The following is a 70,559-nucleotide window of genomic DNA, read 5'->3' on the forward strand; positions in this document are numbered from 1 at the left end:
CATCCTCTTTTCTGGAAGAGTTTGAGAAGGATTGGTATTAATCCTTCTTTGAATATTTGACAAAATTCACCAGTGAAGCCATCTGGTCCTGGACTGTTGTTTGTGGGGAGGTTTTTGATGACTGATTCAGTCTCCTTATTAGTACTTAGCCTGTTCAGATTTTCTGTTTCTTCATGATTCAGTCATAGTAGGTTACGTGTTTCTAGGAACTTACCCACTTCTTCCATGTTGTCTGATTTGTTGGCATATAACTGTTCATAGTTGTCTCTTACGACTCTTTGTATTTCCGCTGTATCAGTTGTTAAGTCTCTTCTTTCATTTCTGATTTTATTGATCTGAGTCTCTTTTTTTCTTGATGCGTCTAGCTAAATGTTTGTCAGCTTTGCGTATCTTTTCATTGATCTTTTCCGTTGTCTTCTTAGTCCCTATTTCATTTATTTCCACTCTCATCTTTATTATTTCCTTTCTTCTACTAACTTTGGGCTTCTGATTTTTCTAGTTCCTTGTGGTCTAAAGTTAAGTTGTTTATTTGAGATTTTCTTGTCTCATGAGGTAGGCATTTATTGCTATGAACTTTCCTCTTAGAACTGTTTTTGCTGCATCCCATAAGGTTGGGTATGTTGTGTTTCCATTTTTATTTGTCTCAAGGTATTTTCTTTTAAGATTTATTTATTTATTTATTTGAGAGAGAGAGCGAGCAAGAGCATGCAAGAGCATGCATGCAGGGGAGGGTAGAGGAAGAGGGAGAGAGAAATCTAAGCAGATTCTGTGCTGAGCATGGAGGCCCACCCAGGGTGGGATCTCACAGCCCTGAGATCATGATCTGAGCCAAGACCAAGAGTTGAATGCTTAACCAACTGTACCACCCAGGCACCCCTAAAGTATTTTTTTTATTTCTCTTTTGATTTCTTCTTTGACCCGTTGGTTGTTCAGGAGCACATTGTTTAATCTCCATGTATTTGTGAGTTTACAGTTTTCTTCGTGTAACTGATTTCTAGTTTCATACCATTGTGAAAACATGCTTGATATGATTTCAATCTTTTCAAATTTATTAATACTTGTTTTGTGGCTTAACATGTGATCTATCATAAAGAGTGTTCTGGGGCACCTGGCTGGTTCAGTTGGTTAAGCATCTGACTTCAGCTCAGGTCATGATCCTGGGGTCCTGGGATTGAGCCCCAAGTTGGGCTCCATGCTCAGTGGAGAGGCTGCTTGTCCCTCTCCCTCTCCCTCTGCCCCTTTCCTGGCTCATGCTCTCTCTCTCAAATGAATAAATAAAATAATTTTATTAAAAATTTTTTAAAAATATTTTATTTATTCATTTGAAAGAGAGAACAAGAGTGAGAGAGCAAAGAGGGAGAGGTAGAGAGAGAGGGAGAAGCAGACTCCCCATCGAGCAGGGAGCCCGACACAGGGCTTAATCCCAGGACCCTGAGATCATGACCTGAACTGAAGCAATTAGATGTTTAATCATCTAGGCCACCCAGGTGCCCCTAAATAAATAAAACCGTTTTTAAAAAGTATTTTATGTACATTCTCTTGCTTTTAGATGGAATGTTCTGTATATATCTGTTAACTCCATCTGGTTTAAGATGCCATTAAAAGCCAGTGCTTCCTTATTGATTTTTTATCTGAATGTTCTCTCCATTGATGGAAGTGGGGTATCTAAGTCCCCTGATATTATTGTATTACTATCTATTTTTCTCTTTAGGTCTGTTAGTATTTACTCTATACATCTAGGTGTCCCTATGTTGGGTGCATATTTACAAATGCCATATCCTTTTGTTGGATCGACCCATTTATCATTATGTAATGACCTTCTTTGTCTCTTATTATAGTCTTTGTTTTAAAGTCTTTTTTGTCTGATATATGTATAGCCACCCCAACTTTCTTTTAGTTTCCATTTGCATGAATATCTTTTTTCATCCCTTCACTTTCAGTCTGTGTGTGGCCTTCTATCTGAGATGAGTCTCTTGGAGGCAGCATATAGATAGGTATGGTTTCTTTTATCTATTCATCCACTCTGTGTCTTTTGATAGAAGAGTTTAGTCCATTTAAATTTAAAATAATTATTGATACCGATTGCCATTTTGTTAATTGTTTTGTGACTTTTTGTATTTCTTCTGCTCCTTTCTTCTTTTCTTGCTCTCTTCCCTTGTGATTTGATGATTTTCTGTAGTGGTGTGTTTATTTTTGTTTTTGTTTTTTTTTTAATTTTGAATGTAGCATTTTAACACACTATATCAAAGATATACTTCCACCAATATACAAATTGAGATATTTTACATTCTTTGTACATCTTCAAAATCTTGAATGTATTCTATACTGATAGTACATGTCAAGTTGGATTAGCCACATATTAAGGGCTCAATACCCATATTAAACTAGATTGTATGAAAAGAAATTGGCCTGTACTTTTCCATTGTCTGGTCTTACTAATTTACTTGTGGACAAACATGTGAATATCTGCCATTCTCCAAACTCTATATTCCATCATTGTAGTTTTGGATCAAGATATACTACTAGTGGGGCACCTGGATGGCTCAGTCGGCCGAGCATCCCACTCTTGACTTCTCCTCCGGTTGTGATCTTGGGGTCATGAGACTGAGCCCCACCTTGGGCTCTGTGCTCAGTGGAGAGTCTGCTTGGGATTCCCTCCCTCTGCCCCTCCCCTCACTGGTGCTCCCCACCTCTCTCTCTGAAATAAATAAATAAATCTTTTTTAAAAAAGATGTACTACTAGCAAAATTTATATATTAACAGAATTAAACAGTGCGAGACCAGTACTACAGCTGATACTAGATAAATGGCAGCAAAAATGGCTACCACATGAAGTTCATTTCAACCATTCATCCTTTTATAGGAATTAACACACCTAAGAGTGAGTGGACAGTCTTGTTTGTAGTACTTACCACAATTACTAATTTTCTGTATTTTCTTAACTTATGTATAATATGTATGCATCTGTGTAGTGGTGTGCTAGGGTTCCTTTCGCTTTATCTTTGGTACATCTACCATAGATTTTTTTAAAGATTTTATTTATTTATTTGACAGAGAGAGAGAGCCAGAGAGCACAAGTGGGGGGAATGGCAGAGGGAGAGGGAGAAGCAGGCTCCCTGTTGAGCAGGGAGCTGGATGGGGGGCTGGATCCCAGGACCCTGAAAACATGATCTGAGCTGAAGGCAGATGCTTAACCGACTGAGCCACCCAGGTGCCCCCTACCATAGATTTTTGCCTTATGATTACAATGAGGTAACCACTTATCTTTATATAACAAGTTATATTTATAACCATCTGGTTTTAAAAATCATTATTATAACCATTCTAGCATGTGTGAAGTGGTATCTCACTGTGGTTTTGATTTGCATTTCTCTAATAACTAATGATGTTCAACATCTTTTCATGTGTTTGTTGTCCAGGTGCATATCTTCTTTAGAGAACTCTATTCAAGACTTTTGCCCATTTTTGAACTGAGTTGTTTGTTTTCCTGTGGATTTGTAGAATTTCCTTGTATATTCTGGATATCAATCCCTTGTCAGATATATGATTTGCAAACATTTTCTCCTATTCTGTAGCTTATGCTTTCATTCTTTTGATAGGGCCTTTTGATGAGACCTGGGCCTTTTTCAGATAACCCAAGCACTCCTGGGGATCTTATACTCCCCGAGCTGTGCATGAACAAATCAAGGCCTTGTGAGAAATCAGATATTTTGAGGATGGGACATGAGGGATCCCCATTCAGCCATCTGGGTTTGGCCCACAGGGGTGGGTCCCTTCCCTCATAGTCCCTACAAGTGTTCAAAGACTTGGGTCAAACCGAAAGGAGAGAAGAGAGAGCAGAGAACAATGTACCCATCAATGACTGAGGAAACAAACCTGGGCTTACTCTTAGGACTCAAGAAACCAGGGCTTACTGATACATGCTGCAACATGGATGAACCTTGAAAACATTATGCTAAGTGAAGAAACCAGTCACAAAAGACCACTTCTTATATAATTGCGTGTGTATGAAATGTCCAAAGTAGGTAAATCTATAGAGACAGAAAGTAGATTAGTAGTTGCCTAGAACTGCTGGGACATGGAAGTGGGTTAAGGGGAAATGGGGAGTGACTGCTAACTGGTATGAGATTTCTTTTCCAGTTAATGAGAAGGTTCTAAAATTGATTATGGTGTGGTAGTACAACTCTGTTGTGATACTGTGATTTATAAGAAATATGTTTGGTCATTCAGATGACCAAAATACATTTCTCATATATATTTGGTCTTTGTCCACGGATCCTGGCTCATAGCTCCCCAAACCGTTGGAATTTCCTAAGTGTTGAGAGTGATGAAGGTGTCTTTTGTTATATTAATGAAGGTAACTTTTGGACTGCACTCAAGGGCAGGAACTGGTTGCCAGGAGATCCAACCATGTGATGAGAGTGTTGGATAAGTCCTACTCCCTAACCTCCAGGGAGGGGGAAGGGGCTGAAGGATCAATCAGCCAATGGCCAAAGCCTTAGTCAGTCCTGAGTATGCAATGAAGCCTCCATAAAATCCCAAAAGGACTGGGATCAAGAGCTTCAGGTTGGTGAGCACACAGAGAGTGGGGAGAGTGGGGTGCTTGGAGAGGGCATGGAAGCTCCGTGCCCCTTCCCCAGACTTCACCCTGTGTATCTCTTCATCTGGCTATTGATTCATATCTTTTGTCATATCCTTTAATAAACTGGTAAACCTAAGTGTTTCTTTGCGTTCTGTGAGCCACTCTAGCAAATTAAAGAACCTAATGAGGAGGTCACTGGAAACTCCAATCTGAAGTTGGTTGATCAGAAGTATAGGTAACAGCCTGGGGCTTGTGACTGGCAACTGAAGTCAGGGGTGAGGGGCAGTTTTACAGGACTTAGCCCTTAACCTGTGAAGTGTCATGCTATCTCTGGGTAGGTAGTGTCAGAATGGAGTTGAATTCTTGGACACCCTGTTGGTGTCTGAGAATTGCTTGGTGGTGTGTGTGTGGGGACCTCCCATGTCGAAACTGGATCCAGGAATGCCCAAAGATCTGTGAATATACTAAAAGCCATTGGAGGGTGAATTGTATGGTATGTATATTATACCTCCATAAAGATTTTATTTAAGAAAAAGGAAAAAAAAAACAAAAAACAAGGGCTGAGGACCCATGGGTGATCCTTACTCCTCCCTCTGCCTTGGTATGCTGGTGCCTTTACTTGGTGGAGAAGCGTGGCCGTGCCTGGACATGCTCACAGTGGGTGTGCTTCATGGTCAGCCCAAAGATGGGGGTTAGGTCTACTTTCACGCCTGCTGGCACACTGAACTCCAGCTGCTGCAGCAAGATGGCTAGGAAGAGGAAGATCTCCCACTTGGCCAGGACCTCCCCTATACACCGGCGCTTGCCCATGCCAAAGATCATGATCTTCTCACTCAAGGTCTTGTTGATTGCAGTACCATCAGCAGTGAGGAATCGCTCTGGTCGGAACTCAGATGGATCCCCCCACACCTTTCTGCAAGAGGAACAGAGGAGATGGGATTTCTGGTCGGGGGAGACCCTGGGAGAAAAAGCCTGGGGGAGACTTCTGTGGATGGCACAAATGTTAGAATAGATTGAGAGTAATGAGAAGAGAATGAAGAGAGGAACCAAACTGTACTTTCATGCTTTTTCTTTTACAAAGCTCTCTCTAAAATGCTTGGCCTTGTAAATGGTACTTTGTTGTATCAATTTGTTATTTTAAAGAAATAGTGCTTCAACTAAAAGAAATTTAAAGAAGGAAAACATTATCTCCATCCCACTCAATATACAAGGAGCATCAGCAGTACATCCTGGTTTATGCTTTATTGTTTTGGAGTAATTGTTGACAGCATCCCGTTTCACATTCAGAAGTGCCTCAGTTTGGATGGTAAATTATATGGTCCCCCTACCTATAGGCTAGAGTGGGATTTTCCAAGGAGAGGTTGCTGGGCCATGGACACCACAATCACCTGAGGTACTCCACTTTACCTACCAAAGTGGAATCTTGGGGGATGAGGCCCCTTAATCTAATCAACCTTCTGGTAATTTCCTATGTACATGAATGTTTGAGAAACATGGACCTAAATTTTGCTACTTAGAGCAGAGCATATATAGCAATGGAAGCCCCATTCCTCTATTTATACCCAGTTCCTAGGGGGACAAACAGCTTTCCTGTCTGTTGACTCTCATGTATTTTTCAGTGGGGGAGTTATACTCACTGGTCATGATTGACCTGCCACTGGTTTATGAAGACACAGCGTTCCTTGGGGATGTAGAAGCCTTTCAGTGTCGTGTCCCTTGTCGTGCTGAGGAGGGAAGAGGGCTCTGTCAGGCTCAGGGCAGGAAGACTGGAGCATGTCTCTGGGAGCTACTTGCTCCTACTTACACCTCACCCCAATAGTTTGCCCATCACAATCTCCATAGTCTCCATATACTACACTGGGAGGGGATATCAGGAGCAGGGAGGGGGTGAAACTATCCTTCCCCTTCCTCAGCTCCTGTTCTTCCTGTTCTTCAACTTCGACAAGTGTTTACTGAACTTTTGTTTGTGTCCAGCTGTGCAGTTGGCCATCCTCTGGAGCCAAGGAACAGGCAGTCTGGGCTAGCCCTGGGGAGTTCCCAGCCTGGCTGAGGAACTAACTAGACCAACATGTGGGTAGAAGTAAATGTTCACAAACTCTTTTGACATTGTTAACATCCCAGGACATAACCAAGAACAAATGACTTAAAGTCCTACAATCTATCAGAGACTGAAGCTGTGCCAGCTGGATGAGTCAGGAAAGCCCGCTAGTGAAGGGCAAGTTTGTGTCAGGATTGACCTCGGGCAAGGATAAGATTCTGGTAGTGGGAGAAGAGGTTAGAAGGCATTCCAGGCAGAAGGTCCAGCATAAGCAAAATTGGAGGTTGACTGCGTCATGCTGGCCAGGTGCAGCGAGGCCAGCCCGGCTGGGGTGAGGGTACTTGCAGGGAGGGAACGTGAGCAGAGGTGAAGGAGAGCTGAGGTCAGGAGTGTGACTTTCTCCTGAAAGCTGGGTAGTTTGATCATGGTTGGACTGGTTAGGGGCAGCCTAAAGGTTGAGGGTCTATGAGGAACTTGGTGACATGGCCAGAAATGAGAGGCCAAGGTCTGAGCCAGGGCCAGGGCTGAGAAGATGGGAGGAAGAAACATGGTGAGGACTACAAAGGTGGCAGGGCAGAATAAGCTGGCCTTACCTGTGGGGGATGGTAAAGGGGACAAAGGAGGTGTGTCGGAAGATCTCCAGGATGAATGCCTCCATGTAGGGTAGCTGGGGTCTGTCGGAGAGCCGGGGCCGCCGGGCCCTGCCAATCACTGTGTCTGCAGAACACGGAAGACCAAACAAGGCTTAGGGCTGCCCTGACTGTTCCATGGCATCTAAGTCCCCAATTACGTGGTACTATACCTGTTCTATATCTGAGGCCCACTAACCACCCTACCCCCAGCATGTTCTAGGCCAGGGCGGGCACCACTGTACGCCGAGGGCTGACATATAGTGGGCACAAAACAGCTATATGTACACTGAAGAAATGACCTGGGGATCCCAAGTCTTCTCTCAGCTTGTGCATCTCTACCACATACCCAGCTCCTTCTGGATCTTCCTCTGTATCTCAGGGTTTGTCACAAGGTACATGAGGCTCCAGGAGAGGGCTGTTGTGATGGTGTCAAATCCTGGGCAGCATGGTGCAAGGTGAGGAAGGGAGGAAGACAAGAACAAGAAACCAGCATTTACTAAGCACCCAGCACTTAGGTACCAAGCACTGTTTTCTCTGCCTCTTTCCCCCTACATCTTCCACCCCCCCATGAGTTTCCCGAGGGCAGAGACCCAGTCTCCTCAACACAAATTTGAGTGACTAGTTTCATAATTAGCTGCTGGAATTACAGGGATTGAAACTGACAGGCTAGAGAACCCCTTATTGTTCAGGTGGGGAAACTGAGGCCCAGAGGCAGAGAGGGGCTTAGTTGAATTTTCACCAGGAGTTGTGGGCCTGGCCCAGACTCAGACCCTGAACATGGGCCAGGTGTCTGCCCTGCACCATCTGGTGTGTGGTTAGCAAATGATTGGATGGACTCGGGCCGGGCAAGTCTGTGGGTGAACAGCAGGCATTGGTGCACGGAAGGGGCATGGGTCTGGTTCCTACCGGCCCCAAAAATGTCGTTGATAAGGTTGACGATCTTCTCATGGGGGATGTGGCCACCACTAGCTCCGGAGCCCTTCTCACTGTGCTTCAAGAGGGCGCCTGTGATGTCCTGGACGCTGCTCTGTGGAGACACAAGCTTGGGGCACCCTGGCACTTCCAGGTCGGACCTTGCCCTGCCCCATATGGCACTCCCACCCGACCTCCAGGCAGTAAGTTGGGCTTCCAGGGGGGAGCTGGTAGCAGCCCTGGGTGCCCTTCCTCCCAATAACCCCAGGGGTCCAATTTCAAAGGAGGACGTTGGGGGGAGTACTGGGAAGCCAAGTGCCACCTGAGCTGCAGATTAGCTTCTGTGAGGGTTCAGCTTCCTACCGCACAAAAGCCTTCTCATGATAACAGCCCCCCACGTTGCAGGACTCTGCCAGGGCCCCGTTCACAGGCAAATATCTCGGCGGCTTTGAGCAACTCTGAGAGGGACGCAATTGGATGAGGAAGCTGAGACCCGAGAGGGAGAGGGATTGGTTCCAGGTAGTGCAGCTGATCCAAGACGTTCCAGAGCCTTCCTAGGCCTTGGCAGCACACCAGCTGTGTGTGTACCTGGAGGCTGGGTGAGAGGAGCCAGACCCAGGTGCCCCCTCACCACCAGCACCCTGGGCTCACCTCGTCAAAGTCCCGGTAGTGCTCTTGGACAATTTTCTGCAGGAACCGCAGTAACTTCTGGTTGAAGGCCTTGAATCTCTGCAGGGCGGGGCTGGGCATATACTGAAGGATGGGGAAGAAGTCCACAGGGTTCCCGGAGGAGGCGATCTCCACAAAATCATTGCTGTGCTTTATGAGGGTGAGCATTTCCTCACTGCTCTGAGGGAAGTGCTGCCCAAAGCACATGGCACCAATGACGTTGGCCACCGAGAGCAGCACGTGGTTGTAGGGGTCAAAGCGCCCCGCCTCTGCCATCTGCTCCTGCAGCCTGCTGAGGAGGGCCTCGGCCTCCTTGCTCACGTGCTCCTCCAGGTAGCAGGAGGACGCAGACGCCGGGTTCGAGGCAGTGGAGAAACTCTTCAGGGCGTTCTGGGCCAGGCGCCTGCGGGCAGCCCACACTGGTCCAGAGTCTGGGTTGAAGGTCATGCTCTGGCCATCTGTGACCAGAGTGAAGCTGTAGAGGTCGGGCCGGCCCTTGAAATCATCGCCCTGTTGCACCAGAGCCTGCCGGATGGTGTCCAGGCCGCTGAGGACCAGCACGGGCGTTGAGCCGATGCGGATTTGCAGCACGTCCCCATAATGCTGGCTCAGCCTCGACAGCGCCAGATGCGGGCTCTTCCCCAAGGTCAGCACGTTCCCCAGCAGGGGCCAGCCCCAGGGCCCCGGGGGGCTCTTCAGGCCTTTGGGAGCCCGAGGCTGCCAGGCCCTGACCACCCAGAGCACCAGGCAGAAGACGGCGGAGGCCAGGAGGAGCTCGGTGGCCATCTGGGACAATGCCATCTGTACCAACTACTGGGGAAGAAGGAGGAGCCAGGCTGAGTGTCAAGATGGAGCTATTCATTCCCTCATTCATTCACTCTCTCAGTCAATAAACACTGGCATATGCTTGGTACTTGGCTCCCAGCTGGACACCAGAAAGACTAAGATACATCCACCTTGGGTCCTGTGTCCCGGGAGCTCACCCTGAGAGCATCGCAGAATCTGAGGCCTGGAAAGGAACCTCAGAATGCTCAACCCGAGGGTCTGCCCTTCGAGCCCTGACCCTCCCTTCTGCCCACCACCTCGGTCTCCAGTTCTAAGCCTGGAGTGGAGGCAACTGACACTTTCAAACAGGGAAGCACCCTTGCCGGCCCCCAGCTCAGGGTTATGCTGGGCACTATGCCAAAGGTCCCTGCCAATGCTGGCTTCCTGCTAATACCTCCTCCTACCCAGGGAATAGGGAGCTGCTCCCGGCCAGCAACACCGAGGTCCCACCCAGGGACCTTGACCACATCCAAGAAGAGCACCTCTTCCCCATCCCCTCACAATCTTGGAGGCTGAGGTTTGGCTGCAGCTAGAGCCACGGCTGCCCTCGTGCCAGGTGGGGACCCCTCCCCATCTCTCCATTTGAATCATGCTTAGGGTTCTTAGAGATGGCCCAGTCCAAGCTGCCAATTGAAAAATGGAGAAAGTGAGGTCTGATGTCGGGCAGGAAGGACTAGAACTCAGGCCTCCTACACCTAACCCAGAGTCCCTTCATTCCTCCATCTCCTCTGGTTTCCAGGATGTATTGGCGGTGGGAGGGCGGGGGAGGAGTCCCAGGGACTGGAAAATGAACCCAAGAAAGGTACCTGTCCAGGCGGGTGCTTGAGATCAGTGGGGTTGTGGAGGCTGGTACAGAGCTTCTGGCTCTGGGGGAGATGACCTTTTATAAATACCACCCTCTGTCAGATTGGCCCTGCAATCCTGGTCACCTGATATCAAAGTTACCAAATGAAGCTGGAAGGGTCAGCCCTTGGCTTTGCGCCATGATCCCTCAGCTCCGCCTGCCACCCAGGGCCCAGGAAAGAAGTGCTATGTCCCGATGGAGGAATGCCCAGCTCTTTTCAGGGTTCAGGATCAATAGACGTTTTTCTCTCCGGGGTAGGGCAGGGTGCTGGGAACAAAAGTCTCCTGGGTTGTTCCAGGCTCCTTTCCCACTGCCCGCATGAGGAGAGACCCTGCCTGAGCCCTCAGACCAGGCCGATCTGCTCCTCTCAGGGAGGGTGCTCTGTAGCACCCCTCTGACAACCCGCAAAACCAGGTAGGGAACAGGCATGCTCTGGCCACTCCTGAATTTCAGCCCAAGTCCTTAATATGAAAACAAGAGATGAGAAGAACCCTGCATTCTAAAGGGTGACCCCTTAGCCCTCCTCCCTCCTGGTAAGAGATGATAAGAAACTTAAAATCAAACGAAGGCTGTCCAGGCTGTGGGCTGTTCCTCATGGCAACTGACTTAGATTCTTCAAAACAGTCAATGTCATTAAAAAATAAAAGGTCCTTGTCTGGAATGAAGAGCCTAGAGACAGAACAACCAAATGCTATATGTAAAATTTCACTGGACGCTGGACTTCAAGAAAACATATTTTAAATCTGCAAAAGACATTTTTGGGACAATTGGAGGCACATGAGCATGGACAGGAGATTAGAAAATATTATGGAATTAATGTGTATTTCCTTTTTTAAAAAAGATTTATTTGAGAGAGAGAGAGCATGCACAACTAGGGTGAGGGGCAGAGGGAGAAGGAGGAGGAGGGATTGTGGGGGGGCTCCATCCCAGGACCCTGGGATCACGACCTGAGCCAAAAGGCAGATGTTTAATCGACTGAGCCACCAGGCGACCCTTATGTGGATTTTCTTAGCTGTGAACATAGCATCGCAGTTACGTGGGAGGATATTGCAGGCAATCTTAGGAGATCAATGTTGTAGCATGTCATGGTTTTGTTAAATCTATAAAACTTACTTTTAAGTGATTTTGTTTAAAGACGAAATCAGAGAGGGAGACAAACCGTAAGAGACTCTTAATCATAGGACACAAACTGAGGGTTGCTGGAGGGGAGGTGGGTGGGGGAATGGGGTAACTGGGTGATGGGCATTGAGGAGGGCATGTGATGTGATGAGCACTGGGTGTTATATAAGACCGATGAATCACTGACCTCTACGTCTGAAACTAATAATACACTATATGTTAATTAACTGAATTTAAATTAAAAAATAAATGAGTCTGTTTAGAAGTGTACGTCCATGTGTGTATGTATATTGAGAGGAGAGAGAGTAAATATGGCAAATGTCAGCTATCCGAGGTCCCAGGGGAAGGTAGGCGGGCGTTCAGTGAAAGTACAGGAGCTTTAAGGTAGCAAGAGGGCTCTTGCTTGCTAAGGAGTTCCATAGTGATTCTCTCTCCTCCCCTGGGGAAGGCAAGAGGAACTCTAGGGCTCAAGGAGCCAAGTGAGGTGAGTCCAGGAGACCCTAGCTTTGAGAGTGGGATACCTGCAAGAGGGGAGAATGGCCTCTCCCTCCCAGACAGGAGTCCAGGTGGGTTGGAGAATGGGGAGGGGAACTATGCCATTTGCATGTTTATCACATACTTTATAAAGCTTAATAGTTATGGGCCCAGTTGTTCTAAGAGCTTTACATGTACGAACGGAAAACATTCTCAGTAATCCTGTGGAAGGGAATTTAATACTATCTTCATATTACAATGGGGTAATAGAGGCGCAGAGAAGTGGTGTGATTTGTTCTAGGTCCCAGAGCAGCGTGTTAGAGCTGAGTCCCAAACCTTCAGAAGACTGTACCTGGACCTGCACGCTACATACCTGCTTGAAAAGTATCCCTGGATTGGGGGGAGCAGCTGAATGGTGGGGGCAGCAAGGGTAGCCTGCATGACCAGAGTGGGGTGCAGTACCAGGATATGAGTCTTCCGAGAGCCAGGTAGACATCCTGTAGGGTTGGGACCTACGCTGCATACATGGGACCTCACTGTAGAGGAGAGGGGCACCTGTGGGAGTGAGCTGTCAGCCAGCCCATCAGCCACTTAGGGACTCTGTGATGTGGAGGACAGTTGGGACTCTAAGGCACTTGATGAAAAGCTGGCAGTGGAACATCTGCTACATAAAGCATCCTTAACCCAGAGAGAAGACACACAGCACCAGCCAGATGAAAAGAGATTGGCTTTTCCTCCAGCACCCTCCCCCCTCATCCTCCCTGATGGAGAGGCCAGCAAGGGGTGGGGGGGAGGGTGTGGAAGGAAGGAATACAGAAACAGAGCAAACTTCTCCCCTTCCCACTAGGGCTGGTTGGGTCCCCAGAAGGCTGGGAATTCACCCTAAATTGGATGTGAGAAGGCAATTTTGATTTAGATTGGACTGGGCTCTCTAATTCCTGAAAATGAGAAAGCTGTGGGGTCAAACTGAGCTGAGGTCAAGGGGCAAGTTTGGGAAGTCCGATAGAGCTGCGGAGCACATTTGAAGACCTCAGCTGAGATAAAGGACAACTGTTTTCTGTCTGTCTCTACTGGGTTCAGCTCACACAATAAAATGATCAAGATCTGAGGCTACGTTTCACAGAAAACTATTTCTCTCTTTCTTTCTGTCTGTCTGTGTCTCTCTCCCCCCCACTTCCCTCCCTCCCTGCTTCCCTCCTTCCCTTCCTCACTCTCCTCTCTACCTCTGTCTCTTTCTCCCTCTCCTCTCTCTTGCTCTCATTCTTCAATGAACTAAAGTCATACTTTATTCAGATCTCCTTAGCTTTTGCCTGGTGTCTTCTGTTCTAGGATCCCATCAAGGAAGACATGACATTATACTGTGGTCGTGTCTCTTTAAGCTCCCCCTGACTGTGACATTTCTCAGACTATCTTTGTTTTTGATGACCTTGACAGTTTTTCAAGAGTACCAGTCAGGTAGTCTGTAGGATGCCCAGTACTGGAATTTGTCTGTTTCTTTCATGATAAGGCTGGGGTTATGGGTTCTTTGTAGGAAGAGCAAGAAGTAAAGTGTCATCTTAGTCATATCATGTCAAGGTTACATATTGTCAGCCTGACTCAGGCTGGGTGATGTTGGCTTTGATCAGCTGGCCGAAGTTGTGTTTGTTAGTTTCTGCATGGTGAGTCACTCCTTCTGCCCCTTGCCATGTGTGCTCTTGGAAGAAAGTCACTGTGAGCGACCCACACCTATGGAGTGGGGAGTTCTGCTCCCCCTCCTTGAGGATGGAGTATCTACGTAAAATATTTGAACTTGTACATGACAGACCATTGACCTTTATTTTTGATAAAAAGCTTAAAACTTTTAATTAAATTACAAGATCCATCCAGAAAAGTGCAGCTATCATGTACAGCTTGATGAATTTTTATAGATTTAACAAAGCCACATAACTAGCCTTCAGATCAAGACACAGAACATTACCAACATCCTAGAAATCCCCTTTGTGCCCTCCCCAAGGGTAACCACAACCCCAATTTCTAATAGTGTAGATGAGTTGTGACTGTTTTTGTTCTTTATATAAATGAAATCATGCTGTGTGTACTCTTTTTTTTGGTTGTGGAATTTTTTTAAATTAATAGACTTTTAAAAAGATTTTATTTATTTATTTGGGAGAGAGATAGACCGAGACAGAGAAAGAGAGCATGGGCAGGGGGGAGGGGCAGAAGTAGAGGGAGAAGCAGGCTCCCCGCTGAGCAGGGAGCCCGATGGAAGGCTCTATCCCAGGACCCCGAGATCATGACCTGAGCTGAAGTCAGATGCTTAACCGGCTGAGCCACCCAGGTGCCCCTTGCACACGTGTTTGTATGTATTTCTGCTATGTATAGACCGATGAGAAGACATGCTAGGTCACAGGCTAGACATATGTCCAGTGCTACTAGAGTCTACCAATTTTTCAGCGTACTTGAACCAATATGTATGAGGGTCCATGCTTCTCATGCTTACTACCATGGAATCTTTTTTTTTAAAAAAGATTTTATTTATTTATTTGACAGAGTGAGAGAGAACGAGCATAGGGAGCAGCAGGCAGAGGGAGAGGGAGAAGCAGGCTCCTTACTGAGCAGGGACCTCGATGTGGGGCTCCATCCCAGGACCCCGGGATCACGACCTGAGCCAAAGGCAGATGCTTAACCGACTGAGCCACCCAGGTGCTCCACCATGGAATATTTTTAATATTTTTAATTGTATCCATTCTGGAGTGTGTACTGACTACTTCCCTTTTTAAAATTCCTCAATGCTTCCCATAGACTTCGGGATAAAAACCAAACTCCCTCGCTTAACACCCAAAGGCTTCAGCAGCAGCTCTTGCTCTGGCTCTGTTCACCCCCATGATCCCCTTGCCCCACCCCCATCGTCTTCTCCATATGTTGATCCCTTTGCTTGAAACTCATCCCCCCACCCTGTGTCTTCTGGCCAGCTCCTGTCTATCATTCTATACCCTGCTCAACTGTCACCATGCTGCTCCTCTGAATTACCACAGGCGCCACACTGCCTCCTTAACATCACCCTTCGTGCTGCCTCTCCTTTGGACTGTGAACTTAAAGGTCGAGGTAGCCTCTGCGTCTCTTCTTATCTCTAGTTCCTAGCACTGGGACTGCCACATGGCATGCATTCAGAACAAGATTTGTTGAATCAATTCGTGTTCCCAAGTAAAAATGCTAACTGGCACAGCAACTTTGTGAAGACTCTGCTTTGGGCATTTCCTGCATCGGTTTTATGGAACTTGCAATAATCCTTATGGTTAAAATTTATTGAGCACCTGCTATGCCTTAAGCTCTGTGCTGTGTGCTTAATGTCAGCCATCTCTGTTTTAGCGTCATAGCAATCCTATCTTGAGGATAGGATCCCAGGGGGAGCACGCAGGGCATGGCTAAGGTTTAGGTGAGGGGAAGGGTGAAGGGCACTCCTGGGTCACTCAACAAATTTATTCAGTGCTCATTCATTGATCTGGCTGCTGGTCAGGACTCAGTAATTGACAGCCCCTTTTCTGCTCCTTTTGGGTAAGTCCTTCTTTGTGCCTCTCATCATTCCATTCTCACTTCTGCCACGGCTCTGGTCACAAGGAACTGTGGTTTTTGGTTGGCCCATTGTCTAACCCAAACTCCAGCCGAGACTGTGGGCTCCTTGAAGGCAGGGGCTGAATCCCATTTGTCTCTGTGCCCAGACCTGGCGGAGAAGGAGGACCTTGCTGGACACATTAAATTAAATCTAGGGCGTCTCGATTCTATGAGATATGGACCTGGAGCTTCAGTCCTGGACATCCAATCACCTGCTGCGTATATCCACCCCGAGGCCCCCCACTCACAGCATCCTCATCGTGCCCAAATGAAGCGTGTTACTTCCCTGCACACGCACTTTCCCTCTGATCCTCAACCCAGCCAGAAACCTGGGAATCCTGGAAGTCTCTTTCTGTCATTCACCACCATCAGAATTCTCAGGATCCTACTGTTTAAATACCTCTTGGGTCTCACTCCTTCTCTCCATTCCTGTGGCACTGTCTGCAGAAGGCTGTCAGCACCGTCTCCCGCCTGGGCTTTTGCAGGAACCTCCTACTTGATCTCACCACATGTAGGCTAATGTTGTCCAACGGAGCTTTCTCCGGTGCTAGAAATTTTGTATGTCTGTGCCGTCCGATAGGGTAGCCACAAGCCACATGCAGCTATTGAGCACTTGAAATGTGGTTAGTTAGTGCAATTGAGAGCAGAAACTTGAATTCCATTTAATTTTATTTTTTAAAAGATTTTATTTATTTACTTGACAGAGAGAGAACGCAAGTAGGGGGAACAGGAGAAAGAGAAGCAGGCTCCCTGCTCAGCAGGGAGCCCAATGTGGAGCTCAATCCCAGGACCCTGGGATTATGACCTGAATCAAAGGCAGAAGCTTAACCGACCGAGCCACCCAGCTGCCTCAGAATTCCATTTAATTTTAAATTGAAGTAGTCACACGTGGCTCCTGGCTGCCATATTGGCCGGCACAGTTCTTGGCTCCCTCCTCAGCTCATCTCTCCAATCCGTGCTCCACATCGCCACCCACCTGAACTTGCTTAACTGCACATCTGAGCGTGTCCTGGGGCACCTGGGGAGCTCAGTCAGTTAATCGTCTGCCTTCAGCACAGGGCATGATCTCAGGGTCCCGGGATTGAGCCCCGCATCAGGCTCTCTGCTCAGCAGGGGTCTGCTTCTCCTTCTGTGCTCTCTCTCTCAAAGAAATAAATTAATTAAATAATTTTTAAAAATCTGAGCATCCCCCCTTCCTATCCTTCAGCAGTTTCTTAAGGCATTGGAAACAAAGTTCCAACTCATTCAGCATGGGAGCCAGTTCCTGCTCCCTTCTCTCCTCATTTCCCAACAGCCTCTCCTCACACAGCTTTCCCACCAGTCATAGGAAGCAGCTTCTCATTCCTCCAGCTTTCTGCCTCTGTGCTCTCACATATGCTGTTCCCTCTGCCTGGAACACCCTACCTTCCTCCCAACCTTCTTCCCCAGTCAACAAACAACCCTCCAGGAAATGCACTGCTTCCAGGTAAGAAAAGCTTACTTATATTGTGGTATTGGGATGCATTAATGACAAAGGATTCTCATGTCTCCAGGAGAGCAAATCCTCCCAACCTCAGCCCCAGGCCCACCTCCTCTGGGGCATCCTGAACCCTTACTCTGGTTCAGATCCTCCTCTTTGGGCATGGCTGTCTCATGGTACCAACACTCCAGTGTCATATTGCTTGGTTTCCCTTGCCCTCTCTAGATGGGACAACTTGAGGCAAGCGTGTTCTTATTCACTCGATTTTTAGTTCCGTGCCTGTCACTAGCAGATGTTCAACCATATTCTTTGAGCATAAATTGTGCTGTCAGCCACTGTTCTGGAAGAAAACTTACAGCAGTGAACAAGACAGGCCCTGCCTTCACAGAGGAGACTGACAACAAGCAGGCAAACAGATGAATGAGATCATTGCAGACTTACTGAAACTCTTCTTTGTCCTCCAGACCCAACCCCCACCCTTGCTCTGTGCACCGAGAGGCTTACCTCAGCAGACTGTATCAGTGGGCTCCCTCCATCCTCTGACTCCTTGTTGGGTTCAGTCAATGAGAGGCACTAGCATGAGATGTGAAGGTGGGAAGAGAATGAACTTGGGGTACTTCTACTCCACAGGTCACAACAGTCACTATGGTAGGCCACAGCTCCTGCCAGGCAGTCCTCCTCTCCTTAGTCTCTCTCTGGGTCCATGAAACACCTCCTTCTTCTTGTCGCTTCCAGCCCAAGAGAGTGAGGGCTCTTCTCTATTACTAATTGTATGGTACCACCCTATCCTGTGTTGGTTTCCCCAAACCCTGCCCACACCTTTGTAAATCATCATTATTAAACGCTCCCCGATGACCCAGTTTGAATGGATCCTGTTTCTTGCAAAGACCCTGAATAATAAATGGGTTCTTTGCAAATCTGTGGTCCACCATCCTTGGAACCTCAGCTTTTTGCCCCAAGCTGGCTCCCTCTGGTCACAAGATAGCTGCTGCAGTTCCAGCCATCACATTCAGACATGACAAGGGCCAGAGGGACAAGACTGCACATCTTGCCATGTATTCCTTTTCAGAGTGAAGAAGACTTTCCCAAAAGTTGTCCCAGTTGACCCTGGTTTTCAGAATAGTTTACCTGAAGCATTTTTTCATTAAGGGAATTCCCCTGTCCTTCCTGCGGCTTTCAGTAAACAATCACAAATGTGTTCCAGAAAGTATTTGATCCCAGCTATAATAAAATTACTCTTAGTAAACAAACAAACAAACAAACAAACAAACAACTTTGTCAACCAAATGCTCTTGGATGTGCTGCCACAGTGTCTGCCAAGGAGGTGGTCTCATTCAGACTTATTGGGGCAGAGCCTCGCTGCCCCACCAGCCAGTGATGGGCCACTCGACAAACTTAGGGACCCTATCCCACCTGCCCCACCACTTGTAGATACCTGATGGCCATTCCTTATTTTTTATTTTGGGGAATAAAAACTCTAGCAGCATCTCAGTCTCTCTCCACCATATCACTTGCTCTTGGCTTTTGTTTCCCTGCTGGCCACGAGGCTTTGGTGGGCATGCTGGGCTGTCCCAGGCCCTTGGGAGCCTCTGTCTTCCTGGCCCGTGGTGCAGGCACTGTCTAGGACCCAGCACCCTTAGGAAGAGCAGTGGCCTTGACTTTCAGCTCCTCCCAGGCCCCTTGGCAGCCGCCTCAATTGGACCTTGTTTCACACACAAGACAACACAAATGGTCCAAAAAACATTCTCCTTTCTTTCTGAAGGTTTTGTGATGCGTTGTTATCATTAACCAGTCTTTTTTTTTTTTTTTTTTTTTTGAGAGAGAGAGAGATCATGAGCAGGGGAAGGGACAGAGGCAGAAGCAGACTCCCCGCTGAGCAAGGACCCAACTGACATGGGGCTCCATTCCAGGACCCTGGGATCATGACCTGAGCCACAGCAGACGCTTAACTGCCTGAGCCACCCAGGTGCCCCTTAACCAGTCTTTTTTTTGAAGACTTTATTTATTTATTTGAGAGAGAGAGAGAGGGTATAAGCAGGGAGAGCTGCAGGCAGAGGGAGAAGGAGGCTCCCCACCAAGCGGGGAGCCTGATGTGGGACTCGATCCCAGGACCTGAGTCGAAGGCAGATGCTTAGCCGACTGAGCCACCCTGGCGCCCCTTAACCAGTCTTTCTTAACCAGATTCCTATCATGAACCAGATTCCTCCTCCATATCATTGGCCAGAATCCTATCACAGATCTGTGTTTAATCCAGTCACCAGCAAGGCAACTGTGGCCACAATGACTGGTGCAGAGCCGCCAAGACCCACTACTTCAGGCTGGGGGGCTGGGGTCAGCCTCCTCCAAAGGCACATAGCTCGGGAAAGGAAGATGGAAAATACTTGCCCAAAACGGGCGTGGAGGAGGGTGTTAGGAAGGAGGAGAACTCAAGGTGAGGGGGAAAGTCCATTGGGTGCCTGCAAGTGGTGGGGCAGTTGGGAAAAGATTCCTTAGTTGGTCGGGTGCCCAGGCCCTGGCTGCTGGGGCAGCCAGGCTGTGCCCCAATAGGTCTGAATGAGACCACCTCCTTGCCAGAGACAGTGGGAGGTCATCCAGGAGCATTTGGCTGACAAAGCAGAGGCCTTGCTTTGATGAGATGATGAGAACATTCGCTCTCAGCAGACCTCGGTGTTTATATATAAAAAGGCATCTCTAACTGGGAATCAGAGCATTCCCCTGAGCATGCCCAACCCCCCCCTTCGGCAGGTCAAACATTTCCTTGCAAAGCTGTTTTCACAATTCGCTGGCTTGGCAAACACTCCCCCAACAGTAAAGGCAACTGCCAACCTGAGGAGAATGAGTCAAACTCAGACATATACTATGGGTCTAAATTAATCATATCCATTGCTATTGAAGGAAGAAGAGAAAAAGGAAAAAGAAGGTCTGCCTTCACCTCCCCTGCCCTCTAGAGTTAGCCCAGAGCCCGCGGGCACTCTCCCCCCTCCCCAGCCTTCTCTGTGTCGTTTCCCAGGCCTGCACCTTCCCAGCCATTCCCCACCTATCAAAACACAGAAGTCTCTGGAGGTCTCTCATCCGGATCCTGCAGAGTTCTTTCTGCTGGGGGCCACCGCAGAGCCTGCCCTCTGCCGATTATCATGGGGAACCTGATCGTGGCCCCATTGAGAGGAAACAGGAAGCTTCGACACAGAAAGAAATTGAGGACTTCTGGTGACCATGGCCATCTGGTCAACCATGTGGCCTTGCCCAGATGCTGGCCCTGGACGGAAGTGAAGGAGGCATAAGGTCGGATGTCTGATCTGGGCCAGGCTGAGATGAGCTTCTGAAGGCGGGACGGTGCCTGACGGCCTGTCTTCTGGGAGCAGAATGACTGCCATTCACTGAGCAGGTGCTGAAGAAAGGATCTGGGGTGGAGGTCCATTTGGCTGACCACCTTGGACCTGGTGCCCTGTGTACAAAGACCCAGAATTTCACTAGGCTTCTGCTATTGAAAACTAGATGTGTTTTCCTATTTGGGGGTTTCGCATGTTTCCATTCACTTATGTAACAAATATGCATTCTCCACCCACAGTGTGCCAGTTTGCTATTGATGAAACACTGATCAAGACAGACAAGAGAGGGTGCCTGGGTGGCCCAGTTAGTTAAGAATCCCACTCTAGCTGTTGGCTCGGGTCATGATCTCAGGGCTGTGGGATGGAGCCCCGCATCAGGCTCTGTGCTCAGTCCAGAGTCTGCTTATCCCTCTCCCTCTCCCTCTGCTCCTTCCCCTGTTCGCACTCTCTCTCTTTCAAATAAATAAATAAAATCTCTCTCTTCTCTCTCTCACTCAAATAAATAAATAAAATTATTTGAGTGAGAGAGAGAAGAGAAAGAGGACGCACAAGCAGGGGGAAATGGCAGGCAGAGGGAGAGGGGGAAGAAGACTCCCCACTGAGCAGGGAGCCCGATGTGGGGCTCTATCCCAGGACCCTCGGATCATGACCTGAGCTGAAGGCAGACGCTTAACCAACTGAGCCACCCAGGAGCTCCTATAAATAAAATCTTTAAAAAAAAAAAAAACAGAACAAAACAAAACAGACAAGAGTCCATACTCTGTTGGAGCTTACGTTCTAGTTGAGATACATTGACCATACACAGCATAATAAAATATAGAGTATATTTGAAGTTTGTATGTATACAAATAAAACTCAAGTTGAGAAGTGGGGTAGACTGGGAGTCAGGGTATAGTTTTGCACAGGATGATCAAGGAAGGCATATTGAAAAGATGATATACGAGGAAGTAAGACAGGAAGATTTGGGGAGGAAGTTTCCAGGGGGAGGGAGGACAGCAAGTGCAAAGGCCCTGAGGCAGAGTGCTGGATAGCTTCCACTTGCCCCTCCAGTCCTACTCTCCACCCTTCTTCACTCTCGGTCTTGGAGGGCTGACTTTGTGGGCTACAGGAATGGGTTTCTCTTTCTCTGGCTTTCAGTTGGGTCCATGGAAGGCACCAGCAGGCCATGAGAGGGCATGAACAGAGTGAGGTCAGAGTACATAGGCTCTCTCCCTGCAGGGTCTTTGCATGCTAGCTGCAATTCTCTATGAGGGCCACTGCTCCCTCTGTGGAGACTCTTGACAGCTACCTTCTCTGTGGTCTGTCTTCTGTTCCGTCTCCTCGCCAAATCTGGCCCTGCTGTTGTTAGCCCTGGGGTGCTGCCTTGTCCCTTACCGGCCTCTCTAAATTGTGCTCATAGAGAGGAGTGAGCCAGGGGAAGGAAGGGTCACAGATGAGGAGGTCAGAGAGCTAATAGGAGCCACATCTGGAAGGGCTTTGCACTGTTTCCTCATCAGCTTCCTTCTGAAAACTTCACCTTGTTCTGTCCTGAACCTGGCGAGAGGAAGGTATCTTTTCCTCAGCTAGAAGCTGTGGAAATGGGGCACCGGGACTTGGCCACGGCCACTTCCTTCTCAGGGCTTGCCCCAGCCAGCAGAACAGTGAGCTCTGCTCCCAGCACACGAGGAGCACACACTCTTCTGATGGCCTCTGCTTCCCGCATGGGTTCCCTCCAGACCCCACCAACCAACAGCTCCTCAACACCGTGGTGGCATCTTCTGGAGATAGAATTAGCCTCCCCCTAGGTGCTGATGGTGGCATTTGGGGCCCAGGGGCAGGCCACAAGGAAGCTACTAGGAGTGACTTCTTAGGATTCTGTCCAACTCACCCAGGCTGTCTTAGGGTCAGCCTCAAGGGCCAAGGTTTAATCATTCAGAGAGTTCTCTGGCAGGCAGATTTTGGTTACAATTCTTTGGTTTCAAGTCCCCAACCCCAACTCCTAGCAGAAGAAAAAGAGGAGGTGGAGGAAGAAGGGAAAAAGGAGGAGGTGAAGAAGAATGGAAAAAGGAGGAAAGAGGAAAAAGGGGAGGCGGTGGTGATGCGGACTCGGGTACTAGCGATGTTCTGCGGGTGAATTTCACTGGCTTCAGGAATAACTGGACCGAGGTGCTCGACGTCGCCAATTCTCCCTCTCTCCCCTCGTCTCCCAGCTCTGCCTCCGCCTGAATGGGCATCATTCTGAAGTAGGCCTTCTTTAAACATGGCCACCAGTAGCCCCAGATTTATTTTTTAATCCGCTGAGCCACCACTGGCAAAAAGAGAACTTCTCTTGTCCAACAATTTCATAAAAACCTCTGTAAGGCTCTCAGTGGCCTGACCTGATAGCCTGAGGTGGGGCCAGTTCTACCAAACCTACTAGCTAAGAGGAGGAAGGAAGTGGTCCCCAAAGGACAATCGAAGTGGTATTGCCACAAGAGGAGAGAATGCTGGGCACACAAAACCCCTCAGATGGCCACTAACACTGGGGAAACCATATAATTTATTGTACAAGTCAGCACTCTCTGGAGAGTGAAAGAAGGCACTTTGAATAATTATGTCTGTTCAGCAGGTTTAGACCAAGGCTATCCTGGGAAAGTGTTGTCAGCCCGAACTATAGAACTATAGTAGCGAAGAGCCAGAGAGCCAAGGGGTGCCCCATCTGAGCCCTGGATCCAGCAACCTCAATCTCCCTGGCTGTCTGGGCGCAGCTAGGAGAGGGGAAGGTGCTCAGGGTTCAGGGCGCAGGTGTGGTGGGATGTGAAGACACACTGGGAGGCAAGTCCCAGTTTTCCACATCCACTCACACCCCACTCTTGCCCCACAGCCTGACGCCAGCCTCCTCCTACCATGCCTCTTCATTGCCATGCCCCCTGCCCAGGCCTGGAACACCCCCTCTTTTTTTTTTTTATGATTTTTTATTATATTATGTTAGTCACCATACAGTACATCCCCGGTTTCCGATGTAAGGCTCGATGATTCATTAGTTGCGTATAACACCCAGTGCACCATGCAATATGTGCCCTCCTTACTACCCATCACCGGCCTATCCCATTCCCCCACCTCCCTCCCCTCTGTAGCCCTCAGTTTGTTTCTCATAGTCCATAGTCTCTCATGTTTCATTCCCCCTTCTGATTACCCCCCCTTTCTTTATCCCTTTCTTCCCCTACTGATCATTCTAGTTCTTATGTTCCATAGATGAGAGAAATCATATGATAGTTGTCTTTCTCTGCTTGACTTATTTCACTTAGCATTATCTCCTCCAGTGCCGTCCATGTTGTAGCAAATGTTGAGAACTCGTTCTTTCTGATTGCTGAGTAATATTCCATTGTATATATGGACCACAACTTCTTAATCCAGTCATCTGTTGCAGGGCATCTTGGCTCCTTCCACGATTTAGCTATTGTGGACATTGCTGCTATGAACATTGGGGTGCATATGGCCCTTCTCTTCACTACGTCTGTATCTTTGGGGTAAACACCCAGTAGTGCAATGGCTGGATCATAGGGTAGATCAATTTTTAACTTTTTAAGGGACCTCCACACTGTTTTCCAGAGTGGCTGTACCAACTTGCATTCCCACCAACAATGTAGGAGGGATCCCCTTTCTCCACATCCTCTCCAACAATTGTTGTTTCTTGCCTTGTCTATTTTTGCCATTCTAACTGGCGTAAGGTGGAACACCCCCTCTTATACTCTTCTTAGTCTACCCTCCCACAGAGCCCCTTACCTGTCCCCACCCCAGGGTCTCAGCCTTCTCACAGCTCCTGGAGCATTTCCTGATTAGGCATAGGCTATATTTGGGGCGTGCTTCCCACCTCCCCTGTGGGAGAGGGATTTGTTGTGGGTCTTATTGTCTCTCCATCCCCCCTGCCCCCCCCCCCGCCATGGCCTTTAGCAGTGCTGATCAAACACCCTTGGTTAGCCCAAGACCCTCAGCCCAGAGCCCTCTCCCCTCCCCACTGCCCCCTGCCCCCCTGTTCCTGGTAGCAGATAGATCAATGGCTGGGGAATCCTAGCCAAAGTTCTTCTCACGCAAAGGCATGCGAACTTTGACCCAGGATGGGCTGTTCAGCTCCACACCAAGGCCCTCTAACCTCCTGCCTGCTTGCCTCCCTCCTTCTCAGCCTGGTGATCCCGGAGGCCCCTTTGTCTGGGCCGTTCCCTGAGACAGGGCTTGCCAATGAGAAGTGCAATGCCTTCTGTAATCCCAGTGCACCAGACTCTTGGCCGGGAGTATGGGGAAATGGGGGGCCCTGACCCAGGGGCTGAGCCTGTCTGCCTTTGGACCCCTGGGGTTTTGCTGGTAGTCTGGGACAAGACATCGTGCTGGGTAGAGTCCTGGCCAGGAAGCAAGGGGCCAGAGCTCTAGATTCTGGTTTGCTAGGTGTCCTTGGGCCTTCTCCTTTCTGGCATAAGTCTCTCCAGCTCCAGCTGCCTGAGAAGTGGGAGAGACATTGGTTTAATTAGCTGATGGATTTCTTTGGGGTCAAGAGCCCCTTAGAGAATGTGAGCAAAGCATCTTCTACCAGGAGGAGTCTGCTGGGTCTCTGGGCAGGAGCCCCAGCCGATGATCTTGCAGAGCCACTGAGGAGGCCGCCACGATTCTCTAGGGCTAGGGCCTTGGTGGGGACCCTGGGAAGCCCAGGCAGAGATGGGCTGCAGAGCAGGGGAGGGCTCTGGGGGTGCCTTGCTCCTGCCTTCTGTGCCACGGTTTCCACATGGGTTCTTTCTACTCTCTGTGGCTCTAGCTCCAACCGAGATTGAACAGACCTCTCTTCGGTACCATGAGGCTCCCCAGGCTGAGCCAGAGATGCAGAAGTGGAATGAAGGGAGGGATGCTAGGCGGAATGGAAGCCCAGCAATACCTTCCTTGTCTCCTGCCTGTTCTGATGCCCAAATTCCACTCTTACAGCATCAGTACTTTGGGCTCAACCATCCCCCAGGTGGATTTAACTGCTTTACTGATTATTAATATCTCGCGAAGGCTTGGCTTATCAGGGATGCCTGGGTGGCTCAGTCGGTTGGGCATCGGCCTTTGGCTCGGATCATGATCCCAGGGTCCTGGGATTGAGTCCCATGTCAGGCTCCCTGCTCGGTGGGGAGCCTACTTCTCTCTCTCCCTCTGCCTGCTGCTCCCCTTGCTTGTATTCCCCCCCCCTCTCTCTCTGTCAAATAAAGGAATAAAATCTTTAAAAATAAAGGCTTGGCTTATCAATCTATTTTTAAAGATTTATTTATTTATTTTACGGAAAGAGAGAGGGAGAGAGAGGGAGGGCGTGTGCAGTGGAGGGGGGGGCAGAGGGAGAGAGAGGATCTCATGACCCGGAGATCATGACCTGAGCTGAAAATCAAGAGTCAGATGCTTGAACTGACTCAGCTACCCTGGTGCCCCTTAGATGAGTTTTAAAATAAGGGAGATTAGAAGTAGAGGTGGTGGGTTCCTTGCTCAGTGGGGAGGCTGCTTCTCCCTCTCCCTCTGCCCCTCCCTCCTGCTTATGTGCTCTCTCTCTCTCATAAATCAAAACTTTTTAAAAAGCGTGATATCTTAAAAAAAAAAAAAAAAAAAGGAGGAAGTAGAGGTGGTCAGGCCTGGTAGGTCCCGTCAAAGATTCTGGTTTTCGTTCACATGGGAACAACTGAAGGGGCATGGTTGCGATAGGATGAGTTTTCCCATTTTTGAAAAGACCCTTCTAGATGCCACAGGCTTGCGAAGGAATTGGAGGGAGTGACAGGCAAGTGGGAACCAGGTTTGGAGGCTACTTTTACTCCAGGGAGCAGTGATGGGGTCCTGGCAGAGAATGAGGCCGTGGCAGTGGACAGATGGCAGGGCGGAGTACCCCCTCCTCCGCACAGTAGCCAGAGTGAGCTTCCTTGCCTCACTCCCCACAATGTGTCCATCTCACACACAGGAGATGTTTCTCAACAGGGTGCTCACTGCACCTGGGGGGGGGGCACTCAATTTTAGGAGAAATCCCAGTCACAAGACCACTGCCCATTTCCAGGGCCCTTGGTATTGCTGCCTCCCTTCCTCCCTCCCAAGGGCCATCTGTAGGGGCCTTTGAACTTGCTGTTTCCTCTGCTTCCAGATACCTGTGCACTCTGAGTCTTGATTCCACACTCTTGCCTCTGCTCAGTGTCATTTTCTCAGTGAGGCCTTCTCTGACTACCCTATTTTTTTTAAGTAGGTTCCACACCCAACGTGGGTCTTGAACTCTTGACCTGGAGATCAAGAGGCGCTTGCTCCACCAACTGAGCCAGCCAGGCGCGCCCCTGACCACCCACCCTATTTTGAATTGCAATTTCCCCCAGGGTGATTTCTCGCCCTTCTCTCCTTTATTTTTCTCTAAAGCACTTTTCAGCCTCTGACATTCTCTACGCATCCTCCTCGCTCCCCGCCCCCCGCCCCAATCTAAGCTCCATGTGAACAGGAGCAGTTTCAGTTTTGTTCACGTGCATATTAATCGCCAGTATCCAGAACAGTGCGTGGCACATAGTAGGCCTTTGGTATATATTTGCCCAATGTTTGAGTGGAGTGGTGAACGGGCGGGATGAGGCTCTGTTTTTGGTTGGGCCAGCGGATGGCGGTGTCATTCGCTGGGTCAGGGAGCACGGCGGGAAGGGCGGGTGAGGTGGTCAGCTGGGGACGGGATGACCAAGACACGCAATTGCCGCTTTTCCCCCTGCGCGTTCTACAGCGGCACGGCTCGGCAGGGGCAGGGGCAGCGTCCTAGGCAGCCAGCCAGGCGAGCCATGTGGCGCTGGGGCTGCGTGTCCTGCCACAGGCGTGGACCACAAATACAACACACGCAGGCTCCTGCTCGCAGGCAAAAGCCTAGCTCCGCACGCAAACCTGGGCCCTTTGCACCGCCCGCCCCCCCATCCAATCGCGGCTTCGCCGTTCCTCCCTCCACCCTCACCTACAGGCTCGCCTGGAGACTAGCTCTTTAAGAGCCCCGCCCCCGACTCCCCTCCCCCTTCGCGTGACTGTGCCGGGACCCGAGGTGGGGAGTCTGGCAGCTGGGTGGCTGCGCCGGCCTCCGGGCCCTTCTCACGCAACTCCCGGGCACCTCGCCCCCGGCCAGGTGGGGCGGGGATGGGCCGCGTGACCTCTGCCCCCTGGAGGGACGTACCGGACACGTGCACGATAGCCTAGGGAGGCTTCTGGCTGGGCGCCCCCCTCCTCGGTCCCTGGGCCCCCTCCCCTGCCCGGTCCGAGGGTCCCCCTTTCCTCGGCCCCCGGGAGCTAGCCGCACACAGCCCCCCTCGCCGCCCAATTTCTCCGCCCCGCCAATAAGCCAGGAGCCCCGGGAGTCAAGAGGAAACCTCGAGGGCCTGTGGGTCCCGGCTGGAGGTACCCCCGGTTTGCAGCGTTCCAAAGTGGCCCTCCAGCTAGTGAGGGCCCGTGAGCGCTCAGCGAGGCTGCGCGTTTCCATGCACTCCCGCCTGTCTATCCGGGAGCTCAGACTTGGGCTAGTCACCCGGGCTCTGGGGGCTCTTGGGGAACGAAGCCAGCCCTTCGGCGCCTCTGGCCTTCCGGCCCCGGTGACCTCGGGGCTGGGGTCGCCGTGCTTCTCACGCGAGCCCGGACTCGGTAACCCGGGGGAAAGAGGTCATCACACAGCAGCCCCGCCCAGCCTGCCTGGCCCCTGTCAACTAGTAGCAAGGGGGAGGCACTCCCAAGCCCAGTGTTCCAGTGTATGCAAAAATTAGGGTGAGGGGTCCCCGCACCGGGGAATGGAGGGCTTCCCCTACCGTGTCTTCGGGCTGTCTTGGGACTTCTTCCAATCCCCACCTCAGCTGGGGTCTGCGCTGTCCATGGGGACCTTGGAACTGGGGTCTCAGGTGTCCCCAGCCCTCACCCCTTTGCCTGCTGGCACTTGGAGGAGGAGTCCCCATAGTGGGTTCTTACCTCTCTCTCTGAGTTCCCCCAACCCTGTCTTCTCCCCCACTTCCCAACCCCCTTTCTTCCCTTTTTCCTCCCTCCTCCCCCTCCGTCTTAGAGCAACCCCCCCCATCAGCCCGCCCCTCCCTCTCTCCTAGCTCCAGGGGGTGTGGCCAAGCGCACGAGCTGTTTATAAAGGTGGAAGCGCTTTCACCCTCATCCCGAAGGTGACAGTTCCTAGGAGCTTTTCCCGATCTTCTTTCGGGTCCCTCGCTTAAGAGACCAGTCGTCCCAGCTCACTTCAGTACCTTCTCACAGCCACAGGTGAGTGTTGGGGGCTTCTGGCTTGCCCCTTCCCTCCCAACAAAAAGAAAATTTTGATGCCTCCTAGGTTTTCCTAGGTGGCCACTGGTCTAGCACCTCAAAAAAGGAGGCTAAGAGTGTCCTTCGTGACCAGGAACTCCAGCTCCATGGTGGGAAAACCGAGGCCCGGGGAAAGGCAGGAATTGCCCAAGGTCCCATAGCTAGTGCCAGAATTCTAGATTTTAGATGGCCCCCCTTCCAGGACTCCAGGATTCAGGCTCCATTTCCATCCCCATTCCCACGCCCTGAATGTCCTAGGGCTTCCCCATCAGGGTCACCTGGGAGGCTGGAATAAGGACACAACTGTGGCAAGCTAGGATGATGTCCAGGCAGGGTGAGGAGGGGGGCTTCCCCCTGGGTGGTCAAGATGGATCGAGGGGGCAGGTTGGGTTCTTAGCAGCTGTACCTTGCCTTATCTAAAAGCTACCCCTGGCTGTCTCGACCCTCCCAAGGCCTGGCTTGTCAGAGCCAAGATGTACTGGCCAGGAGAAGAGATGCTGATCTGAACGAGAGTCCCGGGCACTGCCCAGGGCCCTTCCCTATCCCACTGACTGCCTTCTCTGTCCTGTACTAGGGGGCAATCTGTGTGAGAGATGGCCGGCTGCAGAGAGCTGGAGTATCAGTCCCTGAAGACTCACCAGTCACATCTTTCTTGGCCTCTGGCTGTCTCGCTAGGGCTGGAGGTCCCCGGGGCACCCAGTGTGAAGAAGGGAAACCATAGCACCCCAAGACCTGTCCCTAGTTCACTCAGGGAGTCAGGGCTTGAGTGTGCTTTGGGATCTGGCTCCTGCAGGGGGCCTCCCTAGACAGATGGCTGTATACTTAAGGTAGGAGCCGGACAATCTCCCCATCTTAGGAGGTTCTCCTGTGGGGAAGTTCAGGATTCAGATGGGGAGGTTCCCCAGGTCAGATCTGGATTTTCTCTTCTCTGAGATCTAGCTGGGCATATCACCTCTCCACCCCCACCCCAAGTGATAGAGCTGGAGCCCGGGAAGGCAAAATGACAAGTCCAAGGCTGAGCCATGGAGCCTGCAACACTGGAGCTCCTCATCTCCAGTCCAGAGCACCTGGCAGGTGCCCCAGTCAGAGGCCAATGTCTTGCGGAGAATACTCCATGGATTTGCGCACCCTTTCTAGAACAAGCCTAGAGAGAAAGTTTAGTCTCCACCTCTGTTAAATTTAGATTGATTCCTAATTTCCCGAATTCCAGTCTAGCATTTTCTTGCAGCCCTTATCTGGTGGGAGTCTTCCATTTATCTCTCTTCTCTGGTGACTGGGAAATGGGGGAGGCCCAGACTGTTCATTCATCGAGAACTGAGCCCCGCAAAAACCCTGGCCTGGATTTCTGTGACCCGGAGCCTCAATGTAGCTTGTCACGGGCCGCTTTTAAACCTTGGGTCAGTTGAACTCAGAGAGCTGAGGCTGAGTTGTATGGCTTAGGCAGTGGCCTTCGGGTCCCCTGTCCCTTCCCTACCCTGTCACAGGGTCTGGTCTAGCAGGATTCCTTAGACCCTGGAATGGATGGAGCAATAGAAAACGGAGAGTTCTGGGAGAGAATCTGACCAGTCTTCAAAGGGAGGTACCTGTGACAGGAGCTGCTTCCCGGGGAACTTTCCCTAAGAGGTCTGAGTCGGGGCTCTGTCACTGAGTGCCCGGGAACTTTAGTCAGGTCAGTGGCCCCTCTGGAGCTCAATTTCCCCAAATGTGACATGAGGCAAAAGGAGCCTATGATCCCTAGTTCTCCTGATGGCAATGTTTCCCCAAGTGTGGTGGATAAGTGCTCAAGGGGATTGGGGGTGACACATGTCGATTATGTGTTCCATATACATTGTGGGGGGGAATCAGACCTGTACTTTGATGCAGATATTTTTGTTTGGGATGATGCTAAGTGGGTAGATTTAAAGTTGATTTTAGAAAAGCAAAAAATAACAGTACAGGTGCTGTATGGGAATCACAGACTGATGTGTGGAGAACCCTATTTTATTTCACTTATATTATATCATATCATATCATATCATATCATATCATATCATATCATATCATATATTATTTTAAGGGGGCTCCATGCTGGGCTTGAACTCACGATCCTGAGATCAAGACCTCATTGAGACCAAGAGTCGGATGCTTAACCAACTGAGCGACCCAGGCACCCCAAGGAAAACCCTGTTTTAGATTGGTGCAGCCGTATTCTGGAATTGGGCACTTTGGGTTGGGAGTATGGATCCAACACGTCCTGACTGTGTGACCTTGTGCAAGTCACTTACCTTCTCTGAGCCTCACTGCAGTCTACCTTTCAGGCTGTGACCAGGACCGAATGAATGGCTGTGAAATTCATGGCACACAAACAGCTTCTCCCGTCTCCTCCCCTTCACGTCCAGTTAGCTGTGCTGGATAGGAAAATTTCTCCTTTCTTTGACCAGCATGCTGACACTTTAGGACATTGGTTCCTCATATCCCCCCATCTGATATCTTGGTCTTTTCTTCCCTGCCCCGCTCTCAGCAGCTGCCGTCCTGAGAACTCTGCGCAGACGATGTTCTCTGCGTTCAGACTCTCCATCCCCATCTCGGCCACCGAGCTCCTCCTGGCCTCCACCGTCTTCTGCCTGGTGCTCTGGGTGGTCAGGGCCTGGCAGCCTCGGGCTCCCAAAGGCCTGAAGAGCCCCCCGGGGCCCTGGGGCTGGCCCCTGCTGGGGAACGTGCTGACCTTGGGGAAGAGCCCGCATCTGGCGCTGTCGAGGCTGAGCCAGCGTTATGGGGACGTGCTGCAAATCCGCATCGGCTCAACGCCCGTGCTGGTCCTCAGCGGCCTGGACACCATCCGGCAGGCCCTGGTGCGGCAGAGTGATGATTTCAAGGGCCGGCCCGACCTCTACAGCTTCACTCTGGTCACAGATGGCCAGAGCATGATCTTCAACCCAGACTCTGGACCAGTGTGGGCTACCCGCAGGCGCCTGGCCCAGAACGCCCTGAAGAGTTTCTCCACTGCCTCGGACCCGGCGTCCGCGTCCTCCTGCTACCTGGAGGAGCACGTGAGCAAGGAGGCCGAGGCCCTCCTCAGCAGGCTGCAGGAGCAGATGGCAGAGGCGGGGCGCTTTGAACCCTACAGATACGTAGTGGTGTCGGTGGCCAATGTCGTCTGTGCCATGTGCTTTGGCAAACGCTATGACCACGATGACCAAGAGCTGCTTAGCCTAGTCAACCTGAGTAACGAATTCGGGGAGGCGGTTGCCTCTGGGAGCCCGGTGGACTTCTTCCCCATCCTCCGATACCTGCCCAACCCCGCCCTGGATGTCTTCAAGGACCTGAATAAAAGGTTCTATGCCTTCACGCAGAAGCTGGTCAAGGAACACTACAGAAAGTTTGAGAAGGTACAGGCTGGTGGGGAAAGCCAGTGGGGGGGGGGGGAGCAGTAGGGTTGGGGCCAGAAGGTCAGAGATAACTGGAGAAGTAGGGGGGTTGGCAGGCTCTCAGGGGCCTTCACCCTGGGATTCTGAGACGAGTGCTTGAGTGGACTCTGTCCTGGGCAGGGAAATAGAACTTTTCCTTGATTAGCCTTTCTATCCTTCCCTCAGACAGCAACATTTACTGAATACACAGTCTGTGAGGACCCAAGGCCAGTGGCTGTGGGGAACAGGAAGAATTAAAAAGTTGGTCTCCTGGCCTCATGGGAGAAAGAAGGGTAAAAAGCATGTCTAGATGAGCCCTCTGTCTCAGGTGTCCCTTGAATTGGGGCTGCCAGTATTCCGAGGTAGGAGAAGCTGGGAGGGCAGCCTTGGGGCAGAGGGGTCCCCTCCTGAACGAAGATTCTAGGGATGGTGAGGAAGTAGGCCTGGATGGAGAGGTAGGTCTGGGTTTGGGATCTTGTTCACCTGTAGGCCTTCCCTACCCAGGGCCACATTCGGGATATCACAGACAGCCTGATCGAGCATTGTCGGGACAAGAGGCTGGATGAGAATGCCAATATCCAGCTGTCTGACGAGAAGATTGTTAATGTTGTCTTGGACATCTTTGGAGCTGGTATGAGCTACCCCATTGTGCCTTTCCTGTGCCCAACCGCCCTGACTGGCCAACCGCTTAATCTTTCCCTTCGTTCTCCCCTGGTCAGGATTTGACACGGTCACAACTGCCATCTCCTGGAGCCTCCTGTACCTGGTGACGAACCCCAATGTACAGAAGAAGATCCAGGAGGAGCTGGGTAGGTGGTGGCTTCCTTTAAAGTGCTCAAGGCAGAGTTCTGGGTGGCCCCTTCATCCACATGGTCCTTTTTTATTTTACTTTACTTTATTTTATTTTAAAGATTTTATTTATTTGAGAGGGTGAGTGAGAGAGAGAGGAGAGGACAAGCTGGGGGAGGGGCAGAAGGAAAGGGAGGAGCAGACTCCCCATTGACCAGGGAGCCCGATGTGGGGCTGGATCCCAGGATTCTGGGATCGTGACCTGAGCTGAAGGCAGACGTTTAACCCCACTGATCCTCCCGGGCGCTCCCCATGGTCCTCTATGTTCTGCAGACATAGTGATTGGCAGGGCCCGGCAGCCCCGGCTCTCCGACAGACCCCAGCTGCCCTACATGGAGGCATTCATCCTGGAGGTCTTCCGACACGCTTCCTTCGTCCCCTTCACCATCCCTCATAGGTGAGGCCCCATGGATCCACTGCTGTCTGATACTGGGCCTTCCTCCAGTCCATGTACCCAATCAGGGCCAGTGGGAGGGACAGGTACGGGAGGGAGGCAGGGGGATGTCCGTGTGGTCCTGAGCCTGACTGGGCTTCCTTCTTCCCCAGTACCACAAGAGACACAAGTCTGAGTGGCTTTTACATCCCCAAGGGACGTTGTGTCTTTGTGAACCAGTGGCAGATCAACCATGACCAGTAAGTTGAGAGGAGGCAAGGGCAACTCTGCCCTCTCCCAAGCTCCAGACCCTGCTGTCCCTGGGCCACTTGCCATCCCCTACTCTTTTGGGCTGGGGCTCAACCCACTTGATGCTTCTGCACCCCCAGGCTGCCACTTCAGCGGCTTCTCTCTGATTACAGGAAGCTATGGGGTGACCCATCCGAGTTCCGGCCAGAACGATTTCTCACTCTCGATGGCACCATCAACAAGACACTGAGTGAGAAGGTGATTCTCTTCGGTATGGGCAAGCGGAAGTGCATTGGTGAGACCATTGCCCGACTGGAGGTCTTTCTCTTCCTGGCCATCCTGCTGCAGCAGGTGGAATTCAGTGTGCCCCAGGGCACGAAGGTGGATATGACCCCCACCTACGGGCTGACTATGAAGCACGCCCGCTGTGAGCACTTCCAAGTGCGGGTGCGCGCTTAGGGGACCGAGAGCCCTGCAGCCTAGACTCTGTCTACCTGGCCTATCTGGGCGGCCAGGCCAGGGGGCTGGCCCAGGGATGGGGGGGGGAGTGGCTGTTCTAAACTTTGGCCTGCAACCCATAGATATTGGTCTGGCTGGGTTTTGCTGTCTGGGCTGGCAGGCAAGCCTGAAGGATCATGCCTGCCCACCACCCTGGACTTGCTCCTCTGCATACTGACCACAGACAGTGGACACAGCAGGGGCCACAAAGGAACAGATGGAGCCTTCTGGAGATGTGCTTGAGCCAGGAGGCTTGCTTGGGTTAGGAGGTCCTAAGCCCCTGGAAACCTTGAGGGAATGCTCTAGAAGCCCAGTGGCTGGCTGATTTTCTGTGGGGGATGACTGGGTTGAGAACCATCTACAGCAGGCCACGGCAGGGCCTGTCTAATTTCTTGGACATGTAGGAGCTGTCAAGAGTGAAGGGAAGAGGCAGCTTGGGATACTACTGAGAAATCTGACCACATGGCTCCGGGACACTGTGATGCCTTTTTTGCTCTCCCTGCAGGCAGGAGCAGGGGTGCCTCCTGGCCCTGGAAGGCCCCTGTTCCTGTCCAGGAGGGGCGGCTGGGAACTTGTGTCTAAGAGGAGTAGAGAGAGAGATCAAAGGGAGTGCCCAGATTCAGGTACCAAAGACCAGGTCTCTATGCCCTATATAAAAATGCCTTTTAAAAATGTTTGAACACAAGAAGCTTTTTTTTCGCTTGCATTGTACTGGCATGTCTGCATTTATCATAGAGAAGAGCTTAAGAACCATTTATTGAGTGCAATAGAGAAAATTCTAACCCAAGTATTCAGAAATGTGTAAGAAACATCTATCTAAGCTAAATAAAGATATTATCCAGAAGTCCTATTGTGGACGTTTTTCGACTCTTGAATGAATCCGTCACTCCTCTACCTGCCCAGTCTGAGCCCAGTCTCATGTTGGATTTTACTGTGGGAGGAAGAAGAGGAAGAGGAGGCAGTGAAGAGGTGAAGCCACGGCTCTCAGGAAGCTCACCATCCAGCTGGGGCACAAGACTGTCCCTTCACTGCCTTCCTAACTGGTCACACATCGATGAAGTGCATTCTCCAGACCAGGCGCGGGGGGATATAAAGCAAATAAGTCTCCTGAACTGGTTAGAGGAGCCAGCTCATAAGCACATCATCCAGTTCACTGTGATGAGGGGTCTACCTGACAGATGCATACAGGAAGGCGAGGCCTGGAACTGGGGCTGGGGGGCGGGGGGCGGGGTGTGTGTGTGTGTACGTGTGTGCGCGTGCGTGTAGGGGGATGCTGCAGATCTTGGGGATATCTATGCAGATTCCTCCTCAAAGAATGAGAGGCAGGGGGTGCCTGGGTGGCTCAGTCTGTTGAGCCTCCGACCCTTGACTTTGGCTCAAGTCATGATCTCATGGTGGTGAGATCGAGCCCTGCCTCAGGCTGTGTGTGCAGTGGGGAGTCTGCTTGAGATTCTCTCTCCCTCTCCTGTCCCTCCCCTCCACTCACATGTTCTCTTTCTCTGTCCAAAATAGATAAATATATCTTCAAAAAAAAAAAAAGAAATGAACAATATTAAACTGCGGTGTCTGGAAATACACACTTGGCAACAAATCTTATAATAAGAATAAGGGAATGAGGGCGTCTGGGTGGCTTAGTCAGTTACGCGGCTGCCTTCAGCTCGGGTCAAGATCCCAGAGTCCTGGGATCAACCCGCATTGGGCTCCTTGCTCAGGGGGAACCTGCTTTTCCCTGTCCTTCTGCAGCTCCCCCTGCTTGTGCTCTCTGTCTCTCTGTCAAATAAATAAATAAAATCTTAAAAAAAAAAGGGGATAGGAAATCAGGATATGGAGAGTGGTTACTCTGGTGGGGAGGGAGTGTGTTATAATTGAAATGGGACATGTAGAGGGCTTCCAGGATAATGCATAAAGTTCCACTTCTTAACTTGGGTGTAGTTCAAAGATACTTGCTTTATAGGGGCGCCTGGGTGGCTCAGTCGTTAAGCGGCTGCCTTCGGCCCAGGGCCTGATCCCAGGGTCCTGGGATTGAGCCCCACGTCGGGCTCCCTGCTCCGCTGGGAGCCTGCTTCTTCCTCTCCCACTCCCCTTGCTTGTGTTCCCTCTCTCACTGGCTGTCCCGCTCTCTGTCAAATAAATAAATCAAATCTTTAAAAAAAAAAAGATACTTGCTTTATAAAAATAAGAAAAAAACAATTTGTACTTCTCTTTACTTTTTAGGAATGTAATTAATATATATGGTCAATGTCCTTCAACCAAAGACCACCGAGAACACACCGGTAGTGAAGCAAGCTGGGTTTACTATTCATTGCAGCGAGGGAGAACGCCCACCACAGGGAACTGTGGGGTGTCCCAATAAGAGGATGTTAGAACCTCTTACACAATTTGGGCTTTGGTTGAGTAATTTAGGGGAGGGTTAGCTCTAGATTGGATGCTGTTAGAAAATGGAGACAATTCTGTGATTGGGTATTTTGTGGGTAGCACTGTGACCTTGCTTTTGTGTATGCTTAGACAAAACAAAGAAGTGGCCTTGGTTTTTTCCCTCCATCTTAAAAAATTTTGGTAGAATACATATAACATGAAAGTTACCATCTTGGGGCACCTGGGTGGCTCAGTTAAGTGTCTGTCTTCAGCTCAGGTCGTGATCCTGAGGTCCTGGGATCAAGTCCCGCATCAGGCTCCCTGCTCAACGAGGAGCCTGCTTCTCCCTCTGCCTCTGCCCCTCCCGCTGCTTGTGCTCTCTTGTTCTCTCTGTCAAATAAATAAATAAAATATTTTTAAAAAAGGAATTTACCATCTTAACCATGTTTAAGCGTACAGTTCAGTGATATTAAATACATTCGTGAGGTTAGGCAATCATTCCCACCATGTATGCCCACAACACTTTTCGTCTTGTAACTCTAAAACTCAATACCCGTGAAATAAAACTCCCTATTTTCTCCTCCCTGCAGCCATTCTACTTCTGTCTCTACAAAAAGTGACCTTATTTGTTTCCTTTTATCATGTTCTCAGAATAACCTTGTATGAGGTTGGTGTTCCGTGAGAAAAGAGCCAGAGAAGAGGGGAACAGAGGAGACCTGAGCGTTAGACCGGCTTGCAGTAATAGTGAGGTCTAGCTTTGACTAGCAGATTATTTCCAGCTATTGGGGGCTGTTCTTTCTCAGTCCTCCTTTTTGGTCAAGTGCAGACAAAGGTAGGTCTTAGGACATTCATCCATTATATCCAGATTTTCATCATTGCCAAGGGTTTGCCGATTAAATTTGCTGATTAAGAAGAACATCCCCTGAATGTCATCTGTAATTGACCCAGGATTCATCTTTTCTTCTTCTGTTGTAGGATGAGTTATGGGGCCATCCGATGTGACAATGGCTGCCCAACCAGTAGTGTCCTAGTAATACTTATGATCCTAGATAGTCTATATAGGCCAATTGTAACATAGGCAATTATCAGAATCAAAATGACTGTTAGTCTTTTGACAGGTCTGGAAGCCAAGGACAACTCTAGTTAATGAATTTGGACTAGTTTGTTTCGAGCAGAAGTGCGGTCATATATGATTATGAAGCTTCGAACTTTTTCTACTTGTACTAGTCCCACTGTGGGAATTGTAGCTGGCAGAGTGCACACGAAGAGGGAATCAGTTATCCCTTCTGGAAGGGCTCCTGAATAATCTGTGTTTGCCTCATTTGGGGGGCTTCTGAGTATCTTTTTAGGGAAGCATGTGTACTTTATTTAGTATCTATAAAAATATAGACCCATGAAAAGATGCTCAACATCGCTCATCATCAGGGAAATGCAAATGAAAACCACGATGTATCCCCTCACACCCGTCAGGATGGCTATTGCAAAAAGACAAGAAATAACACGTGTTGGCAAGAATGTGGGAAAAAAGGAACTCTCATGCACTGTTGGTGGGAATGTAACCTGGTCCAACTACTATGGAAGAAGTATAAAGTTTCCTAAAAAAATTGAAAATTACCATAGGATCTAGTAATTACCATAGGATCTAGTAATCCCATAGGATCTAGTAATTACCATAGGATCTAGTAATTACCATAGGATCTAGTAATCCCACTGCTGGCTATTTATTTGAAGAAAACAAAAACGCTAACTCAAAATATACATTCCCATGTTTGTTGCAGCATTACTTAACAAAACCCAAGATACAGGGGCACCTGGGTGGCTCAGTCAGTTAGGCGTCTGCCTTCTGCTTCTGTCATGATCTCCAGGTCCTGGGATGGAGCCCCACGGAGGGCTTCCTGCTCAGCAGGGAGTCTGCTTCTTCCCCTCCCTCTGCCCCCGCCCCAGTCATGCTCCGACACACACACTCTCTCACTCCCTCAAATGAATGCAGAAAGCCTTAAAAAAAAGAGCCAAAGATATGGAAGCAACCTAAGTGTCCATTGATAGATGAATGGTTAAAGATATGTGTGTGTGTGTGTGTGCGCGTGCGCGCACACAATGGAATACTACTTATCCATAAAAATGAGTGAAATCTCGCCATTTGTGATGACATGGATGGACCCTGAGGGCATTATGCGAAGTGAAATAAGTCAGACAGTGAAAGATGAGTACCGCATGATTTCACTTATAAGCAGGATCTAAAAATCAAAGCACACAAACGAAACAAAATTCAGACTCATAAAGAGAGAATAGAGCTGTGGTTGTGAGACAGGAAGGGGATTAGGGGTGTGAAATGGTGAAGGGCATCAAGAGGTACATACTGCCAGTTATAAAATAAGTAAGTCATGGGGATGTAAAGTACAGCAGAGGGAATATAGTCAATAACATTATATTGACCTTTTATGGTGCAGAAGATAACTAGACTTATTACAGTGACCAGTTTGTAATGTATACAAATATTGAATCTCTGTGTTATAAACATGAAACTAATAGAATATTATACGTCAATCATACTTAAAAAAAAGAAAAAAATACTCATACATTGCTGTAGAAATGTAAAATGATGTTGCCACTTGGGAAGATAGTTTCTTAAAAGGCTAAACCCAGAGTCACCATATAATCTAGTAATTCCAAAAAAATTGAAACATATACCCACCCCAAAAACTTGCACATGTGTGTTCATAACAGTGTTATTCATAATAGCAAAAAAAAGTGGAAATAATTCAAATATTCATCACCTGATGGATGGGTAAATAAAATCAGTATATCCATACAATGGAATACTATTTCTCTCTCCCTCATATAAATAAATAAAACCTTCAAAAAAATCTTTAAAAAAAAAAAGCTCGTAGCTTCAAAAAAAATTAAAATTAAAAAACAATTAAAAGCTGTCTTCATTAATCTTTTCTATTATTTTTCTGGTCTTTGTTTTGTTTCTCTTTCATCTGATCTTTATTATTTAAGTCTGCTAACTTTGGCTTAGTTTCTTCTTTTTCTGGTTCCTTGGGGTATAGAGTTAAGTTGTTTATTTGAGATCTTTCTTTTTCTCTTAATGTAAGCATTTATCGCTGTGAACTTCCCTCCTCGAACTGCTTTTATGGCAGCACATACAGTTTTGCTGTACTGTGTTTCCATTTTTATTTGTTTCAAGGTATTTTTGATTTCCCTTTGGATGTCTTCTTTGACCCATTGGTTGTTCAGGAGTGTGTTGTTTGATTTCTATGTATTTGTTCATTTTTCCTCCTTTTTAAAAACATTTTTTAAAGATTTTATTTATTTATTTGTCAGAGAGACAGAGAGAGAGCACAAGCAGGGGGAGCAGCAGGCAGAGGGAGAAGCAGGCTCCCCCCTGAGCAAGGAGCCTGATGTGGGGCTCGATCCCAGGACCCTGGGATCATGACCTGAGCCGAAGGCAGACACTTAACTGACTGAGCCACCCAGGCGTTCCCCATCTTTCTTCCTTTCAATTATTTCTAGTTTTATACCAAAGTGGCTGGAACAGATATTCAGTATTATTTCAATATTCTTAAATTTGCCATGACTTGTTTTGTAACCTATCATATGATCTATCCTGGAGAATGTTCCTTGTGCACTTGAATAATATGTGTATCTGCTACTACTGGATGGAGTTTTCTGTATATGTGCGGTAGGTCTGTTTGGTATAAAGTATGGTTCAAGTCCAATGTTTGCTTGTTGATTTTCTCTCTGGATGATCTAGCTATTGTTGAAAGTGGAATATTGAAAGCCTCTACTATTATTGCATTGCTGTCTGCTTTTCCCTTCAGACCTGTTAGTATTTTCTTAGTATATATTAGATGCTCTGATGTTGGGTGCAGTATGTATCTATATACACACACACACACACATATACACACATATATACATATGTATATGATTATATCTTGTTGATGAATTGACATTTACATTATATAATGTAACATTCACATTATATTTGTATTTTTTTTTAACATTTTAACATTATATAATAACCTTCTTTGTCTCTTGTTAGCATTTCTGGCTTGAAGCCTTGTTGTGTCAAAATACAACTACCTGTGCTGTCTTTTGGTTTCCAGTTTCATGGAGTATCTTTTTCCATCCCTTCACTTTGAGCCTCTGTGTGTCCTGAAAACTGAAGTGAGTCTCTTATAGGCAGCGTATAGTTAGGTCTTGGGTTTTTTTTTTTTAATCCATTTAACCACTTTACGTCTTTGTATTGGAGAATTCAATTCATTTACATTTAAAATAATTATTGGGGTGCCTGGGTGGCTCAGTTGGTTGAATGTCTGTTTGGCTTGGGTCCTGGTTCCAGGATCCTGGGATCGAGCCCCACATGGGGCTCCCCGCTCAGTGGGGAGTTTGCTTTTCCCTCTCCCTCTGCAGCAGCCAACCCCCACTTGTGCTTTCTCTCTCTCTATCAAATAAATAAATAAAATCTTAAAAAGAAAAATAATAAAATAATTATTGAGGGGTGCCTGACTGGCTCAGTTAGTAGAGCGTGCAACTCTGAATCTCAGGGTGGTGAGTTCAAGGCCCACATTGGGTGAGGTGCCTACTTAAAAAAAAACCAAACATATATATATATATATTATATATATTTTAATATATATTAAAATATATATTTTATATATATAATATATATATATATAATTATTGATAGGTAGGGACTTACTAATGCTATCTTCTTAAATGGTTTACGGGCTATTTTGTAGTTCCCTTGTGTCTTTCCTCCTCTCTTTCTGCCTTCCTTTGGGAATTGGTGATTTTCCACAGTGGTATGTTTTGACTCCCTTCTCTTCATCTTCTGTCAATCTGCTGCAGGTTTTTGCTGTGTGGTTACCATGAGGCTTACATAAAACTTCTAGATGTAACAGTCTGTTTTACATGGATAGCAATTTAACTTCAATTGCGTACAAAAACTTTATTCTTTTATTCCGTCCTTTTGTTTTTGATGTCATAATTTACATCTTTTTATATTGTGTATCCATTAACAAATTATTGTAACTGTAGCTATTGTAATCATTTTGGCCTTTAACCTTTTTCTTTTTTTAAATTCCGGTACAATTAAATGTAATTAGTGTTATATTGGTTTCAGGTGTACAATATAGTGATTCAACAATTCTATACATTACTCAGTGCTCATCATGATAAGTGTATGTCCTTTAACCTTTATACTAGAGTTAAGTGGTTAACACATCACCATAGTACAGTATCAGAGTATTCTGAATTTGACTCTGTGCTTACCTTTAACCGATATGTTGTATATTTTCAAATGCTTTCATGTTATGAATTAGCCTTTTTTGTTTCAGCTTGAAGAACTCCTTTTACCATTTCTTGCAAGGCAGGTCTAGTGGTGGTAAATTCCCTCAGCTTTTGTTAGGAAAAATCTTTATCTTGTACAAGGTTTAACTTAAATAGCTGAGGTGATATATGTTACTTAATATGGTCATCAAATTAATATTTTAAGATTAAAAATTAAAACTTTAAGTAATATTGTCATCCAACATTGTAGGGTATGACTAAATCTTTAAATATATTCACATAATAATGTCAGTTAGCAAAAAAAATTTAAATTTGGTAGGGAAAAGGGGACTTATAGGTAAAGGAATATTATGGCCTGGAATATACTGTTCGCTCTGGATATGGAGAAACAAATAATGTTCTTTGTCCTCTGTACATTCTACTCAGACAATTATATTTTGCCTCACATATGTAAATACTCTCAATTCTCAAAAATCTGATTTCTGTTTCCCAGCTGCCTTTTCCTATACTCCTAGGTTCTTTTATTTTTATTTATTTTATTTTTTTTCTATGTTGTTTTGAATAAAGCAACAAGGATTCTTTGCTTCAGGAAAGATTAAAATTCTTAATGATTATCATGCTAACTTTTATTATGTTGTTGTTAAATATTGCTATTGTTATTCTGATTAATGAGGTAGTCAAGATAACATATTCCTTGTTCTTGAGGCCAGTCTGTTCCAACAACTTTTTTGACACTGCCTTTCCAAAATTCAAAATAATGAAGTATTAAGTCTTCGGAATAGTGGTGGATGGTTATACAACCTTGTGCATGTGCTTAATGCCATTTAACTGAACCCTTGAAATTGGTTAAAGTAGTAAATTTCATGTTATATGTATTTTACCACATTTTTTAAAAGAACAAGGGTCTTTGGTACCTAAATTGACTTTGAGATTTCCCAGATGGTCAGAGAGGAACCACAGAGATTTGCTTCTTCTCATCGAAGGAGGAATAATAGGTTCACTTGTTAATTTCTAGATTCTATTTAACTGGAAATATTGGAAAATTCTTTTGTTTTTTAAACCCTGGATGAAAATAAATTAAATCTAACACATCAAAAAAAAAAAGAGTTCAGTTTTGATGTGAATATAAATATGTTTTAGGGACTACATGCACGTTAGCTCGAGAACGGGCATTCTCACGTTCACCTGCAACAAGTGACACCGTAACTGCGCACGAACGGATGAGCAACTTTGGTTTCGGGGCTCAAATACCCGTTTCAGTTGGGAACGGTCATAACAAAAACTGGTGGGCGCCTGGCAGGTGCAGTCGGTTAAGCATCTGACTCTTCATTTCGGCTCCGGTCATGATCTCAGGGTCCTGAGATTGAGCCCCACATCAGCTCCACGCTCGGTGCGGAGTCTGCTTAGGACTCTTTGTCCCTCTCCCTCTGCCCCTCCACCTTACTTTCTCTCTCGGTGGCTCTCCCTCTCTCTTTCTAAAATAAATAAATAAATAAGTAAGTAAATAAATAAATAAATAAATAAATAAATAAAATCTTAAAAAAAAAGAAAGAAAAACTTTGTGGTATAAGTGGCAGACTGAATGTGCATTATTCTTAAGAAAGGATTCCACTTTCCTCATTGTAGTATTGTTGATATTAAAATAAATTAACCAGAGCCATTCAGTCTTGCCATGCTCAGGTAGTTTTGTTTTGAAGATTTTATTTATTCATTTGACAGAGAGAGAGAGAGAGCACAAGCCGTGGCAGAGGCAGAGGGAGAAGCAGGCTCCCCGCTGAACAGGGAACCCGATGGGGGGCTTGATTCCAGGAAAAGATACATTGTTAATGATTTAAATCTTTTATTTATTTATTTATTTATTTATTTATTTATTTGACAGAGAGAGACAGCCAGCGAGAGAGGGAACACAAGCATGGGGAGTGGGAGAGGAAGAAGCAGGCTCCCAGCAGAGGAGCCTGATGTGGGGCTCGATCCCAGAACGCCGGGATCACGCCCTGAGCCAAAGGCAGATGCTTAACGACTGAGCCACCCAGGCGCCCCTAAATCTTTCTTTAAAAGGTAAATCTTTTGGGGCGCCTGGGTGGCTCAGTCGTTAAGCGTCTGCCTTCCTCTCAGGGTGTGATCCCGGAGTCCTGGGATAGAGCCCCGCATCGGGCTCCCCTGCTGGGAGCCTGCTTCTTCCTCTCCCACTCCCCCTGCTTGTGTTCCCTCTCTCGCTGGCTGTCTCTCTCTGTCGAATAAATAAATAAAATCTTAAAAAAAAAAAAAGAAAAGAAAAGGAAAATAAAAAGCTTTGGAAGGGTATGAAAAAATTCGAACCCTTGTGTATTGCCGATGGGACTATAAAAAGCAGCCGCTGTGGAAAACAGTCTGTTGGTTTCTCAATAAGTTAAACACAGAATTACCATATGACCCATCATTTGCATTCCTGGATATATACCCAAAAGAACTGAAGACAGGTGTTCAAACAAAAACTTATACACAAATGTTCATAGCAGCAATATTCACAATAGCCAAAAGGTAGAAACAGTCCAAATATCTATCATTTGATAAATAGATAAATGAAATGTGGTATGTCCACACAATGGAATATTACTCAATCATAAAAAGGAATGACGTGCTGGTACATATTGCAACATGGATGAATCTTGAAAACATTCTAAGTGAAAGAATTCACACCCAAAGGCCACGTATTGTAATAATCCCGTTTATACGAAACATCCAGAGTTAGCAAACCATAGAGACAAAAAGCAGATTAGTGATCAACAGGACCAGTAGGGACGGAGGAATGGGAGTGACTGCTGAATGGATATGGGGTTTCCTTTGGGATGATGAAATGTTGTGGAATTAGATCGTGGTGATGGTTGCATAGTGTAAATATACTAAATGTCACTAGTGGTAAATTTTATGTGTGTTTTACATCAATAAAAATTTTTGTTAAGTAAAGGAAAAAAAACTCATAAGGAGTGGGACCCTTGTGAAATGTTGAAGTTGCTCAATTTTGGGCTAAGAACCAATCAGAATATTTTCCTATGTCTGTTTAGGACCATTTAGAATCTGTCTCTGTTATAGCCAATCAAAATCTCCTGCGTTTACACAGTGTATAATCTATCAGATCTGCTCAAGCATTGCTGAGAGACTTTGTGAATGGACGCAGGGCTCCCTTGCCGGCCAAGTTTAATTCATTCCGTTTTGTCTTTCTGTTGGTCTTGGTATCTTATCAATAGTGCAAATCTCAGCTCCTCCATTTACTGTATGGTCCTCAGCAAGTGACCTCAACTCCTTGAGCCACATTTTCTCAATGATGAAATGGGGTAATACTTCCTATCTGTTCTATCGTGTACATGTTGCATGTGGTATGATAAAGTTGGTGAGGCTACAGGAGGAAAGAGGAATGAGGCTTGGAAGGAAGAAATTTGTATCCACAGGTCCCAGAGAGGGGGTCACCGCACACCATGCAGGGCCGCAAGAGAAGGGCCTTGTTACTTGCTTTGGTCAACAGAATGAATTGCAAGGGGTGGTGTGCTAGTCCTGAGCACGCTACGTTCTTTCCTGGGCTCCTGACACCCCGGCTAGCCTGGTAGAGAATCCAAGACTATGTGGACCAGAGAGCAGTCGAGGCCATCTTAAACCAGACAGACTCTGGCCAGGGTCCACACGACTGGGTCATGAATAAATAAAGATGTAAATTGCCCTCTTGGGGCTTTTTTCCTGAGCATTTCTCCCTCCCTCCCTTCCTCCCTCCCTTCCTCCCTCCCTTCCTCCCTCCTTTCCTTCCTTCTTTCTTTCTTTCTTTCCTTCCTTCCTTCCTTCCTTCCTTCCTTCCTTCCTTCCTTCCTTCTTCTTTTTCTTCCTTTTCTTTCTTTCTTTCTTTCTTTCTTTCTTTCTTTCTTTCTTTCTTTCTTTCTTTCAGAGGGGAGAAGGGGCAGAGGGAGAGAGAGAATCTTAAGCAGACTCCATGGCCAGTGTGCAGGGCCTGCCATGGAGCCCAATCTCACAACGCTGAGATCATGATCTGAGAGGAAATCATGAGTCAGATGTTCAACCAACTGAGCCACCCAGGTGCCCCAGTTCCTGAGTGATGTAGGAGAGATGTTAGGGTTCAAGCCAATGGCCAAGAAAGAATTCTTGAGACGTCTTTGGTGAAAAAAGGTGGTTTTATTAAAGCATGGGACAGGACGCACGGGGCAGAAAGAACTGCACTGGGATTGTGAGGAGGGGCCCATTATATACTTTCAAGTTGGGAAAGGGTTAGGGATAGCTTAAGCCTCCCAGGTATTTTGGAAACGAGGTTTCCAGGATCCTAGGGGGCTAGCTATTGTTAGGAAAAGATCATTTATTACTATTTAGTAAAAACTCGGTCATGAGACCCTTCAGATGTATATCGGTGGGTCACATGCTTGGGGGATGATTGCCAACATGTATCTTGAGGGGGAGAGATAAAGCATATTTCCAAAGGAATTTTTATATGTTAAAGCCGACTTAACAGGATCCTGGCGATTGGGCTAAGATTGCGTCTTGCCTTTAGCAAAGTATTAACATCAGCCGAGTTCCTAGAAGAACGTCCCTCTGCCTGTTTCAAGGACTTGTCAAAGGGCTGCAAGTAGTAAGGAAAATTATTAATTTTTCTTCTGCCTTTGTTTCCCCACGTCACTGAGCATTTTTTGGTGGGTCCTCCAAAAGAAGACTCAAACTATTTAAGAAAAATGCAGACTCATGAAACAGACCATGGAATTCTTGGGTTTATCACAAAATTTGCTTAAAGGCTCTTAGCCTGCATGTGAAACTATTCATCGATTTCCCACTTGGCACTTCTCTTGAAGGGGAAATGTCAGAGATCTCAGGGTGTGGTACCCAGGTGAGTGGTAGTGGAGAACAAGGCATCACGGAGGTATACAACTCGCAGTCCTCACCCATTTGGGCTGTGGGGCACACCCAGAAGTGTACTGAACTCCTCATCATTCTGCACAGCGAGTTCGACCCTTGAGGTATGCTGGGGGAGGACAGCTGGCTTCTAGGTCCCCAGGAGCACAATGAACCTGGAAGGGAGCCCACCCTCTCGGCCATCTGCCAGGATGACCCAGACCCAGAAGGCTTTTTCTATACAACTCCCTCCCTGCTGACCTCTGGACTTGTTTGGTCCCTCTCTGTACCTGTATGGTGAGATCTTCTCTCCAGAGTACTTTAAGGTAAGGAAAAGGGAGGATTTCAAAAGAACTTTCATATGCTAAAGAGTCCCTACTAGATAATGGAGGCCTTGCTATTATTATCAAGCTAAGGTTGTTTTTCCCTGTAGTAAGGCATTAACATTAAGACAGCTGGGAGTTTGCCTTTCTTCTCATCTTGGAAGCAGCCAGTCCCAAAGCACCATGTACTGTATGATTCCCTTTATGTGAAATGTCCAGAAGAGGTGAATCTAGGGAGACCCTGGCCCCGTTTATGCAGAGCTGTTTCCCATTTGCCCCTCCCCTGAGCCCCAGGCAACCTCTAATTTAATTTGTCTCTATGTTTATCTGTTCTTCTGTTGATGGACGTTTAGGTTGTTTCCACCTGTGCCTATTAATGCTGCTGTGAACATTCGTGTACAAAATGGTGTTTGAACATATGTTTTCAGTTGTCTGGGGCATATACCCAGAAGTGGAATCGCTGGGTCATATGGATAGTCTAGCTTTTTGAAGAACTGTCAAATTGTTTTGCACAGCAGCTGTACCATTTTACATTCCCACCAGCAACGGATGAGAGTTCCGATTTCTCCATAGCCTCACCTACACTTCTTTGCAATTTTTTTTTTTTAATTACAGCCATCATAGTGGGTTTGAAGGGGTATCTCATTATGGTTGTTGATGTGGGAAACAAAGGCAGAAGGACATGTAGATAAAATTAAATGTCCTTATAACCTGTGGCCCATTGACAGATACTTGAGTATCTGGCAAGCAGAGTATAATGTTCCTCCAAGAAGCTCCCAACTGTCTTAATGTTAATGCTTTGCTAGAGGGAAAAACAACCTTAGCTTGACAAGAGTAAGGCCTCTGGTATACTTACTGTGAGTCTTCTTTAACATAAAAAGTCCTTTTGGAACTTCCCTTATCTTTATTTCCTCCAACCCCAGAGTGTATAATCAGTTGCTCCTCACAACCGGGGGCAGTAGCTCCTTCTGCCCTCGGGTCCTGTCCCCATGCTTTAATAAGCCACCACTTTGCACCAAAGATGTCTCGAGAATTCTTTCTTGGTCACTGGCTCCAGACTCCACCTCACTGAACCTCACCTACATTCCAAAACCACATCACTATGGTCTTTTTTTTTTTTTAATATTTTATTTATTTATTTATTTATTTATTTATTTATTTATTTATTTATTTATTTGAAAGAGAGAGGAAAGATCGAGAGCACAAGCTGGGGCTGGTGGGGTGGGGATGGGGGCAGAGGGAGAAGCTGACTCCCCGAGGAGCAGGGAGCCTAATGTGGGGCTCGGTCCCAGGACCTCAGGATCATGACCTGAGCCGAAGGCAGGTGCTTCACCGACTGAGTCACCCAGGTGCCCCTAAGGAATATGGTCTTGATGGAGCACTCATGCCGATTGCTCAGGCTGCAATCCTCTAGGCCATGGCTACTCTATGCGGAGGAGAAAGCCTGCCTTTTGGCTGGAAGTTAGTACCCTGGCCAGGACGGTAATAAAACCCAGAAACTTGATGCCCTCTCTTTATTCCTGTTCTTATACAAATTGTCTGTCTTGGTCATGGGACAGCCGCCTATGTTACCAGGACAGCTGCCAATCTTAAGATTCCCGTGTGAGGTTTCCTCCTCGTTGGTCTAACGTGCTCCTCTCCACAAATCTGGGCTAGCTGCTTCTGGTCATGAGAAAGCCACTGAGAGCTGGCCGAAACCAGTACCCGACTGAGTCAAAGACCAACCAGGCACCCTTTCCTAGGGAGGTTGGCTGTGAAGACTACTGTGTTGGAATGTTGCTCAGGCCGTGATGGAGTTCTATCTTTACTGTTTTCTGTCAATGTCCTCAAACTACTTCAGCTACAAAATTAGGTACTTTACTCTTGAAAACTTTTTTTTAATTGAAAAACTTTTCTAGCATTTTCCATGGGCTAAAAACGATGGGTTCTTTGTGGCCTTCACAGCGGGGCCTTCAGTGAGACAATTCAAGGCGCGGTGGAGCCTTCACAGTAAGGCAAGCCAAAGCACAACGGGGCCTTCACAGCAAGGCAAACTCGGCCCGTACGCCGGCACCCGGCATAGTCTAGAATGTGACGGGGAAGGGGGGGTAGGCCTCCCTCCTACAGGCCCTTTATGGCAGGCGGTGATCATAGCAATTTCATTCGAGGGATGCCTTGGGTCACTTCGGCACTAGGAACCTCTGGCATATCCTGTGTGTGGGACGTCACCGGGAGTCGGGAGTTGGGGGTCAGGGGTCAGACGTCTGGGGGGGTGATTTTCTTGGTAATGGACCTTCTTTCTTCAGTTCTCAAGGACGCTTCCTTGGGATGCCTTTTAACCCACTGGAAACAAGTCAGATTGCAGAATTTAAGAAAGGTACTGCATGGCCTCGGTAGGATCTATCCATTAGGTCTCTTCTACAGGAAGCAGGGCAAATAGATGGAGGTACCTAGGTCCATCTAGGCCTTCGGGGCTCTAAATCAGGACGCAGACCTAAATGCCTCTTGCAGAATGTGTTTGGTCGTAACCAGACCAATAAACTCCTTGCTGATATATTGGATAATTCTCTAAACAGGCTTCCTCTGAATAAACCCAGATTGGAGGAAACACAGGCCATCCCTGACAAAGGGGACGTTCTCATTGTTCCTCCTAATAGATGTGGGGCCTCCCACTTCAGGCTCTCTGCCCAGAGGGGAGCCTGCTTCTCCCTCTCCCTCTGCCTGACACTCCCCCTGCTTGTGCTCTCTCTCTCCCTCTCTCCCTGCCAAACAAATAAATAAAATCTTTACACACACACAAAAAGGAATGTTCTCAAGCAGCTCTTGAAACTCCCTTCATTTCGGATAATTCTGTCTTCTCCGTCGCTCTGCGGACTGCCTATTCCTTCTTTTTGGCAGGAAAACACGGCATCTGCTCCTCTGCTGAGCTGGTGACCTCTAGAAGGGGAAACCCTCTGTCTGCCTCTGGCAGCACTTTGCCTCTTCGGTCTCCCCTTTCCCCTCCTCCTGTTTCTGCACCACCATAACTGGCTTCTAGACCATCCTGGGTGCCTCTGGCACCTTTGGCTCCTCCTCCTCCCCTCACTGCCCAGGAGCAGAAAGCATACTCTGGATTTAATACTGCCCACTTCAGATTTCCCCACCAGTGTCTCAGGTAAAAATTGACAATGGGGAGCAAACTCACTGACTTTAAAAGCAGACCCAGGTGGACGTAGTTTCATATTTAAACTAATTTAAGTTTTTTGGTTTGATTAAGGTAGACCTGTTTTTAGAGTTATCAGCATGAAATGTGAAACTTTTATTCTACCAAGATTTACTGAAGGTCAAATAAGCTTGTGTTATTTCTGTTGCAATTTTATTTTACTTAAGATTTTATTTATTTATTTGAGAGAGAGAGAGCAAGTGAGCACAAGTAGGCAGAGTGGCAGGCAGAGGGAGAGGAAAAGCAGGCTCCCCGCTGAGCAGAGAGCCCAATGTGGGGCTTGATCCTAGGACCCTGGGATCATGAACCTGAGCCAAAGGCCGACACTTGACTGAGCCACCCAGGTGCCCCTCTGTTGCAATTTTAGTGAAAAGACTAAAATCATGGTTAATTGTCTGTCTCAAAGTTTTCATGCATAATTGTTAAGATAGCTTTCAGTCTTTGGTAACCTGAAACTTTAAAATTTTGCTTGGATGATAAATGGGATTGAATTCATTGAGCATCTAGGGCTTTTACAAATAGGATAAAGTGCTAAAGCATTGAGTACTGGGTGTAGGTTTGTGCTTTTGTCTTCTTATTGCGAAGAAACTAAGGATATTTAAGTCTGTTGGTAAATCTGCTTTGTGCTTAATAGATTCATAAACTTGCCATCTAAAGAATTCTGGTGTGACAGTTCACAATTGGTTATTACTTAGTTTTCACAAGAGAGTAAGGTCTCTAAGAGTTAAAATTCTGCTAAATGTAATGATGTCTGATGGAAATAAGGGAAGCACAGTTAAATAATAAGCCTTAGGTTGTATTGCTTGGGTAAATGCTAGAACCATTCTATTTTTTTTTTAAAGATTTTATTTATTTATGTGACAGAGAGACAGCCAGCGAGAGAGGGAACACAGCAGGGGGAGTGGGAGAGGAAGAAGCAGGCTCATAGCAGAGGAGCCTGATGTGGGACTCGATCCCGGAATGCCGGGATCACGCCCTGAGCCGAAGGCAGACGCTTTAACGACTGCGCTACCCAGGCGCCCCTGCTAGAACAATTCTAAAGATGATATGCAGTTCCTAAAGTTTTAATATGTTCTGGGTAAGGCCATTACTTAATATTCTGATTACTGAAGTGGTTATGTGTCACAGAAATAACCAGATTTCCTTGCCAGCTATGTTGTAATCTCTCATCAGATCCTTAACCATGTCCATTTTTGAATCTTTTGTCATGCATAATTATTGTTCATATTCTCTTGCAAAACAGGTTTCATCTTCAAGGGGATTCATAAAAAGGGCTTTAGACAAATACAGGTTTTTAGTATCTTTAAGATAATAAATGGGTAAGAATTGAAATGGGTAAGAATTTCCAGAACTAAGCTGAGGATGATTATAGTTTGACTCTTGTTTAAAACATTGGTTCTCTAATATTTATTCTTCCAGACTAAGGAAACTTTCTCTTAAGACATAAATGATCTAAAGAAATAATAATAAAATAAATGAGAGCCTTTAGCTTTTCTCTTTACCGGAACCCTCTGAAATTCAAAAGGTCTCTGTAAGTATTCCTTCTTTCATGGCAATTATAGTCATTTGCATAAGTTCGTTAAGAATCTGTTCTTTGGGCACCTAGATGGCTCAGTTGGTGAAGCCTCTGTCTTAGGCTCAGGTCATGATCCCAGGGTCCTGGGATCAAGTCCTGCCCTGGGCTCCCTGCTCAGCAGGGAGTCTGCTTCTTCCTCCACCCCTCCTCCCTGTTCATGACATCTTTCTCACTCTCTTTCAAATAAACAAAAATCTTAAAAAAAAAAAAAAAAGAAACTGTTCTCCTTGTTACAGGACACCATTGGAAACATTGGTTATTTTACCAAAACTGTGACAGGAATGTCATATTTGAGAGACTTGCATACACTCATATGACCACACAGCTTTAAGGAATTAAGGTTGACTTTATGAAGCACAGAGCCAATAGAATCCCTTGTAAATGTTGGCCTGATACCTTGTTTACAGAATTCCCAGCAGCCTTACCAGGTGAGTAAAGAATATCACTTCCTGGAAGGTGCAGGACTCCCAGCATATACTGGGGACCTTGAGAAGAGGAATTTGCCCAAATTTACAGGTATGTCTGGCAAGTATTTGGCTTGGTTTCTGGCCTAGAGAAGCTACTAAAAGTTCAACTTAGAGATTCCGTATAAGAAGTTCCAGCAAAGCAGATCTTATTTATTTTTAAGATTTTATTTATTTGAGAGAGAGTGAGCAAGCATGAGTGGGGGGCAGAAGGAGAGGGGGAAGCATTCTCCCCACTGAGCAGGGAGCCTGATGCAGGGCTCGATTCCAGGATCCTGGGATCATTACCTGAGCTGAAGGCAGACGCTTAACTGACTGAGCCACTCAGGCACCCAGCAAAGCAGATTAAAACATCTGTATCAATCACTTCTTGCTGAGCTTATATAAATCATTAGGCCAATTTGTTAAAATTGGACTTGTTTTAGAAATGAATTAGTCCTGATTTGGTTATCTCTGGTTAAAAAATGAGAATTATTATAGAGAGAAAATGTTACAATAACACATTTTTGCAGATATTCAATCTTAAGCATTGAGACTCAGGAAAACTGGAATGGGGATTGCCCCAAAACAACCAATAGGGTTAAGTCCTTTTGAGTTACTATATGGAAAACCTTTTCTCACTGTAGACCTATCAACAGATGGCGAATATAATGCTTTGTTAAATTATTCACTTCAGGCCGGGTTAATTCATAAATCTCTAAATGAATATGCAAACCATATCCTCCCTAAACCTGGTCTGACAGTCACTAGCAACCTACCCCATATTAACCCGGGAGACACAGTTTATTTAAAGGATTGTGATGAGGGAACAGAAGGCAAGCTGAGGACAACACAGAAGTTGACACCCCACAAACCACCCCCCCAGATGGGATATATGTGACATTCCTCAGACACTCCTGGCTGCCCTATAGCTAAGAAAAGGAAAAACAGTTATAGAGATCACAATCCTGCAAGACATGAGTCTCCCTCAGTTTACAAATTTCTTAGCAATTTACAAGAACAAAGCAGTTCTATCAATAATCTAGCTTCCAGAAGGAAATGTAGATACAATTAAATGTCCTTATAACTTGCAGCCCAATGAAGATACTTGAAGAAGACTGAGTGTCAAGTTCCTCCAGGAAGCTCCCAACTATCTTAATGCCTTGCTAGAAGGAAAAAAACCCCTTGTGGGTTGGCAAGGCCTCAGGTATCTTATAGGTCCTCTTTAGCATATGCAAATCCTTTTGAAAACCTCCCTTTTCCTTACCTCCCCCAACTCCCAAGTATATATATAATCAGCCACCCCTCACAACCCTGGGGCAGCAGCTTTTTCAGCCCACGGGTCCTGTCCCCGGGGTTTTAACAAAACCACTATTTTGCACCAAAGACATCTCAAGAATTCTTTCTTGGTTGCTGGCTTCGGACTCCAACCCACCGAACCTCACCTATATTCCAAAACCCCATCGCGGGGCTCTAAAATGCCCCAAGGAGAGTGGCACTTTCCCTTGTACCAAGTACTGGGGTGTGTGTGTATGGGGGGCGGAGGAGGAACCCAAGTACAGGTTGGCTTAGCCCTAAATCCAAAATGAGCTGAAGGTCATACACTCTGAGGATTAACCAGGAAGGGAATTTGTTTCCTTTAATCCCTCGCGGGGGCCTACTTATTGCATCCCACAGCTGCAACTGATTGAGGATGGGGTCTAGGTCACCAGGCACTCTCTCCTCCCCAACGTCCTCCGCTCTTCTTCGGGGATAAGCCCAAGGGGTCTGGTTGGAAAGCGGGAACTTTTCATCAGGACTGCGCGAGATAGGGGGGGTCCCCCCCAAGTCTCTGGGTGGGAGAGTGGGGCAGGACGCCAACTCCAACCAGGCCTCTACTCGACAAAAGTAGGCGGGGCTCACAAAACGGACGCCTAGGCGCGGAGGAGGAAGGCGGCAGCCCCCGCTCTCTCCCCGCTCTCCTAACCTCTCAAATTTCCCGGGCGCCCCGCCCCCTAACAGCCTGCCCTCCGGTTTCCGAGGCGTCGCGCCGGAAGTGACCTCACGGCGGTGGCGTGGAGACGCGGGGCGTTTCCGGCCGCGGCTGTGGGGGTGGGTGTGGAGAAGCCCCTCAGCCTCTGGGTCTTCTGTTGCCGGGTCCGCTTGGCGACGTGTGCGGAGGAGGCGGCGGCCAGACGGCGTAGAGGTGGGAGCGAGGGGCGGCTGGGCTGTGGGCGCTCGCCGGAGGGGGCTTCCGGGCTTGCCAGGCGGGTTTGCTTTTAGGCGTCGGGGTTCCAGGCCTTGTAGACTTTCATCGAGGCCGGCGCGAGCTGGGGGCCAGGTCCCAGGGTTTGCCTCAGGGGCTATGGATTGAGGTGGGAGGCTGAGGGCATCAGGGTTCTAAATAGCCTTGGGAATCGTGTGAGGTGGGAGGCATGAGCGGCCTAGACTTTCGGTTTCGCCTCGTTGATGGCCGCTGCAGCACCCCCACTCTTTGCTTCTTGCCTCAGTGTCCTTTTGCACAGTCGAGTAGGGTGGCATGGAACGGCGCGGGTACCACATCCGTGACCGATAGCTTGCGGATAGAGGTGAACTGGGGTCTGAGAGGGAAGGTTGGTTGAGAAATTAATGATACCCGCCCGGGCGCAGCTTCTTGATTCTTTCCAGCTGTCGGTGTTAAGTCTGAGCTTCTTTAAGTGCTCTTTGTGTGATGTTTTATCAGTAATTGGCTTGTAGAGTGGTTCAGATGTTTTGGCGTGTGCGAGGCAGAGTCCTCGCCTGCTTGGCCAGTTGGTTTTCAGTGAGTCTCCCAATTCCAGAGCCAGGAGGACTCCTAACAGTTCTCTCCTGTGGTTACGGATGAGGAGTCAGAATAGTTTTTGTTCTCTTCCCTAGCCACAGACTAAACTGATTTCAGTCTGCTGTCAAATACAGGTCTTACTAACATCAGAACATAAATGACTGTCTCTGAGCCGGTTAGTGTTTCAACTGGAAACCTCAGATGGATTCTAGGCTTTTTTTAAATGAATGGCAGATTAGGTGTACCGAGTTCAAAATTCCTGTTGGTTTCTCTGTAGGGAATGAAGATGATTACAAATAACATAACTTTTTGATTACTGAGAATTTTTTTGGTGGAGCTTCCTTGTGGGGGTAGGGCTGCGGGTCTAGCAGAGTGTGTTTCAAACTTTTTTGACCTGGAACCCGCAGTTAGAAACATTTACATTATGACTTAATGTGCTCCCAGCATGCACAGAGTACACCCCCACCCCCAAAGTTTACCCTTTCTGTATATGATGCCCTTTGATATTTTATATTTCATTAAAAGAAAAAAAAGTTGATTGCAACTCACTAAATTGACTGCTAATATATCTGACCGCTAAAGACCCGTATTTTGAAAAACAATGGACTAGAAAATGTTTAAAATATCTGTAGTTCCTGAGATGCTGTAATTAACGCAAAGTGGAAAATGTGTCCTTTTTCTCTCCTTAATAGCCAGAGGAGCAGGGGTGCTAGAGTTATAAATTCCCCCAGAACAACAGGAAAGGACATTCAAATTGGTATCTCAAAGGAATATAGGGATAGTGTGTCAGAATTTTAGCAAGGCATTTGTTAAGTCTTTTATGATGACGTGGTGGGTGAGATAGGGCAATTTGCCAGATTGTGGTAAAATTGGATGGAATCCTGGTTTTGAGCATCAGTGTCTGGAGGGGTTTGATTTGTGGATACAACTTACAGCTGGGATTCTGGTGAGTTGAGGCTATATCACGTTCTTTATGTATTGCAAGCCTTATCTGGAAGGTGTGCTTACCAGATTTGTTGCCTTTGTGAAGTGAAGAGAGAAAATATTATCAGGTTAATCTCAAGATTTGTCCAATGCAGTTTAATGAAATGGAAGGGTCATATACATGTGAGAAATTTCAGTTGGGTCCAAAAAGGCAATTATACCAGCTAATGAAGGTAGAGATGTGACTTAGAGGGGCTTCAAGTGGAGTCTCAGTCATCTGGATCAGTGATGTGGTTAGAATTGAGGTGACCTGCGGTAGTAGATTACATTAGGAGAGTGTAGAATCTAGAAGAAGAAAGGAAGGTTGACCCCAGCGCTGGTTGGCTCTGTCCTGGAGTGTTAGGTTTATGCCTGGATACTCTACAAGAGTAAGTTAATGTGGGGGTAGAAGTTTAAAGGAGTTGGAATTTGTCATATTTTCAAAAATAATTTTTTATTGGTTGTCTGAAAATACGGTGGAGTTGTTTTGGCATGAATGATTCTTTTTCCCTTGTTACTCAGGTCTTAAAACATGTTTTTAGTGTTCAGAACATTAGAAAATCTATGTATGCCACCTTAAGTTGTCATTTGAAATTTTTCATCATAAATTTAAGTAGTTTAAATAGTTTAGGATGTCATTTTTGACATGTAAATATTGACTTAAAAAAAAATAAATACAAAGGGCGCCTGGGTGGCTCACTCGATTAAGTGTCTGCCTTCGACTCAGGTCATGATCCCAGGGTCCTGGGATGGAGCCCTTAGATCAGGCTCCCTGCTTGGTGGGGAGACTGCTTCTCTCTCTCCTTCTGCTGCTCCCCCTGCTTGTGCTTGAGCGCTTTCTATCTTTGTTAAATAAATATCTTTAAATAAAAAAATAAATACAAAATAAATACAAAGTTATCTAAATACACAATTTGATGTTTTTATTTAATTTTATTTTTGAAGTAGCTCCATACGCAATGTGGTGCTTGAACTCACAACCCCAAGATCAAGAGCCACATGCTCTACTGACTGACTCAGCCAGGTGCCCCTTAATGTTTTTAAAGTGTGCAAATAACCTTTTCTATATTAAAAAAGCCGTCTTAAGATATGTATAAGATATGGGGCGCCTGGGTGGCACAGCGGTTGAGCGTCTGCCTTCGGCTCAGGGCGTGATCCCCGCGTTATGGGATCGAGCCCCACATCAGGCTCCTCTGCTATGAGCCTGCTTCTTCCTCTCCCACTCCCCCTGCTTGTGTTCCCTCTCTCGCTGGCTGTCTCTATGTCTGTTGAATAAATAAAATCTTTAAAAAAAAAAAAAGATATGTATAAGATATGTAGACGTGGTGTATTACATTACTTGAATTTTGAATGTTAAACCAATCTTGTGTTCCTGGAATGAACCCCACTTAGTCATGGTGTATATATTTTTAATATGTTGCTGAATTTAATTTGCTAATATTTTGTTAAGGATTTTCATGTCTGTGTTCATGAGGGATACTGAAGTTTTCTTATGATGTCTTTGGCTTTAGTATCAGAGTGATAGTACCTTCATAAAATGAGTTGGGAGATGTTACTTTCTTTTATTTTCTGAAAGAGTTTGTGTAGCATTTCTTATTTTTCTATGTTTGATAGAATTTACCAGTGAAGTCTTCTGGGCCTGGGCTTTTCTTTGTGGGAAGATTTTTAATTAGTAATTCAGTTTGTTTCTTTCTTTTTTTTTTTTTTTTAAGACTTTATTTATTTGACAGACAGAGAGGAGCACACAAGCAGGGGGAGCAGCAGGCAGAGAGGAAGAGGGAGAAGCAGGCTCTCTGATGAGCAGGGAGCCAGATGCAGGGCTGGATTCCAGGACCCCAGGTTTATGACCTGACTCAAAGGCAGATGCTTAACCGACTGAGCCAGCCAGGCACCCTGCCCCCCACCTTTTAAAAATTTGTTTATTTATAATCTCTATACCCAATATGGGGCCCAAGCTCTGGACCTCAGGATCGAGAGTCACATGCTCTACCCACTGAGCCAGCCAGGCACCCCACTAATTCAGTTTCTTTACTTGATACAGGTCTATCCAGATTTTCTGTTCTTGAGTCACTTTTGGTGATTTGTATTATACTGGGGATTTGTCTATTTCATATTTTTCCTTTTTTAAAAGATTTATTTATTTTAGAGAATGTGAGAGTATAGGAGTGGGAGAGGGAGAGCTTGAGTGGACTCCACATTGAGCTCAGGGGCTTGATCTCACAACCCCAGCCAAAATCAGCAGTCCAAGGCTCAACCGACTGAGCCACTGAGGCACTCCCAAGTGTGGTTGTGTTCTAATAAACCTTGATTGGTAGTGGGCCCTATTTGGCTCATGGGCTGTAGTTTTCGGACTTATGTCCTAAAGTAATAAATTTTATGGTTGAAAATCTTTTGATAATCCAATTACGTGGGCTGATCAGGTTTATGAAAGAGTGTGGAAACTGATTCCCTTGCTTTTTTATCTTTGTGTACCCCTAAAGGTATGTGTGTTTCAGTTGGAGATTGGGATTTCATTTCCAAGATGTAGAGAATTTGTTTTTGTAGTTCCATTTTTGTAGTTTTGTTTGGGTGAGAATGGAGGTGGCCCTCACATTATGATTTTCTAGGGCCATAACTCAAGTCCTTTATCTGGTCAATATTTCTGCTAAAAGGAGACATTTGAAATAAAATTTACTAATGATAGAAACTATGTAGATTATCTCATTTAATCTCAACAATGGTCGTGTGAGGTTGTGGTATAGTTGGTATAATAGCCATTTTATAGTTGAGACAGTTGAGACTCAGATTAGGGTAATTTGCTCAGGTCAGCGCTGGTAAATGGTGAAGTCCAGAAGTGAATCTGGGCCTGTGATGTCTGACTTAAGAAGTCCATGCCCTTTTCACTATGCTGCTTTTTATGGAAGATCTGGAATTAGTACTAGGATTGTACTGGATGTTTTTTTAAGGTCTCTGCCATTCCCAAGATTTTGATTAAACAGCTTTCCAGATAATTGTGTGGAAAAATACCTAGTTTTTCAGAAGTCTGTAACTAACCACTTACTCATGTACAGCTGTTGATTATAGCCGTCCTTAGTGGACCAGAGCTTTTCCTTGGATCTGAACGGTGTGCGTTGTCTGATGTGGCAGATGAAATGGAAGTTGATTGGTCTGTAATTGGCAAGTTATTCATTTGTAGTTTATGAATTATTTTGGCAACTGCCTCAGTTGCATTGTGGGTAGAAGATCATTTAGGGCTACCCCACTTTGTTATCTAAAGGCTTCTTATGGGTCGCCTGGGTGGCTCAGTCGGTTAAGTGTCTGCCTTCGGCTCAGGTCGTGGTCTCAGGGTCCTGGGATCGAGTCCCACATCGGACTCCCTGCTCAGCAGAGAGTCTGCTTCTCTCTCTCTCTCTCTCTCTCTCTCTCTCTCGCTCTCTCTGACCCTCCTCCCCGCTTGTCCCGCCGCCAACCCTCTCTCTCTCTCAAAAAAAAAAAAAACAGCATTTTTTTTTTTAAAGGCTTCTTAAGAGAGAAATGATACAGAGAAGTCTCATCCTTAATGGGGAAATATTGATAGTTTAGCATTTGGGCAGAATAGTCCATACATACTCTAGGACCTCCTGTGTAATATGGCCAGCATAAATGGGTACATTTGTTCCCCACAAAGACAAATTCAGAAATGTTTAATTCTTTATTCATGATAGCCCCCCAAACTGGAAATAACCCAGCTGTCTGTCACCAGTAGGATGGGTTTATACATTGAGGCATCGTTAGAGGACAGTATGTAGCCATGAGAAGGAACGAACTGTTGATACATGCAGCAACAAGGATGAATCTCACTGGTATAATATTGAGCAAAAGAAGCCAAACATTTTTAAAAACGTTTATGATTCCATTTACATGAAGTTCGAAAACAGGCTAAACTTCTCTTTTGTGTTAGATATCAGAATAATGGCTACCTTTGTGGGGACACACTGGAACCTTTCGGGGTGTTTCGAATAGTCTATGTCTTGAATTAGGTGGTGGTTATGTGGGTGAATTGGTATGCAAAAATTCATTCAGCTGTACACTTAAAATACGTAGACTTATATATATTATACCTTGATGGAAAAGTAGAAAGTAAAAGGCATCAAAGATTGGTCTCCTTGTGGCTCCTAGATCTCCTGCTTTAGCTGTTGCTCTTCTTTTGACATGAAGGTGTTAGTGCTATCATTGGTGAAGGCCCTTCCTTAGTGTGTTCATTTGATTAGGAACCCAGATGGTGGCACTCACTTGTTTTAGATTCACCGTTTGCAGTTAATAGAGGAGTTTTCTTTATAGAATAAACCTTTTTGATGAGTTTTGAATAATGCATTAATGTTGTATTTTACACAGAAGGAAGTTTCTGATAATAAAAAGAAAGGGCAATTTGTTACATGTTGAGTAGTTACTTTTTAAAAAGTTTCTATTGTAGAACTGGCAGTCCACATTTTGAAACTATTAAAAAGTCTACTCAGTTATTAACACTATAAACTTGAACATACAACATCAGTGTCTTTTAAAATTATAGTTGACATACAGTGTTTTTAAATTATAGTTGACATACAATGTTATATTTGTTTCAAGTGTACAACTCAGTGATTTGACAATTCTGTACATCACACTATGCTCACCATGGTGAGTATAGGTACCGTCTGTCACCATACACTGTTGTTACAGTATTATTATTATTATTATTATTATTAAGATTTTATTTATTTTATTTGACAGAGACAGGGAACACAAGCAGGGGGAGTGGGAGAGGGAGAAGCAGGCTTCCTGATGAGCAGTGTTTGTATACCACATCTTATATATTCATCTGTCAGTGTGCACTTAGGTTCATTTCCATTTCTTGGCTATGGTAAATAATGCTGCAGTGATATAGGGGTGCATATATCTTTTTGTTTTTTTAAGATTTTATTTATTTTGAGAGAGAGAGAAAGCACAAACAGAAGGAGGGGCAGAGGGAGAAGCAGGCTCCCTGCTGAGCAGGGATCCTGACGTGGGGCTGATTCCAGGACCCTGGGATCATGACCTGAGCCTAAGGCAGACACTTAACCAACTGAGCCACCCAGGTGCCCTGTATGGTATTTCTACTTTTAATTTTTTAGGAACTTCCATACTGTTTTCCACGGTGGTTGCACCAGTTTACATCCCCACCAACTGCATGAGGGTTCTCTTTTCTCCATATCCTTTGTTGTTTCTTGTCTTTTTCATACTGGTTATTTTGACAGGTGTGATATGATACCTCATTGTAGTTTTGATTTGTATTTCCCTGATGATTAGTGATGTTGAGCATCTTTTTTCAGGGGTTGGCCATCTGTATGTCTTCTTTGGAAAAATGTCTTTTCAGGTCCTTTGGCCATCTTTAATCAGATTATTTGTATTTGTTGTGTAAGTTCTTTACATATTTTGGATATTAAACCCTTATTGGATATATCATTTGCAAATGTTTTCTCCCATTAGTAGGCTACCTTTTCCTTTTGTTGGTTTCCTTTCCTGTGCAGAAGCTTTTTATTTTGGTTCAACATCAGTGCCTTTTTTTTTTTTTTTTTTAAGAGAGAGAGAAAGCACGCATGAATGTGGGGAGGGGCAGAGGGAGAGGGCCTGGCAGACTCCCCGCTGAGTGTGGAACCTGATGCAGGGCTCCATCCCAGGACCCCAAGATCATGACCTGAGCCAAAGTCACACTTAACCAATTGAGCTACCCAGGTGCCCCTTATCATTAGTCTTAAAGATGCATGTTGAATGAGGAAGAAATAAAAGTCTTTTTCACATCTGATTAATTACTGATATTCAAAAAAATTCTTGTTATTACAGGTGTCATTCTGCATCTATCTAATACAAGCATTAGAGTAGGATTATGATGGAGTATAAGTGATAGGAAAGGAAATTCATACTTTTCTGATAGTAGACAAAGTCTTGTTAAAACATGGGAAATAAGCCTAAAGTGTGTGTATTTTGTGCCTTTTACCATCATCAGTGTTGTGGAAATTGTGTTGCATTGGAAATTCACCTGATCTTGAATTCTTATATTGATAATTATTGCAGCTAAATGATGAGTATGTAGGGTTCATTATGCTGTTCTGTCTACATTTGTGTATGTTTGAAATTTTTTATAAAATGTAAAAAAAAAAATCTTACGATTGAGCCCGCTAATACATTCTTTTGTGTTCTGTCCGCCTAGTTTTCTGATACGGCTTAGTTAGATCACAGGAAAATAACCTGAGTTTTCTCTTTAGGTTTTTGTGTTTGATGGGTGAAACTCTTTTTTCCCCCCACAAGCGTGTTTATTTTTCCTTCGTTAGACCTCTATATTTTATGTAGGTATGTTTCTTTTTTTAAAAAAATAATTTGAGAGAGAGCAAGAGAGAGGGGGCAGGGGGAGAGAGAATCTGCGCTGAGCGCAGAGCCCCATTTGGGGCTTGATCTCAGAACCTCAAGATCATGACCTGAGCTGAAACCAAAGGTCTGAAGCTTAACCGACTGAGTCACCCAGGTGCCCCTTATGTAGGTATATTTCTGAAATTGATATTTGAAGACAGCGTGAAATGCTATTCTATTTCTTTTTTTATTTTTCATGGAGAACCCTAAGCAATATTTCATTTTGTATTTAATATTGTATGTTATGTGTTTATGCTTGTGTACTATTTCCTGACTTCCTTCTGTGTGTAGGGCAGTGTTAGATTCTGTATCTTACACAGGATTTTGCATAGAGTATGCTTAAAGGGTATTATGATTTTAGAACCATTTCCAAGAAGAGCCACGACATTTAGGTATAAATAGATACTCTAGATTTTCAGTGATTAACTTCTGTCAGATTTATTACATGTAGTTCATTCATTGATTGGATAAATATTTGAGTTCCTTTTTCATTGTAGGCACTCTGTTGGCTGAACAAGACAAGGTTCCTTGCCTTCATGAAGCTTACATTTTAGTGGGGTGATACAACATAAACCGAAAAGATAATTCATGTAGTGATGAATTTTGAGATCATAACAGAAGGTGAGGTGTTGAAGAGTGATGGGGAGTAGGGACATTAGATTGGGGTAGCCAGGGAAGGCCTCCTTGGGCTGGTTACGTTTTAGCAGATACCAGAAAGACAAGATAGAACTAGCTATTCATAGAGTTTTGTTGTAGCGTCTTTTTTTTTCCTTTTTGTTGAGTAGTGTTCTGTTGTATAATACCATGATTTGTTCAGTCTCTTCTCCTTTTCCCAGTTCTCCTGATTTTGTGAATAAAGCTGCTTTGTACATTTGTGTACAAGTTCTTTTGTGAATATGTTTTCATTTTTCTTGGGCAAATTCTGGGGATGAAAATTTGGGTCATAAGTGTGTGTTTAATATTATAAGAAACTGCTAAACTCTTTTCCAAAGTTGTATCATTTTACACTGTCAGCAATGTATGGGGGTTCCAGTTGCTCCACATCACACACATTTGGTATTACCCTACCAGCCATTTTAATTTTAAACCATTTGTAGTGGATGTAAAATGGTATCTTACAGTGTTTTCCCCAACTTAATGATTTTTTGTTGTTGTAAAATACATCTGAAAGTTACCGTTTTTAAGTGTGCCGTTCAGTGACGTTGAGTACACTCACGTTGTTGTGCCACCATCACCACCATCCGGCTCCAGAACTTTTTCAGGCTCCCAAAGTGAAATTCTGTACCCATTAAACAATAATTTACCATTCCCTGTTCACACCATTCCCTGTTCCCCAAGCTGTGGCAGCCACCTTCTACTTTCTGTCTCTGGGATAGAGTAGTCTCTTGTGATGAGTAGACTCTTGACTACTCTAGGAACCTCATGCAAGTGGACTCATACACGATTTGTGCTTTCATGTCTGGCTTATTTATTTCACTTCTCATAATGTCTTCAAGATTCATCTCTGCTGTAACATATTATCAGAACTTCTTTTTAAGACTGAATGATATTCCACTGTATGTGTTTGCCACATTTTATTTATCCATTCATCTATCGTGGACATATGAGTTGTTTAATTTGCATTGGCCTGGTAATTAATGATGTTGAGCAGCCCTTCCTATGTTTCTTCGTCATTCAGATAATTTCTGTTGCTCATTTTTAAAAAAATGTTTCCTTTTTATTGCTGATTTGTAAATATTCCTTATGTATTCTGGTTATAAGTCCTTTATCAGATATATTGATTGTGTTTTCTCCTTGACTTGCTTGACCTTCTTTTTCCCCCTCTTGTTTTGGGATGGTAAGAGAAGAGGGCAGAAACTTCTTTTTGCTTCTTGAAGTACTTCGCTTGGCTGCCTGGGAGGTAGCCTCCATTGAAGTGATTTTGGGATGTGGCTAGGTTATGTGGAATACCTTCCTAAATATTTTATTATATTACCATTATTTCATTATTTATTATTTATTTACTTTTTTTGTGGGGCGGGGGAGAGACAGAGGTGGGGGGAGAGGGAGAGAGAGACTCTTAGCAGGGGTCCCAGTGTGGGGCTCAGTGTCACAACCCTGAGATCATGACCTAAGCTGAAATCAAGAGTCAGATGCTTAACTGATTGAGTCACCCAGGTGCCCCCAATATTTGTGCTTCTTATTTCTTGTTCTATTGCACTGAGTAGAACTTTTAAATTTTGATGAAATCTATTCATCAGATTTTTTTCTTTTACAATTAGTACTTATTTGTGTTTTCTCTAAGAAAGCTGTCTCCCCCAAGGTCACTAAGATACTCCAATTTTTGTTTTCCTAGTAGCTTAAGTTTTAGCTTTTATGTTTAGATAGTTTGTTTCAAATCGATTTTTTGTGTCTGATGTGGGATAGGAATAGGAGGTTGTTTTTCCTCATATATGTCCAGTTCTAGCACCATTTATTGAAAAATACTTGGATTTCTTCATTGATTTATCTTGGTGCCTTGATCAGTAGTCAGTGTGGGTCTGTTTCTGGACTGTGTTCTATTCCATTGATCTATTTGCCTATCCTTGCACCAACACCATACTGATTTCTTTCTTAAGATTTTATTTGCAGGGGAAGGGCAGGGAGAGGGACAAGCCGACTGTGCTGAGTGCAGAGCCTGGCTTGGGGCTCAACCTCATGACGCCTAGATCCTGACCTCAGCCAAAACCAAGAGTTGGCTGCCCAAATGACTGAGCCACCCAGGTGCCCCAACACCACACTGATTTCTGTAGCTTTATAACAAATCTTGAAATAAAGTGGTATAAAACATCTAGCCTTGTTTTATATTCTCATGATTATTTTGGCTATTCTAAGTATTTTGCATTTCCATATACATTTTAAAACCAGTTTTTCAGTTTCTTCTAAAGACCAGCTGGGATTTTTATTGATGTCTGCGTTTGGCCCATAGATCAATTTGGGGAGAATCGACAACATTGAGCTCTTTGATTTATGTAGGTGGTGCATCTCTTCATTTATTTCGGTCTTTTAATTTTTCTCAGGGGCCTTTTGTAGTTTTCATTATAGAAGTTCTGCACATTTTTCATTAGATTTATTCTTAAGTACTTTATGTTTTTTAATACAATTATAAGTAGTATTTTAAAATTTCAGTTTCAGGGCACCTGTGTGGCTCGGTTGGGCATCTGCCTTTGGCTCAGGTTGTGGTCCTGGGGTCCTGGGTTCCAGTCCTGCGTTGGATTCCTTGCTCAGCGGCAGTCTGCTTCTCCCTCTGCCCCTTCCCCTGCTTGCGCTGTCACTTGCTATCTCTTTCTCAAATAAATAAAATCTTTAAAAAAATTTCATCTTCAGTGTTTTTGTTGCTTTTGTAAAGATTATAGTTTATTTTAGCTTGTATCCTATGACTTGCTAAATTAGTTTATTGTAGTAGGATTTTTTTTATTTGGTACATTTCTTAGGGTTTTCTACATATACAGTCAGTCATATGGCTTAAAATTAAGACATTTTTAGTTCTTCCTTTCCAGCATTTGTGTTGCTTTTTTTTTTTTTTTTAAGATTTTATTTATTTATTTGAGAGTGAGAGAGCAGAGTGTGTGGTGAGGGGCAGAGGGAGAAGCAGACTCCCTGCTGAACATTGTTTTTTTTTTTTTAATTAAAGTTTTTACTTGAGATAATTGTAGATTCGTATGCACTTGTAAGGAATAATACAGGAAGATTCCATATACCCCTCCCAGTTTTCCTCATTGATAACATTTTCAAAACCTGTAATACAGTGTCGCTACCAAGATATTGACATTAATGTGGTCAAGGTACAGAATATTCCCATTTGTACAAGGATCCCTCATGTTGCCCCTTTTATAGCCATCCTCATTTCCCTCCTGTCTCCACCCCTCCCTGAACCCTGGGAACCACTCATCTCCATGTCTGTAGTTTGTCATTTCAAGAATGTTAACACAGATTGAATCATACAGAATGTAACTTTGGGGGTTGGCTTTTTAACTTTTTCTCCATGGTATGGGTGTACCACAGTTCGTTTAACCATTCAGCCATCGAAGGTCATCTCGGTTTCTAGTTTGGGGCTGTTTGTGTAACTTAAGTCTTCCTTTCTCTGGAATAAATGACCAGTGGTGCAGTTGCTGATCATGTAGTAGTTGCAAGTTTATATATTTTTTTATAGATTGCCAAATTGTTTACCAAAATGGCTACATGAGCAATGTATGAAAAATCCGTTTTTTCCACTTCCTTTCCAGGACTTGGTATTGTCACTATTTTTTTTTAAGCCACTCTGGTGGGTGTGTAGTGATACCTCACGGTAGTTTTAATGTGCATTTCCCTAATGGTTAATGACATTGAACATCTTTGCATGTGCTTGCTTGCTGTCTGTATATCTTCTAGGTTGAAATGTCTTTGTGTTTTTTTACCTTTTTTTTTATTGGATTGTTTGGTTTTTTTACTACTGGGTTTTGAGAGTTCTTTATATATTCTAGATATTAGTCCTTTGTCTTTTCCAGATATGTGGTTTGCAGATATTTTTTTCCCAGCCTGTGGCTTGTGTTTTTTTTTTCCCTCCTAACAGGGTCTTTTGCAGAACAAAAGTTTTTAGTTTGCGAGAACTCCAGTGTATCAGTTTGTGTTTTTATAGATTATGCTTTTGGTGTCTAAGAACCTTTTGCCTCACCCTAGATCTTGAAGGTTTCTATTATGTTTTCCCTTAAAGTTTTATGGTTTGACATACTACATTTAAGTCTATAAGCATTTTTAGTAAATGTGTAAATTATGAGACTTAGGTCAAGGTTTGTTTTTTACTGATGGATACCCGTTTGCTCCAGCACCATTTGTAAAAGCTGTGTTACCTTTGTGGAATTACTTTTGCACTTTGTCAAAATCAGTTCGGGGCCTATTTTGTGTGGGTCTATTTCTGGGTTTTCTATCCTATTCCCTTGATTTATATATCTGTCCTCCCACATAGTCTTGATTACTATACATATAATAAGTATTGAAATTGGGTAGACTGATTTCCTCCCATTTTCTTGTCAAAATTGATTTAGCTATAAATAGTTTGTATGATTTGATGTCTGGGTAAATGTTATCTTTACTACTTGTTCTTTAAAGCAATTATAAAATTATGGTATTCATTAATATGCATGCTCCTTCTGAAAAAAGGTAAAAAAAATTTTTTTTAATTCCAGTGTAGTTAACATACAGTGTTATCTTACTTTGAGGTGTACAGTATAGTGATTCAGCACTATACATAGTGCCCATGAAGATGAGTGTACTCTTAATCCCCTTCACCTGTGTCACCCATCTTCCACCCACCTCTTTTTTGGTAACCATCTGTTCTCTATAGTTAAGAGCCTGTTTTTTATTTGATCTCTTCCCCCCCTTTCCTTGTTTGTTTTTTTAAATTGCGTATATGATTGAAATCATAAGGTATTTGTCTTTCTCCAACTGGCTTATCTTTTTTTTTTTTTAAGATTTTACTTATTTATTAGAGAAATGGGGTGGGGGGGCCAAGGGAGAGGGACAAGCAGACTCCCCGCTGAACAGGGAGCCGGACGTGGGCCTTGATCCCAGGACTTCGGGATCGTCACCTGAGCTGAAGGCAGACACTTAACCAACTGAGCCAACCAGGCGCCCCATGACTGGTTTATTTTGGTTAGCATTATACATTCTAGCTCCATCCATGTTTTTGCAAATAGCACGATTTCATTCTTTTTTTATGGCTGAGTAATATTCCATTGTGTGTGTGTGTGTGTGTGTGTGTGTGTGTATGTATGTGTATACACCATATCTGTTCTTTGAATAAATACCCAGTAGTGCAATTACTGGATCATAGGGTAGTGCTATTTTTTAATTTTTTGAGGAACCTCCATGCTGTTTTCCATAGTGGCTGTACCAGTTTGCATTCCCATCAAAAGTTTTATTTTTTATACTTTATTACTTCAATTAAGGATGTGACAGAATATGCAAGGTTTTTTTTTTTTTTTTTTTTTTTTAAGATTTATGTGTTGGGGCACCTGGGTTGCTCAGTCAGTTAAGCGTCTGCCTTTGGCTCAGGTCATGATGATCCCAGGATTGGGATAGAGCGTGGCTTCGTGCTCCCTGCTCAGTGGGGAGTCTGCTTCTCCCTTTCCCTTTGCCCCACCCCGCAGTCTTGCTCTCTCTCTCTCTCTTTCAAATCTTTAAAAAAAATAAAAAGATTTATGTATTAGTGTGCATGCACATGGAGGGGGGGCAGGCAGGGAGGGTTAGAGGGAGAAGGAGAGAAAGAATCCCAAGCAGACTCCTCACTGAGTGCAGGGCCCTATCTCATGACCGTGGGTTCTCCCACAACCCCGAGATCATGACCTGAGCCGAAATCATGACCTGAGCCGAAATCAAGAGTCAGATGCTTAATGGACTGAGTCACCCAGCACGCTCAGAATATGTATTATTAAGCAACACCTGGTTCAGAGCCTGACATAATATTTGCTGAATTTAATGAAAAGTTTGTCTGTTTCTCAAGATTTGCATGGCTCCTTCTCTCTACAGTGGTCTTATATCAGAAACATGGCTACGGATTGGCTGGGCAGTATTGTGTCCATCAACTGTGGAGATAGCTTGGGGGTCTATCAGGGAAGAGTGTCAGCAGTGGATCAGATCAGCCAGACCATTTCTCTCACCCGGCCTTTCCACAATGGAGTGAAGTGCCTCGTGCCAGAAGTCACCTTCAGGTGAGTGTCCTTACTGATTTCTTCAAATCCAGTCTGGTGGTCTGTGGAGCTTGAATCTAGGTCCATTTGCCAATATTCTCTTGCATAGGACTGCTTTTGAGTAGTGTCTTGTCAAGGGTGAGATTTTGCAGTTTTTTTTTTTTTTAAAGATTTTATTAATTTGACAGAGAGAGAGGGAACACAAGCAGGGGGAATGGGAGAGGGAAAAGCAGGCTTCCCACTGAGCAGGGGTCCTGATGCGGGGCTCAATCTGAGGACCCTGGGATCACGACCAGAGCCGAAGGCAGACACTTAACTAACTGAGCCGCCCAGGTGCCCCAGATTTTGCAGTCCTAATGCTTATAGCCTAGCTGCTGTTTCAGTATAGACTTTGTGTCGTAATTAACTTTCAGCTAATGAATTAGGGTTTGTGAAACCCTTTTTATCTCTGGCAAGCACTCAATATTCATATTTAAATGGGTCAAATTCAGAATAATCTTTCTATTTTCTTAGGCTTTTATTATTTGTGTTTTCTTATACTAAGGCCTTTTCTGATCCCCCCCCCCACACACACATAAATTGTATCTCTCTTTGTAGATTTGTATTATAATTTGTCTCCAGAAGTGCACTGTCGCCAGTAACTGATGTCCTTAGTTACAGGAACGTATGTTTCTTAGTGATTGTCTGCGGATCGCAAGTTCAGTTGTCTTCCTATCCCTGTTTTCACCAGTTTGTCACAGAATCTCCCACTTCTAGATTAAAATGGCAACAACAACAAAACTGTCAGACAAGAGCTTCCTTGACTTCCTGAACAATACCTTCACTTAATCTTTTCTGTAGGAGTATCCATTCTTAATGTCTTACCCCTTCTGAATGAAGTCTCAATAGAAGACATACCCCCTTTGTGTTCAGGACTACCCTTATCCCATATGCTTTATATACTACTCTTTTCTGTCTCCTTCGACATCATTCTCTGTCTGTTTTGTGCCTTCATTTTCAACCTTCATACCTTGTTTTCCTCTTTGTATTCTAATGTGCCCAGCCTTCCCCACAGTTCACACCCTCCTGCACACCCACACCCACCTACACACACGTGCACACCCACACACCTGCCACACCTTGCGTTTGCCATTACATGCTGCCTGGTCATTTCCCTTCTCTTTATACCCACAGTTCTTTTCAGAGCAAACTGGTCTGTTTTCATTCCCTTTGTGGCCTCATTCTCTAGTCCTTCCTTACCCCCACCATTATCTTTTTTCTAACTTTATCAATCTTGCTGAACTAGCTCTTGCCCAAGTTACGAATGACCTAATAGCTAAATTCAGTGGCATTGTCTTAATGCTAACCTTATTCAGATGCTCCCTAAGTGTTGAAGTGCCCTCTTTAATTTCTCTGTCATCCCTTTGGGTTTTCTTTCCATGTATTCCTCCATTCCTTTATATCCCCCCGGCACCACATTCCTTTTCTTCTACTCACTTTTTAAGATTGGTTTATTCAACTTTTATTTTTGATTCTTTTCTTAGTCTGCAATCTCCCTAGACTATTTCATGTGTGTACTTCTTACACATTAATGAGACTCCAAATCTTTAATTAAGACCCATTATCTGAGCCCCAGACACT

At 45.7% G+C, this 70,559-nt stretch overlaps 3 protein-coding genes across 4 annotated transcripts in view; 2 read left to right on the forward strand and 1 right to left on the reverse strand.

Moving 5' to 3' along the window:
* Window positions 1-5,064: 5,064 nt before the first annotated feature.
* LOC123790681 (cytochrome P450 1A2) lies at window positions 5,065-10,566 on the reverse strand. Of its 2 annotated transcripts, none has more exons than XM_045795195.2 (7): window positions 10,465-10,566; window positions 8,816-9,646; window positions 8,159-8,279; window positions 7,599-7,688; window positions 7,214-7,337; window positions 6,220-6,306; window positions 5,065-5,495 (listed from the first exon to the last, which is right to left on the reverse strand). In XM_045795195.2, the coding sequence occupies exons 2-7, from the start codon at window positions 9,632-9,634 to the stop codon at window positions 5,198-5,200; spliced, it is 1,539 nt and encodes a 512-aa protein (XP_045651151.1). In that variant the 5' UTR covers window positions 9,635-9,646; window positions 10,465-10,566; the 3' UTR covers window positions 5,065-5,197. The 2 variants fall into 2 exon arrangements, with proteins under 2 accessions (XP_045651151.1, XP_087712913.1); XM_087856787.1 differs by having other exon boundaries at window positions 8,816-9,643; window positions 10,465-10,502.
* Window positions 10,567-28,553: 17,987 nt separating this feature from the next.
* LOC123790682 (cytochrome P450 1A1) lies at window positions 28,554-34,935 on the forward strand. The gene is made up of 7 exons (XM_045795196.2): window positions 28,554-28,697; window positions 31,237-32,104; window positions 32,627-32,753; window positions 32,842-32,931; window positions 33,245-33,368; window positions 33,518-33,604; window positions 33,767-34,935. Exons 2-7 carry the CDS (start codon window positions 31,268-31,270, stop codon window positions 34,050-34,052), a joined length of 1,551 nt encoding a protein of 516 aa, XP_045651152.2. The 5' UTR covers window positions 28,554-28,697; window positions 31,237-31,267; the 3' UTR covers window positions 34,053-34,935.
* Window positions 34,936-54,162: 19,227 nt separating this feature from the next.
* The window catches only part of EDC3 (enhancer of mRNA decapping 3), a 56,523-nt gene continuing 40,126 nt past the window's right edge, over window positions 54,163-70,559 (forward strand). Inside the window, exons 1-2 of the mRNA XM_045795202.2 lie at window positions 54,163-54,315; window positions 68,779-68,960. Of these exons, the coding sequence (XP_045651158.1) occupies window positions 68,797-68,960 (164 nt within the window). The 5' untranslated portion in view covers window positions 54,163-54,315; window positions 68,779-68,796. The remainder of the gene's footprint in view (window positions 54,316-68,778; window positions 68,961-70,559) is intronic.

The sequence above is a fragment of the Ursus americanus genome, chromosome 28, assembly GCF_024610735.1.
Source record: "Ursus americanus isolate L20-20 chromosome 28, mUrsAme1.1.p, whole genome shotgun sequence".
Taxonomy (NCBI): domain Eukaryota; kingdom Metazoa; phylum Chordata; class Mammalia; order Carnivora; family Ursidae; genus Ursus; species Ursus americanus.

Excerpts from the sequence above, each read along its gene's own strand:
- LOC123790682 (XM_045795196.2), top strand. The coding sequence starts at position 31,268 with ATGTTCTCTGCGTTCAGACTCTCCATCCCCATCTCGGCCACCGAGCTC. Across the intron at positions 32,932-33,244 it reads GAAGATCCAGGAGGAGCTGG|ACATAGTGATTGGCAGGGCC; the intron begins GTAGGTGGTGGC and ends TATGTTCTGCAG. Across the intron at positions 33,605-33,766 it reads TGGCAGATCAACCATGACCA|GAAGCTATGGGGTGACCCAT; the intron begins GTAAGTTGAGAG and ends CTCTGATTACAG.
- LOC123790681 (XM_045795195.2), bottom strand. The coding sequence starts at position 9,634 with ATGGCATTGTCCCAGATGGCCACCGAGCTCCTCCTGGCCTCCGCCGTC. Across the intron at positions 8,280-8,815 it reads ACTACCGGGACTTTGACGAG|AGCAGCGTCCAGGACATCAC; the intron begins GTGAGCCCAGGG and ends GTGTCTCCACAG. Across the intron at positions 5,496-6,219 it reads TGGCAGGTCAATCATGACCA|AAAGGTGTGGGGGGATCCAT; the intron begins GTGAGTATAACT and ends TTCCTCTTGCAG.